Source organism: Quercus suber, unplaced genomic scaffold (genome assembly GCF_002906115.3).
Source record: "Quercus suber isolate HL8 unplaced genomic scaffold, Cork oak 2.0 scaffold_70, whole genome shotgun sequence".
Classification (NCBI taxonomy): domain Eukaryota; kingdom Viridiplantae; phylum Streptophyta; class Magnoliopsida; order Fagales; family Fagaceae; genus Quercus; species Quercus suber.
In genome coordinates this window covers 781,338-842,285 of record NW_027069535.1, presented here as the reverse complement: position 1 = coordinate 842,285, position 60,948 = coordinate 781,338, and the positions used below count along the sequence as shown (strand labels likewise).

The 60,948-nt window shown below is 32.5% G+C and overlaps 4 protein-coding genes and 1 pseudogene across 7 annotated transcripts; 1 reads left to right on the top strand and 4 right to left on the bottom strand.

Moving 5' to 3' along the window:
- Positions 1–6,830: 6,830 nt before the first annotated feature.
- On the bottom strand, positions 6,831–18,050 carry LOC111999106 (uncharacterized). Of its 2 annotated transcripts, none has more exons than XM_024031224.2 (8): positions 17,784–18,050; positions 17,613–17,686; positions 17,330–17,501; positions 17,110–17,157; positions 16,117–16,496; positions 11,693–12,113; positions 7,370–7,447; positions 6,831–7,042 (listed from the first exon to the last, which is right to left on the bottom strand). In XM_024031224.2, the coding sequence occupies exons 5-8, from the start codon at positions 16,482–16,484 to the stop codon at positions 6,992–6,994; spliced, it is 918 nt and encodes a 305-aa protein (XP_023886992.1). In that variant the 5' UTR covers positions 16,485–16,496; positions 17,110–17,157; positions 17,330–17,501; positions 17,613–17,686; positions 17,784–18,050; the 3' UTR covers positions 6,831–6,991. The 2 variants fall into 2 exon arrangements, with proteins under 2 accessions (XP_023886992.1, XP_065629247.1); XM_065773175.1 differs by having other exon boundaries at positions 17,604–17,684.
- Positions 18,051–23,522: 5,472 nt separating this feature from the next.
- On the top strand, positions 23,523–23,837 carry LOC136067405 (uncharacterized). The gene has a single exon (XM_065773195.1). It carries the CDS (start codon positions 23,523–23,525, stop codon positions 23,835–23,837), a length of 315 nt encoding a protein of 104 aa, XP_065629267.1.
- Positions 23,838–27,387: 3,550 nt separating this feature from the next.
- Positions 27,388–29,200, bottom strand: LOC111999111 (glycosyl hydrolase 5 family protein-like; annotated as a pseudogene).
- Positions 29,201–29,658: 458 nt separating this feature from the next.
- LOC111999113 (glycosyl hydrolase 5 family protein) lies at positions 29,659–32,731 on the bottom strand. 2 transcript variants are annotated; one of them, XM_024031231.2, is made up of 4 exons: positions 32,266–32,731; positions 31,547–31,794; positions 30,755–31,275; positions 29,659–30,197 (listed from the first exon to the last, which is right to left on the bottom strand). In XM_024031231.2, the coding sequence occupies exons 1-4, from the start codon at positions 32,683–32,685 to the stop codon at positions 29,737–29,739; spliced, it is 1,650 nt and encodes a 549-aa protein (XP_023886999.1). In that variant the 5' UTR covers positions 32,686–32,731; the 3' UTR covers positions 29,659–29,736. The 2 variants fall into 2 exon arrangements, with proteins under 2 accessions (XP_023886999.1, XP_065629246.1); XM_065773174.1 differs by having other exon boundaries at positions 29,659–30,152.
- A 2,766-nt stretch (positions 32,732–35,497) lies between these two features.
- LOC136061498 (uncharacterized) lies at positions 35,498–38,901 on the bottom strand. 2 transcript variants are annotated; one of them, XM_065773173.1, is made up of 5 exons: positions 38,691–38,901; positions 37,828–37,948; positions 37,169–37,364; positions 36,230–36,249; positions 35,498–35,727 (listed from the first exon to the last, which is right to left on the bottom strand). In XM_065773173.1, exons 2-5 carry the CDS (start codon positions 37,890–37,892, stop codon positions 35,697–35,699), a joined length of 312 nt encoding a protein of 103 aa, XP_065629245.1. In that variant the 5' UTR covers positions 37,893–37,948; positions 38,691–38,901; the 3' UTR covers positions 35,498–35,696. The 2 variants fall into 2 exon arrangements, with proteins under 2 accessions (XP_065629245.1, XP_065629243.1); XM_065773171.1 differs by having other exon boundaries at positions 37,828–37,945; positions 38,691–38,899.
- Between the last annotated feature and the right edge of the window lie 22,047 nt (positions 38,902–60,948).

The following is a 60,948-nucleotide window of genomic DNA, read 5'->3' as shown; positions in this document are numbered from 1 at the left end:
TTCTTAGCGTGTAATTTTCTTAAATTAAAAAAAAAAAAAAAAATGATGAGTGGGGTGGTTAATTTTGCCTTCCTGATTTGAATAATGAAAGCATGGAATTTTGAATATTGTGTTTGGGAGCGTGGTATTGGGTTCCCATCACTTTCGTTTTGGACCAGATAGTGATGGAATTTATGTTTGAGAATAATTTCAAACCAAAATCAACACTTGTCACTCTTGGGTCCTCTTTGTTGGTTTGATCAAATTTCTTAGTTCGTAAGTTAATTGTCTTTACGCTTATGTACAAATTTGCCCTTCCTTAACCTATCACCAATCATTCAAGAGAATCACGTGTTCTGCCTTGTGAATTCGAAACGATTTTTGACTTTATCGAGAGAGTAGGACAAGGGATAATTAAAACTGCAACAAAAACTGAAACACATAATGGCACAAGTAATTTCGCTAGGTGTGTCACTGTCACCCTATGTACTAAGCGATAAATCTGAATAAAGATTTTAAAAAAAAATTTATTTTTATTCATAGTTGTTTATGTATGCAATGTGAGAGGCAATTAGGCACATAATCAAAGTGGTGCAGTGATGGACCAAGATTGCTCATAATCAAACTAATGTTAATGAGAAGTATGCAAAAAAAAAAAAAAAAAAAATCGTTTTCATAATATTTAAGTAAATAGCTTTGAAGGAAAGTACTCTCTGTACCGAAATAGTTCAACCGTAAAAATGCATCAACCATGTGGTTGGTGGGGTGCAGGAGAATAATGCATTGGTGCGCACTTCCTACGGTTGGAGTGTGATTCTTTTGGGGGAGTGGTATATAACATAATATTATAGTTGTTGCATTATTCTTTTAAAAATAATGCTATAGAGAATTTTATTTATAATAATTTTCATAAGAGAATAAATTATTTGATATTGGAGTAGTTCACTTTTATATATGATTTGAAAGAATTTTATGACGTACCAAATTGTGTATTTTATGATGTACCAAATTTGTGTCACGGTATTACTATGTATGTGTTGGAATCCACAATGGATCCATAACATGAGTGGTAGTGGTGTGGAAGCACACCTTTAAGAACTATAAAAATAATTCCACACTGACACCTATGAGATTAATAAGGCTAGAATATCTGTTGATTCGTATTGAAAATTCCTATGCCAAAGTTCTGGAATGGGTGAAAATAATGTGTTGGCTAATCCGATGTCCCCCCTCTAATTTTGTTTACCAGTACTGTTCTTCTCACCTTCCTTTTTGCTTTTGTTTTGTACAATTGTAATGGTAAAAGATGCAAACTCGCTTTCTGCTACAATTGAAATGACTTAAAAATTTAACTCAATTTTTTTTCCTTGCTTTGACAGAGGACTGATTACTGATCATGAAAGCTGGGTTAATTTGGTTGAGTTTGATAATTGATTGCGTTTATTGCTTACCTAATTCTTGGTTATTGTGGGCTCCAGTTCGTGGATTGGTTAATAACTTAATACAGCTATTATTAACCAAGCGTTATTTCACTGACATCAAACAAGTAATCAACCCCCCCAACTTTGAAATGGGAACACATTTTTTAATTACTTCATATTTGAAATAACTTGGCACAAGAGGTTGACAATTTTAGTATTTTTTTTTTTTAAATTTTTATAGGGGATATATAGCTACCCTCTCATAGCAAATCATGTGAGATTTAGAGAAGGTTTGTTAGGGTCAAATGGTTTGGTTCAGTTGGAATTCCGTTTTAAGATTTAAAACTCATCTTATAAGATGAGTTTTTACAAGGTGGTCTTCAAGAGATCATGCTAGGATTAAGAACCCAATCCTTTGGTTTGGGTGAAACTATTGATATTTCTTTTTCCCATAAATTTGTATTTTATTTAACCAAATGGGAAGTACATGCCTGAAAACCCCAAATTTGTACTTTAACACAAACAGTACACCAGTAGAAAATATTTGCACAATAAAAGGCAAAATAAAACTTTATCTCCTATCAAAAACATGAAAAGAACTCAACATACGCTCTAACACAAAAGATCATTTGAAAGATAAACTATAAATGCAGTAAGAAAGTTGTATTTGTTATTTGTGGCCTCTTTTACAAATAATGACACCTCTTTATATAGCAAAAGTGAGATGCAAGACTATAAAAACTAAAGAGTCATGTAATGCATTAAATGTCTTAGATGAATACTTACAAGCTAAGAAAGGGATCACAACTATTATACACTTACGTTTAGCTGTCATGAAAGAATAAAATAAAAGTTGTTATATTAGGGTCCGTTTGATTCGCGTAAAATATTTTTCGGAAAAGGAAAATGCTCTTAGGTTGTTTGGCTGTCTTGGAATTCGTTTTATGGAAAATCAATTCTGGTGTTTCGTTCGTTCAAACATTTTACGGAAAATGCTTTCTATTTTCCGGAAAATCAATTCTCATGTTTGATTCGGTCAAATATTTTACGAAAAATGTAAGACTTTTTTTATGGAAACTCAATTCCCATGTTTTTTTTTTGTGGATCATTTTACGGAAAATATGAAATGCCTTACAAATTCCTACACCTGCATTACCTAGACAAATTTGTAACAGTACAAAACTAATCATCCACTTCAACATCAAAAATAATCATTCAAATTCAAATACCTGCATTGCCTAGACATATCTGTAACAGTACAAAAATAATCATTCACTTTAACATCAAAAATAATCATTGAAATATACCCATAATATTTATATAAAAACAGCCACATCAATCGTTTCAGGTGGCATTACACCTCCATGGTGTACAAAAATGATACATACTCGTGATATTTGAACAGTACGAATATATAATTTGGGCTATTGTATCATCCCAATAATACAAAAGACTACATATTTAATACAAATAGCAGGTCAATACTAGTACTACAACAACAGTTAATTCCTAAAGCTACCGCCACAATCAACATGAAACAGACAAGTCAAAGTTGTGCGAACAAAAACCATCCAACCATAGCTTTCTCAACCTAGCATTCTTGGCTAGAAATTCTCGTGTTGCCTTCTCATTTTCACAAAGGTGATCAAACACAGTTGCAAGCATGTCTTCGCTATACCCATCCGCCATCATAGCCATGACCTCATTGTAAAGAGTTGTGTAATCCACCGAGCCTCGGTTGATTTCTTTCAGAGCCACAGCTATTTCTTTCAGCTAATTAGACAAATCAGTCAGCACACTATCATCAGTAAAAGTTCTGCACATAACCCAACTAGCCAAATTCTAAAAAAACTCACAGCAAAAACCAGAATGGGTCAAGCTTCAAAATTTCATATAGAGTTTAAATGAAGCATAGCAAAATTTCAAGCTCCAAAATTTCATACACAGTTTCATACCCAACTAGCCAAATTCTCACCAATAGCACAGCAAAAACATTGATCACCCTAAACCCAATCATCAATAATACACAGTTTAATTAAAAAATGGATAATTAAAAAAAATTAAATAAAAGCAGTAAATATTTATATAAATAAATATATATGTATATATAATGCGATCAGATCGGGATGTGGATTGGAGGCACGGTGAACCGGAGAAGGAAAACTCATCGTGGGTGTGCGTTTGTGCTGGATCGGTGTGGTGGCTGAGCTCGGCGTGACCCGGAGTGAGCTGGATCGGTGTGGTGGCTGGATCGGAGGCACGATGCGAAGGCTGAGCTCTCTGGGTTTCTCGGTGTGGTGGCTGGATCGGAGGCACGGTTGAGTGGTTAGAATAGTGTTTCCGTGGCGAGGTGAGCTCTGGGTTTCTCGGTGTGGTGGCTGGATCGGAGGCACCGTTGAGTGGTGGAACGGTGTTTCTCGGCGAGGTGAGTTCTGGGTTTCTCAGTGTGGTCTATTCTTTCTCAGCGTGGTCTCGGTGAGGTGAGCTCTGGATCTCTTCGAAGTTTCTCTAGCTCTCTCTTTTGTGCGTGACTCGAAAATGGTTTGAAGTGAAAATGAGAGTGTAAAACCATTTTCGGGTCAAAGGAGTAAATAATGGTCAACTAAAACCTATTTTTTGAAAAATTTTATTTTCCTTGGCTTCAAAACAATGGGGTCAAGTGGTAAATGATTTCCTGAAATCATTTACCACCAAAACAAACGGACCCTTAGCCTATTAGGTGTTGTAGATAAATAGTTATTTATACTTATAAGTAGATTCTTCTTTTTAGACTGGACTTTTATATAGTTCAAAATTACCCTTGAACCTTACATAAGAAAAACTTGAAGACAACCTGATAAAAATATGTGAAAGTTGCTACGTCCACAATAATTTTATAACATTTTAACAACAAATCATAGGTGGTTAGTTGTTATTAGTTTAAATTTGAACTTAATACTAAGATTACTTTTTTGCTCCAACAATAACAACTAGTAACAACCTATCACTTAAGATTTGTTGTAAAAATGTTGTGAACATATCATTTCTCAAAATATATCTTAAACTCCACTTAAAATGCCTACAAAATATGACACTCCTACTAATACATGTTTTCAAAACAAACTTATTCAAAATTAAAAAAAAAAAAAAAATATGACACTAGACAAAAAAAAAAAAAGCCTCATCTTTTTACGCATGTGACCAGCCTAATGGCTAGTACAAGTTTAAAGTTATATCTTTACTGTTTGCAAATATGTGGGAAACTTCTCCCATACTTATCTTGTCCATTCTAGACAAAGTTCTTAATCCTTATACGAGTCATCATTCTACATTCTAGACAAAATTCTTAGTCCTCCTACAAGTCATCATTCTACATGTCACGTCGTTAAGAACAATTCTATATATTGCACCAATTATGGTATCCGGTGGTTGTTCAACCTTGCTTAAGAATTGAAAACTTCAACCCTGTCTTTGATCACTTTCCCAATTAAGCTTGACATGCAAACTGACAATTTTTCTTCTAATCATATAATTGTTGGGAGTGACATTCCACAATCTTCTACCGAAAATATAATTTTTTTTAAATGGATAAACAATTGCAAATCTCTATTTTTTGTGTTTTTCACAAAAATAAAAAACACTTAAAAAAAAATATATATATATATATATATATATATATAAAGTGTGTTTGGATACCGCTTATTTTGCTGAAACTGAAAACTTATTACTGAGAAAGTACTGTAGATAAAGGTAAAAGTTAGTTGAAATAGTACAGTAGGGCCCATAAATAGTAACAAAAGTGCAGTAGAATTTATGAATAGTAACAAAAATAAACTAAATAGTAAAATAATTTTAATTTTCCATACTAATTTAAAGGCACACAAAATGTCTCCATTTATAAACTTATGTTTAATGGGAATCCCAAACAAAAACAAAAAATCCTTTAGGCATCCACAAAACATGTGTGAAAACACCTTTCTAACAATAATTAACATGAACGCAATAATAGATCACTCTTCCTCAGGTTTTTCCTACCGTCAAAAAAGCCTCTAACCTACTATTAATAAGTGCTAAGTATTCGAGCAAAGTGATACAAAACCTGAACTAATTTTTAACCTCGAAGCCTTATGCAGACAACACATTTTCATCTATACTTCTTCAAAAAATGAAAGTTGATTAAGTTGAGGTAGTGAAATCATTCAAACAACAAACTTTTAAAGCTTAAGCCTGTTATTTTATGATTAGAAACATGCAATTTAAAATTTAAATAGTGTTCCAACTTCCAACAAGAAATTGATCTGGATTCTAGACTCTGCTATACATGGAGGATTACGAACATTGGGTACAAGAGTGTTGAACGTGGCATTAACTTCTTTGGAGCAACTTTCCTTAATCTAAGGAGGACTTGATTATCTAACCACGTCATTCTAGATTTACAAATAAACTTTTCACAACAATAGGTGGTTTCATAATACAAATATTAAATTAGAATTTACACCCTTATCATTTAAGGTCATTTTGATTTTGATACTTTTAAGTTTTTTTTTTTTAATTTTTTTTTATTTTTTTTACAAGATATAAATTATACTATAACATAATCTAAGTGTATATGTGTATGAATCTCCGTCCTGAAGACTTGAATTCCAGCCTTTGCCCCCTATCTAGTCATTAAAAAAAAAAAAACATTTAAGATGAAATGTGATTATTGTTGCTAATAAATGGCCTTAGTTGTAGATACTTTTGAAACTGATGCTTTAACACAGTTTAATTTCCACCAAATATTTCATGACCACCATGGTGACATTTTTTAATTGCAAATAAAAGTGATTTTAGTTACTGGTTCATATGAAAGTTACGTTGCTCTTACTCCCAACATTCATCCTAGGCATGTTTAGAACGAAAGAGAGCCATCAGGGGCCTAAAGCCTTTCCACTATTAGATACAACATAGAGGTCTTTAAATCATCCTCAGAAGCAGGTGCGCAATGTATTAATCTTCCAATGAAAAAGTTGGTCGTTGAGTATAGCAGAAAGAACAAGCACTGGGATACATCTTAAACAGAAATGGCTATAAACTTCTCTTAAATTTGACAAGTCCATAGAAATGTTGAGCTATGATCGCCAAGTTCAACCAAAAGCTCTAGCTTTTGTTTGGAGAAGGCCCTATCTGCATTTCTCAACATAAGTATGCGAAATATGTCTTCCCCTTTAGATGTAAACATTATGACCAAGACGAGCAGACTATGGATGATGAAAAGTCAGGTTTGGTTTTTACATTCAGACATTAAACTTACTAACCGGGCTTAGGTTTTTTGAATGATGAAATGTTGCCTTCAAGATCTAGGGCATATAAGCCTAAGCTGAGCAGTGTTCCACCTTTATCTTGGAGCGACTTAACAAATTAAGAAATAGATTCAAAAAAAGAAAAAAGGAAAAAGAAAAAGGCTACAGATAAAAGAAACAAATAACTGAATATTTATCTTTTCATTCTTTCGATAAGGGAAATGTGATGATGATCAACACAGTTCTAACATTTCTCACATCTTCCTCGTCATCATTGAGCACTATATTTTCTTGCAATCCTAAAATTTTCACTATCCAAAGGGTTGTCTTCTACTCAGAGTCAGATTCCATGTTGCCCATCGCCTTTAACCCTCTTGGTCTCTGCAATAGATACAAATAACTTAAGCACTCGCTTCTCAAAAAAAAAAAGAAAAAAAAAGAAAAGGGAACTTCGTGCACTAGATTTAACATTTTCACTAAATAAACCTGTATAGAGACCAGAGATATAGACCACGATACATTAAACAGAGCTACCCCAGCCCACATTTGTGGTTTTTGCTTCAAAAGTTTATATTTGTTGCAATAAAGATAAGAAATATACTCTACCATTAGAAGTTTATATTAATTTTGGCTGCATAAGGCAGGCAGTCCGCACTATAAAGACAAAGGGAAGAAAAAAAATTTTAAGTTAGAAAGAGCGAAGTGTACCTTCTTGGATATCTTCTTCTCCCTGACCTCGTATCGTTCCAGGGTCAGATCGCACAACCATGCTCCTGGGCTCACCAGCTGTGGAATAAATTACAGCAAAGAAAACAAAGTCAGAAGCAGATCAATTTCTTATACCCAATCGTTAAAAAAACAAAGGGGGCAAATGACTTCTTCCCCACACTTTGGACTACCAGTTTGAATGGAAATTTTTCACACAAGGCACCCTCATAATTAAATTAATAATTTTTTTTGTAATTTTTTAATCAGAAATTGTATTAATAGCATTCTAAGAAACATCCTAAATATGATTGCTTGAATATAATTTCTCTATTCACCCTGTATATTGCTTTTATATAAAATTTGGCTGGCAAAGTAAAATGCTTCCTAAGAAGTAAAAACTAAATTGAACTAAGAGTTGGGCATGGGAAAAATACCACACATCCTCTCGGAGATGTTTTGCCTGCCTCACCTCACCCTGAGTGTGTGTGTATATATATATATACACATAATTGAATCTTTTTTATACACATCCTGTTTATAATTTAATTTTTAATATATATTCTATTACCATCCCAAAACATTTTTCTCTCTATCTCAACACTCTTAAATGCAACTCATCCTCTTTTCTCACAACTCTATCTTATTAGTATTGAAACCACCTCATGTCGGATGACAAAATACCTCCACCCCATCCTAACTCCACCCACCCGAAGAGAGGACGGGAACAAATCACATGATCCAATCTCACCCTACCTTCTTGCCATGCTTAAGTGCATGTACATAGTGGCCATCATGTGCCTTTTGCGCTTTGTCCACTGGCCAGTATGGTCCAAAGCTGGAAAACAGTACGCAACTTCCACAATAATCAAAAAGCTGTTAGAATGCCGAAAATACCCTTAACCAAAGGAGATTTTAGTATTTTACTGTCAAAAGGGGCTCAAATAACTGTTCACTCAATGACCTTTATGTCGACAGACATTTTATTTTGGGCCACAAGTGGGCCAGTCCTTGACCCAATAACCATAGTTTCTACCCCCCCCCCCCGCCCCAAAAAAAAACTGAATAGTGCTGTCCCCCCCACCCCTCCACTGAATAGTGCTGAGCCGTGCACCTTGTATAGCATGAACCGTCAATTTCAATAGGCTCCACCATCTTCTCCTATCCGGATTTCAAACCGGTTATTAAATTACAATAACTGACACGTGTAGGTGCCTCTCACAATTATAGGGTGCCTTTTGTATTCCTAAACACTCTATTATCGTTACAAGATTTATAATTTTAGACACCATCCATTACATATTTCACAATCATTTTTGTCTAGGAAAATGATATTATTGACTATTTCACGATATGACATCGCACCAAAATAGTAACATACTATTTGGAGTTTAGTCGGCCTAGTATAAACTTTGTGGTGGCCCTAGTGGGGAATTTTGGCAATGGGCCCACTAAGCCTCATGTTAGATCCGACAAGGTAAAGCAATAGCCGTTCGTCTCAAGCAATCACAATTCATTCAGAATCCATGATTTGCTTAGTCTGCCTCTCCACATAACTTACACACAAAATAACAAATCTTTATTCAGATCAAAGGCTATGTTTACTCCGATTGGCCCATAGATTGAGGTGGAATGAACCAAAATGTCCATGACAAGACAAGAGTGCCAATAAGTAGCACTATAAAATAAGCTTAACCCATGTTTTTTTATTTTATTTTTTTTTTAAGAACTTAACCCGTGTTTTAAAACCTTTAATTAACCCATCCATTTCCTGACGAGGAAATAATATTTTTACCATTTCTTTTAATAAGATTCGTATCATCCTATCCCAAAATAATAATAATAATAATAATAATAATTTCTTTTCATGGTAAAGATTAAAGAATTATTTTTCTTACTAAATCAAAAATACAAGTAATGCCATTTGACATAAACAACTTTAAATTAGTAAATACAGTATAAAACAATTTCTTTTCTCGTGAAATTAATCATCTCAATCAAATTATCCGTTTTAATCTCACGTGTGTGCTGATACATATCTTTATCAATTCTAATCTTTCTTAAATTGATTCTCAAAAAAAATTCTTTCTTAAATTTTGTTTTTTAAAAAGAAAAAGAAAAAGAAAAAGAAAAAGTAGATGTGAATACTATTAAAATATTCCTCATATAGTAAAGCTCAAATTAGCATGATTCCGAAGCACCCGGTTCGGTCCTACTCATTCACTCAAAGCGGTAACAAACATTGGGTCACTGTTCGGTACACATCCACGCCTTGACTGACGCGTGTTCACCTTTTCCCCCAGCTTTCTCATCAGAGAACAACAAAAGCGAAGCAGATCCAAACTTTAAAAAAAAAAAAAAACCTACAATACTAGTAGTTTAGTACTAACAAATAAAACAATTCTATCTGTACGGTCCAGCTACCCCTAGAAATTTTCACGGACACGGATTTAAAATTACAAATACTCTATTCACCCAAAGGAAAAAAAAAAAAAATCAAGAGTGCCAATAAGTAGCACTATAAAATAAGCTTAACCCATGTTTTTTTTTTTTTTTTTTTCAAAAAACTTAACCCGTGTTTTAAAACCTTTTTTTAACCCATCCATTTCCTGACGAGGAAATAATATTTTTACCATTTCTTTTAATAAGATTCGTATCATCCTATCCCAAAATAATAATAATAATAATAATTTCTTTTCATGGTAAAGATTAAAGAATTATTTTTCTTACTAAATCAAAAATACAAGTAATGCCATTTGACATAAACAACTTTAAATTTGTAAATACAGTATAAAACAATTTCTTTTCTCGTGAAATTAATCATCTCAATCAAATTATCCGTTTTAATCTCACGTGTGTGCTGATACATATCTTTATCAATTCTAATCTTTCTTAAATTGATTCTCAAAAAAATTCTTTCTTAAATTTTTTTTTTAAAAAGAAAAAGAAAAAGAAAAAGAAAAAGTAGATGTGAATACTATTAAAATATTCCTCATATAGTAAAGCTCAAATTAGCATGATTCCGAAGCACCCGGTTCGGTTCTACTCATTCACTCAAAGCGGTAACAAACATTAGGTCACTGTTAGGTACACATCCACGCCTTGACTGACGCGTGTTCACCTTTTCCCCAGCTTTCTCATCAGAGAACAACAAAAGCGAAGCAGATCCAAAATTTAAAAAAAAAAAAAAAAAAACCTACAATACTAGTAGTTTAGTACTAACAAATAAAACAATTCTATCTGTACGGTCCAGCTACCCCTAGAAATTTTCACGGACACGGATTTAAAATTACAAATACTCTATTCACCCAAAGGAAAAAAAAAAAAAAGAAGTGACATTCACAAGATTTCTAAGCATCAACAAATTTAAATTTTAAATGGCAGGTCTTGCTTGTGATTATTAGTGAATAAAAACGTATCTTCAATACTAAGTTTATATTAGAACCAATAACAACTTATTTATAATTTATTATAAAACTACTTACCATCTATGATTTGTTACAAAAATAGTACTTAAAAAAAAAATACATTTGGTACATGTATTTAAATAATAGTTTTTAATTTTTTTTTAAATGTGTGTCTAAAAATATATATAATGTTATTTAAAAATTAAAAGCATGTATTTAAATTTACATTCCAAACATTTTCTAGTTCCACCCATAGAAACTAAAACTGTCACGGATATCCTATTTTTACTCCACTATTACTTAACTTGCGTAGACTTGGACCGTTTCGTTTTCTGATATTTTTTACCAAAAAAATTTGTTTTACTGTTTTTCTAAATTGAAAATACCAGGACATGGAAAATGCCGGATGAGCTAAAAAAAAATTATTAAACTCGGTAAAATAGGTCTATCCTTGATGAATAAAACATCAAAACTAACTCCTCAAAAACCGTGTCCTATTCCCAAAACCAACATAATAAAAAAGGTGGCTTGCAACTTTCAGCCTCATGTTTGGTAGAGTTTTTTTTTCCTTCCTATCTATCACCTTATTTTTTAAAGCTAGTCAAAGCATAATTTTTATTTTAAAAAAAACCCTTATATTTTAAGTTTACAATAATCAAATTATTATTTATTATTATTATTTTTTTGATGAGAACAATAATCAAATTATTTGTTAAACACTTTTTCTCAGCTTAATTTTATTTTTTTTCCTAAGTGGCTAATTGGACTGTTTCAATAAACCACTACCCCTGACAAATTGAACTTTCAAATTTTTTTTTTTTTTGAAATACATAAAATAAAATTCAAATTGAACTTTCAAATTTTTTTTTTTTGAAATACATAAAATAAAATTTTAGAAGAGAAAAAGAAAAAGACTTACATTGAGGGTGCGCTGGATGAACTTGGCACGCTTTTTGGGTCTCTGGGGGAGCTTAGAGCCTTTAATAGCCATGAAATCCTCTTCTTTCTCTTTGTTGGTCAAAGCAATGACGAACTTTGGAGGCCACACAACACTTCCTGCACCTGCTACACCAGCGTCACCGCTACCCCCAGAGGACGAGCCACCACCTTTCTTGCTATCGTGCGCTGTCTCGGACGAAGCAGCCGCTGACTTATTATGATTATTGATATTATTCTCATTCTGGTGATGGTGATGGGGGTGGTGGTGGCTATTGTGATTGGTGTGTGTCACTTTCTTATCGTGCGCACCCCCTCTGTCCGGTGAGGCAACAATTCCCCTCACAACTCCTCCGTTGCTTTGGCCTCCCCTCATAGCACTTGAAGTAATCTCAGCAGAGTTCCTAATACAACCCAAAAATAATAAAAATATATGAATACCATATGGTAGAAATATATCATACAATAAATTTACCAAAAAAAAATTAAAATTTTTTTTGGTAAAAAAATAAAACTTTTTTTTGGAGTTGTTATAAGGAAATTACAAAATTAACCTTTGTGGGTGATCTAGATCGGTGGGTGGGTGAGTGGGTGTGTGAGAAGGGAGGGCTAGAATCTCGTCGTGTTTTGCGTACAAAATGGGGTGGGTCTTTTTTGTTGCGTTTTTGCTTTTAAGAATGAGAGAGAGAGAGAGAGAGAGAGAGAGAGAGAGAGATGTTAATTTCGTTTTCTTTAATGAAAAGTTAAGATATTTGAGAGGGGAGTGTGTGCGTGTGAGATTTAAACAGCTGGTTTGATGGGAAGGTTTTGAGGCGTTGGATTAAGAGAATGGCCTTTGGGTGTGTGTTAGTAACTAATAATAATATTGCTACGTGTTGAAAAGTGGAGTGGCATGTGGGGGTGGGGTGGACCAGATTCCTAATCCGACATGTCATCGGACGGCTATGAATTGGGGTATGCCTTGTAGAAAAGTGTAATCTGCTCCACGTTGATGCGACATATTGTTAGCAACACGTAGGATATATTAATAGAGTATCAACCGTTACATAAAATAATATTATTGTTTGGTAAGTAATTTATATATATATTTATATATATAAATATCCAACATATAAAACAGAACAAATGTGCTAAATATGAGTGATGACAGATTGTGAAGCAACATACTAGTATCAATAATGCTAAAATGAAGTTAAAATAATCATTATATAACCCCTCCAAAAAAAATAATCATTATATAAAACAAACACCAAACTATTGCTCACAAAAACAGCCAAGCACAAGACCCTTAAACTCATCATCATCCTTTGAGTATATAATAAGAAAAAAACACANCTCCACGTTGATGCGACATATTGTTAGTAATAGAGAAAATTACGTTAACGTGACAGTGAATGTGATAAATTGTTAGTAATTGATCTAAATAGGAATTAGTAAAAATTTCTAAACTTGTGAAAATTATTATCAGATGTAGATAAAAATCAGTAAAAATTTTGACCCATAAAAAGAAAATGAATTTTTTTTTTTTTTTGAGGAGGCACTAGTGTTGGAGTGTTTGGGCAGGAAGGTATCGTATGGATCAGATGCAGTGGGGGAATGATCAGGTGTGGTGAAGAAGACTGATAGGGTTGTTACACATGTCACGGGCTAGATGGAAATTTCAATGGCTTTTCGCTTTTACATATATATTTTTTTTTTTCACGCTTTTACATATTCATAGATAATGTTTTCGCAAGTTGAACATTACTTTACTCCTTGTACCTCCCCCATTCTGTGTTGACTAGTTGATCCTTACAAGTTGTTTGGGAGGAGAATCATTAATGGAATATATGAATGAGAATTATATATTCTTTCCGTGTAGATAATATATGGTTGAGGATCCAAGTCATATGCATATTGGGTTAGGAAGGAGGTGGTAAATAATACAAGCTCAATTGTCATTTAAAAACAAGAAAGAAAATGATAGACACCTCAAATCATCATAAGCTCAAGCAAAACCAGTTGAACACGTGAAGAAAAAAAAATCAATTTTGTGAAGGATTAAGAGACTAACAATGACTAGGACATGTGAACGAAGTTTTCATCAATACCCAAAAGAGAAAAGAAAAAAGAAAACAAATATAGGTGAAATTGTCGGGTGACAATTAAAGCTCAACCTTATCCAGATTTGAAAAGCTGGGGCTGATAGAAGCTGAAGGAAAGATAAATTAATAAATCTTTGTTTAATTTTGGACCACTCAAATCATGACCATATTCAGTATTACCATTTCTTCTATAGCACATACTGCCATTTCAGGTCAGCAACAATCTTCTCAAAAAAAATATCATACTCTAATAAAAATATCTCTAAATTTTCAGCAAAAACATACAACAGTACAACTTAACTTCTCTTCCAAGTTCTTCATGCATCAGATTGTCACTTTTTTCAGTTTATCTAGACCTCAAGCAAAATTTACCACACATGAAAAACCTAACTTAAACTGTTAAACATACCCAATTCCTAAAGGAAGAGGCCCCCTCATGCACTTACAATGAGCAAGTCTTTGAACGATACATCTTCACCCTCCTGACCATCCAAGTGGACAAAATAAGCAGTACGGTTATTCAGCCCAAATGTAACATTGAAGGTGAAATTTCAATGTAGCATTTAAGTCTATATAACTCATCATTTTGACTACACTGACACATTTGAAGCTAATATTTCACATATAAAATCTATATAAGGTCACTCACCACAAACCAATTAGGCACAAGAAATTATTAGGTCCATATGTGAGTCCCACGAATGAGCTAAAGACAAAAGTATATTCTACTTGAAAAAAATAAAAAATAAAGCTTTAAAAAAAAGTTGTAGATGAACAAAATAAAGTAAAAGTTAAACAAAATATGTTTTTTAAAGCTTCAACCAATAGTGTGCATTTTTAATAATAATTTTTTATTATTAGACATGATAATAATCAAATTTTTTGTGTAGACAGAAATTTTATTCTAAATTTTTTATTTAACTATTTAAACTATACCCATTAGAACTATCTGAAACCCACAAAACCAAAAGACTAGCGACAAACAAACAACCGTTAGAACTATCTGAAACCCACTAAACCAAAAGACTAGCGACAAGCAAACAATAGCAATTTAACCCAACTTACAATGTGTACGAAAAGTTAGAAAACAAATTAATGGAATTAAAAAAAAAGAATGGAAGATAAAAGTTAGTATTGAATCCTTTCCATTCATTTATTTGATGGTTAAGTATTTGACAATAGTATTGAATCCTTTGGTGATATGAGGGCCGAAAAGAAAATTTCAAACTTCTTTTATGAGAGGAATCTACTTTGTGGCTTTATGCACCCGCATATCTGAGGGTCCACATCCAACCACTCATTTCCTTTAAAATGTGCATTTTACAAAGTCCCAAATAGAGGAAAAGTGGGAGCCCACCATTCCACTTCATTCATGTCCGCCCATTTTTGCCAATCCAAACAGGCCCATCAAAGGGTGAAAAAAATATCTTTCTATATGAATTTTCAGAAATTGCAGCATAGTCACAAAGCACTGGTCAGATAACATGACTTTCATTTCATAGTAATATCACGTGACCTAATGGTATGAGTGTCACGTGCCATCAGAATACATCTTAAATCTTTTCATAGTTTTTTTTTTTCCTCCAACATAAATGCACATTACAATAAAGTTTTCTAAAAGAAGACGCATTATGAGTTGATAAGAATTGAGTACTGTACGGCTTTTACCTTTGTACCTTTAAATTCATAGGGACTTATTTGCTAATGCAGCAAAACTTTATCCACTTATTGACTAATGCAGTTCCTTATGTATAGCTTCCAAAACTACATCGTTAAATTAACTTAGAAAAGCTCAAATATAATACCTAAAAAAAGAACTATACCTTAATTTTTCCGTTCAGGAGCTTTCTAACGATGAAGGCAGTGTTTTTAGACAAAAAGACAACAACAAAAACAAAAAACAGCCACAAATTTAGAATAGACAACAACGGTATAAATCCTAGAAAGATTTGATTATAAATTGCAAATTAAAAGTGAAAATCACGCACTAACCAAAAAAAGGTTTAGAAAAACATTTAAAAACACAGGGTAAAAAAAAAAAAGTTAAGAACTCGTGGCATACTATTTATTACTAGTATCATTAAAAAAGCAATCATATGACCAAGCAATCCACGACTATAAAAAGCGCGAAGCTGGCCCACGCGCCACTTATCTAGAAGTCAGAGACAGCCCAATCAACCACTTCGCCAACCACCTCAACCCACACAAAAACCCAACCACACAACCAAATTTCCACAACTCAGCGTAGCGTGTCCCACACGCGCCGCTACATAACATAAAAATAAGAGAGAAAGAGAGAGATTTTAAATCGAAGTGCGTGTACCTGAGAATTCGCTGAGGTGGCGGTGGAGGAGAAGAAGAGGGTCTGTGACGCAGATTCAAATACCCATTATTACTGGGGTGACTATTCGACGAGTCTTTATCGGCTCGGACGACCCGGCGGTCCACGCGAACTGTGGTCCTGTGAACCGGTCCAGTCGAGTCGTGGTCCTTGTCCTTGACCTGGATTTTCATACACCTAAGCCGCTTTCGATTCCCCCACTGGAACCCGAAATCAGACGACGTCGTTGCCTGTTGCCTACTGCTATCAATACTTGGTCTCAAAAACGACGACGTCGCTTCACCTCCTCCTCTAATGTTGTTGTTGTTGTTGTTGGTGGTGTTGTTCCTCGTCACAGAGTCTTTATCCATTTTTATACACAGCTGTCCCATCCATAGTTAAATTAGTAACTAAGGTTAACTTTCTATACAACCCAAAGGTTAACTTGTACTAGTTTAGTAGTAATTAAAAGTGCAAAGATTAATAAGAAGCACCAAAAAGGCATAGCACAACAAAGCAAAGTTTGGATTTTGGATATTTGGCAATTGGGGCTACCCACAAAAAATGGAAAAAAAAAAAAAGGAGAGAGAGAGAGGGAGATTGTAGATCGTCGGACGGTCCAGATTTACGAAACAAAAATCATGGTGGAGATTTTGCGTTTTGAGTATGATGGAACATCATTTGAAGATTATGAGGATCTCAAAGATATGAAATTTTTTTTCAGAAAAAAAAAATTTTCGTTTTCTTTTGCTCAGATTTCTCGGAAAACAAACAGAGGGTTGTTGTGTCAGAACTCAGAATTTGCATTTCACAATTCAAAAAGCCGTGAAGTGAAATTTTAAACGGAGAGCTTTTCATTTTCTTGGAAGAAAATTGAAGGGAAGACAGACCAAAATCAACAACAACAACAACAACAAAAAGTTGGAATTTTCATCGGAGAAACTGACTCAAATGCGCACCGATTACCGGAGAAAGTCATGGAATTGAACGCATTACCTGAAAATCTCACCGAATCACTATCTGAGAAACCCAGTTTCCGATACCCTGCACAAAACAAAGAACCAGCTAAAAAAATTAGTGTTTGGTTACAGAGGTTCAATTTTCAAATCCGATTTGCCAGTGAAAGCCGCTAAGGAATTCAATTCCTAAGCTCAATTCAAAATCCAATACTTGAGATTTTTCTTGATCTTCGAATTTAGATACTAATTTCTCTCACCTGTATTACTCAGATTTCAACAAAATGTTGACATTTCAGAGCGTAAATCTTCTACTTCCATGTAAGAATCTAATCTCTCCAATCGATAACTGCTCTTGATTTTTTTTTTCATATGACAAAACAAAAGTTTCAGATTCCTTAAAAAACAGCTCAAATCTCTCCGAAATGTAACCTGCGAAACACAAATCGAACACAAACAAATGTTGTTATTATCTCGGATGAGAAAATCGGACAAAAGCAAAAAAGAAATCAAACTCTGTTTCGAATTGGAAACCTCTTTAACTCTAAAATTCTTGTTTTCAATGAAAATTAACACAATCTTCTTCGAAATCAGCTAAGGAAACCACGTTCTGAACTCTGTGAAACACAAATTTACACCAAAAATGAGTTATTATTTCGAAGATTATTTAGAAAGCAAAAGTTATAAAATCGAACTCTCTGCTCAATTACAAACCTCTCTCTCTCTCTCTCTCTCTCTCTCTCTATCTCTCCCTCTCTCTCTCTCTCTTCCTCTCTCTCCCTCTTCACGAGGTTCAGAATCCAGATCCTCAGCTTTTATAGTGTAGCTGTCGTAAATTTTCGTGTTTGGTTTCTAAGAAAGTAATTGAAAGAAAAAAGAGAGAGAAAATCACAGAGAGAACGAAAAAAAGCTACACAGACAGAGCTTCTTGTTGTTCTTGTTCTGATAAAATCGAAAGGCTCTCTCTCGTTCTGTCTTTCAAAACTCAATTTTTATACCCGTTTCTCTCACTCTCCGTCACGTTTCAAATGTCCAATCCTGACCGTCCATCAACAATCACAGGGCCCTCGTTGCTTCTCTCATATAATCCGTCAATTCCGTCCGTCTCTCGTTTGAATCCCGTTACGGCGTTATTTGAATTAACGGAACCTTTTAACGCCGTCTGGTTCGCATGTATTAACAAATTCATTTTATTTATTTATTTTACTAGTTCTTTCTTGCGAACGGGTGTGATGAATGACTGGGATGAGGTGCGTGAGTGAAGATCTTCACTATGGTGTACTAACTATGGTTAACTATTCTTTGTTTCTAACCCATGTCCATGTCACAAAAGTATTGAGAGACTATTTTATAGATCCGTATTTAAAGTAAAACTAAAAAATTTAGATCTAAAGTTATATGGATGGGTTTGTGAATGGCTCGGGTTGGAGGAACGTTGAGGTTTAAATTTTTAACCAAATCTCCTTTGACGAGTTGAAAAAATTCTAAGCCATCACCAATTGACCAATCTTTACAATTGCCGGGTTAGTAGAAAACATAAGTGGTTTTTGCTCAATGGGTTGGGCGGAGTTGTGTATGGATCGAGTTGGAGAAAGGTTGAGGTTTAAATTTTTAACCAAATCTCCTTTGACAAGTTGAAAAAATTCTAAACCATCACTAATTGATCAATCTCTACAATATCCTGGTTAGTAGAAAATATGAGTGGTTTATGACTTTATGCTCAATAGGTTGGGTGGAGTTGTGAGAGTTAATAAGATATGCTTGCTTACATTGGAACTTCTTTAATTAGGTTATGAAATAGGAATTTTTAGTGGATCTTTTTAATGGGTATTCTTTCAAATAGTTATTTGTTTTCTATCAAATAAAAATATAAGAAAAAAACAAATACCCACAAAAAAAATTGACACCTTAAGCTTTTTAATATGGTAAAATATTTTTCATGTATGTTAAGCTTGACGGGTTTTAAAAATTCAACTCGCATATCAAGCTAACCCACCATTTTAATAAGCAAAAAACCTACCTTCCACTAACCTGCACAAGTTGGGTGTGTTAGCGGGTCAAGCATATTTTTTGCACAACCTTACTTATGGTGTATATAGATAAGGACCGGGGAGAAAATTGTACTGCAATTTCCTACTATTTTTTATCTTTCTAGAATAATTGTACAAACCATTTCACAATTAAAAAAGTTATTAGTTCATTTCCCTTTTTACTATACAATTTTTATCATATACATATAACAATGCATTTCGAAGTGCTTGTGAAGGGCAAGGATTAATGGAGGTTAGAACAGTCATTCCAAGACATGGGGTTAAGTGATATCACAATGGTGCTTCATATTTGTGATTCAAATCTCAATTCCCCCTCTCCCACTATATGTTAGGATTAGTGTCCTAAAATCCTATTGTATGCCATGTATGACATTATGTTCTATGTAATAAACTTATTTTATTATTATCTAAAATAATGGCAACATAAATGTTTGGATATTATCATATAGTCCTTGAGATGTATAGTATGTGATTTAGTCACAGAAGATATAAATCACAAGTTATTTGTAAACTCAAAATCTTAGTTCGTAGTTGGTGATGAAATTGGGCATTTCATTTACGAAGACTATAATGTATCAATTAAGATGATTTTGTCTTGATCATGGAAGTGGAGACTTCTAGTTGATATTTTAATATGTTTTAAGTGTATAAAACATATTGAACTGGACCATTGTGAGATTTATTATTCTATCAACAACTGTCAAACGAATAATAAATCTCACGATTTCTCATTTACATTAACTTTCAATCCTGAGGGAATAGTGAAACCAATCGTGAAATGTATGTTGATTTAATATATTAGGAGTGAGATCTAGACAAACGGTCAAAATCTCAGTATGTTGGACAACCACACGTAATGTTGAAGGAACACATATTCTCAAAATGAAATCATAATCTCTTTATAGAGATATAAAATATCTCATTGAGATAAGGTTAATGAGTTTAGTTATTCAGAGTGTTAGACCTAACTATTTTAGTAAAGAGTTACTAAAGTTTATATTTTATGAAATATAATTTCATAAAATATATATGAATAACTTAAACGATTAAACTGGGTACTCAATGAACAAGATGTAGTAATCTTTAAAGTAACAGTTACATAATATGACTTTGTATTACTACGAATATTTTTATGAATGGGTTAAATGTTTAATAAAGTCTTGGGATATAATTTATTAATAAGATCTAGTGTGCAATTATATTTATATAATGATATCAAATATAATTAATAATAATTTTGAGCTTGTCAAGAGTTGACTTATAAGTCCAAAGGCCATTAGAGCTAGAGATTTATTTATCCCTTTTGGTCCCACTCCAAACCACACACTAAAGCCTATTTGAACTAGCCCAAAAGGCTAACCCAATTATGTAATTAGTTATTATTTAATAGAAGTTATTAAATAAATGTAACTGCCAAGTGCAAAAATATATGTGCGATTAAAAAGGAGGAACAATAAGAGTCCTTCAATAATAGAGACACTTTGGTTATTCTCTTAAAAAGATCACATATAGAACTAATTGAGAGACCACACATCTTGGGCACATTGTGAATTGGAGTGAAGATTAAAAGACATCTCAAGTCCAATCTTCATTTGTTTTGAATTTCACTGCATTAATTTACGCTCTCTCATTCTTTATTTTCAAAACTTAGATGTTACATGCTATCTCACATGAATAAAGTAGATCCATTCATATTTTGTTGCGTGTTTTTGTATGAGATACAAAATTGTATTTTCCATGTGTTTTTCCAACATTATCTACGTATAAAAAAAAATTTACAAAATATCATAATTACCTAATGTAGGGTTCAATTTCTTTACGTAAACCCAAAGACAATTAATTTGTAGAGTATGGGTTGAAGAACTAGAGTTGACAAGAGATTCACAACAAAGGATTATTACTCTTTTTACTATTCATTGATCAGTTTCTATACATTCCATGGTTTGTAACAAACCCTCTCCCTCTATTATATAGTCACTCTCACCCTTATCTCTACCGTCCACGTGCTCCCCATCCATGGATTTGCTCAAGTACCTGTCACATCAGGCAGCTTCTTTTCATCTCTGTGTGAGTGGCGGTAGGTTATGGAGCACTGTTCAGAGGTCTTCTCCACATAAATGCGGCCAGAAAAGCTGTTGCAGTGCATTGAATACGGTGGCAGCAGCCTTTCCCTCAGATATTTCCTCATCCTTATCGTTCCTGGATATGTTTTGAGCTTATCTTGATCAGGTGGATAAATAAAATTTAAACTCAGCTAATATATATATATATATATATATATAATAAAGTAGATGTGTGGTTTTAGTTTTATAAGTTTTGCATTTAATTTTTTTCCCATTATAATCAACTAGCATGTAACTCATGCAAATGCATAAGTGCGTTTAAAATTAAACACAAATTTTATTATAAAAATATAAATAATTAGTCAATTTTTTTTTTTGAAAAGCACATAACAAATGAATACATATGGATACATTTAAAAGTAAACACAATTTTTATCATAAAAATATAAATAGTTAGTCAAATTATTTTTTTTAAATAGTAAACGTAATTAGTCACATTTAAAATTCTTACCTAAATTTAATACTACTTTTGATAAATTTCTTTCTCTAATTTTTAACAAGATAGAACGTGTGATGATCTATGTTGTGTGGTGATTTTTATTGAATATATGTGATTTTTTTTTTTTTTTTTTGTGTGAAAAATCACACTTTACCACTTTAAACTATACATCATGTTACCCTTTGTACCATAAATTTTTCGAATGCACGTTTTGCACCCTAAATTATGACCTCTGTTACACTTTACACCCTGCTGTTAAGTTTGCTGTTAAGGAGTATAGTTTATGATGCAAAGTGTAATAAGGAATATAGTTTGGGGTGGTAAAGTATAATTTATCTTTTGTTTTTATAGTATTGAGAAGAAGGGCAATTAGGTCTTTTCACGTGGTGTCATATTTTTCCATCTAAGTTAACAGCAAACTTAACATTGGGGTGCAAAGTGTAACAAGGGCCATAGTTGAGGGGGAAAAAAATGCATTTGAAAAGTTTAGGTTGCAAAGTGTAACATGAGATATAATTTAAAGTAGTAAAGTGTAATTAAAAAAAAAAAAAAAAACTTATAGTTATTAATATTAAATTCTTAGTATTTTGTACTCATTAACTCACTTGACACAAAGCGGTGGTGCAAGCAATTCCTACATTTGCAATGAGTTGTTTCAAATTACCGGTGGGTCTTTGTCATGAAATTGAGGCTTTAATCCACAAATTCTTTTGGGGGCAAAAGGGTGAGCAGCGAAAAATTCATTGGAAAAAATGGGAGGTTCTTTGTCAGCTTAAATCAAAAGGTGGGTTGGGTTTCAAGGACTTGGAAAAATTCAATGATACAATGTTGGCAAAACAAGTATGGAGACTATTGAAGGACCAATCCTCTCTTTTTTATCAGGCCTTTAAAGCGAAATACTTTCCTATGGGGTCCCTTTTTGAAGCCTCAGCAGCCAATGGTTCTTATGCTTAGCATATTATTCTTAAGTCAAGGAAGGTGATTTTGATGGGTATGAGGTGGAGAATAGGAGATGGAAAGAGTATAGATATATATAGGGACAATTGGTTGCTAGGGAAGGAGTTTACCAGGGTTGTTTCTCCATATGTACCAGCATTAGAAGGTGCTCAGGTTGCTGCACTTATAAACCCATACACCTGTACTTGGAACATTAATCTGTTACACTAGCATTTTTTGAGCTTTGAGGCAAACCGAATCAAAGCAATACCATTGTGCTGGACAGACCAGAGAGACCACTTCATTTGGCCAGACAGCCATAATGGGGAGTATATGGTGAAGGCAAGGTACCAGAAGTTGTGTCAGGAAGCCAATTCTAGCGTTGCATCAAGCTTGGACTCTTCGCACCAATCAGCTTTCTAGAAATGTATTTGGAAGCTCCATGTTCCAAAACAAATCAAATTATTTCTCTGGAAAGTTTGCTTCAGTGCTCTATCCACTAAGGTTAACCTAAAGAAAAGGAAAATTATTGACGAAGCGAAATGCAGTGCCTGCCTCTTAGACCAGGAAACAACGCTTCAAGCTATTTGGAGTTGCGAGACACTTTACAACATTTGGGCCCCTTGTTTCAGCTGGGTTCGAACAAAGTACCCTTACATTTAGGACATGTAAGAACTAATTAACTTGGTGGGACAGTGAGTAAAGAGTTTGGAGCTATTTGGGGTGGTGGCTTGGTTCATTTGGAACCAAAGAAACAAGTTGAGATTGAATAAGAGAGGCTTGCCGAGTGAAAAATATTCTTGAAGTAGCTAGAGTGTACCTTTCGGACTTTCAAGAAAATTTCCAGAAGACAAAAGTGCAACAACCTAAGGGAAGTACGAAATGGCGACCTCTAAGGGATGGAATGTACAAAACAAATTATGATGGTGCAGTCTTTGCCGAGTTGGAGGAAGTAGGGATAGGGGTTATAATTAGAGATGTTAAAGGGCTCGTGATTGCTGCCTTAGCTAAGAAAATTCCTTATCCAGGCTCTGTGGAGGTACTGGAAGCACTAGTTGCAAGAAGAGCAGCAAGATTTGCAGTGGAATTGGGCTTAAGTGGTTATGAATTTGAAGATGATTCTGAGGTGGTTTGGAGGGCTTTAAGGTCAGTGGATGGGGCTAATTCATCCATTGGGGAGATTATCAAAGACACGATGTATATTGTAGGTTCGCTTTGAACTTTTTCTTTCTCTCATACTAGGCAGCAGAGTAATTGTGCAGCTCATGCTTTAACTAAGAGAGCAATTGTTTCTTTTCCTTTATTAGTCTGGATGGAACATATTCCAATAGGCATTAGTCATGTTGTTATTTCTGATTTTCCAACAACGTAATAATAATACTCAGTATTGACTCTCCAAAAAAAAAAAAGTAGATAATTATGATGTTGTTCCCATGTACATTTAGATACATGGTGCAAAACTGGTCTCTAATTTCAAATTCTAATTGAACTTTCTCTACATTTTGCCTATTAATATATATTAGCTTGTAATCCCATGCATATGCATGGACACACTTAAAGATATACAATAAAATACATAATATAATTCATATATATATAATTTAAATACTATTAGTAGTCATTTTTATATTTTTTTAACTCTTTAAAATTTTTTGTAAGGATATTATTAGATATAAATGTAAATTTTCCATATATATTTTTTTTAATTTTTTTTTTTACGATTCATTTATTTTAGACTTTTTGGTATTTATATTTAATAATTCACTTGGATAAATATTTATGATATGGTCCCACATTTAATTCTAAAATTAAGAAATAAAAATCTTTAAAAATAAATAATTTAGGACATATGACGCAAAATTCTCTCAGTTTCACCTGTTATTATATATATAAATTTAGATACATTGTGTAAAATTGGACTCCAATTTTAAATTCTAATTAAATTTTTTCTAAATTTTCCCTATTAATATATATATATATATATATATATTGAACCATTATAGACAAGCATCCCTTAATAGTCTCCCGCTACTCAAATGCTCAATAATCAAACCCATCACTCAAATGCTTATATTATTTTGAACAATGTGTCCACAACGTGTTGAAAAAATGTCTTGAGTTGTGACTTTGCTTCTAGAAAAGTGGTTAAAGAATTACATTGAAAACATAGGAAATTGCACGGAAGCTATCAAGTCTATTCCCTTGACTTGACTGCAAGCTCAATAGATCGAGATTCATTAAAACTCGATTTTATCCTTATCTCCAATCAATTGATTAAGCCTCAGGTAAAATAAATTTAAAGTTTGCAACCTATGATGACCAAAAGCCTTGGGATTCATGCTCTAGGGTGCTAAAACATATTTAAACACATATTAAGTCATCATAAATATAAGGAGAGCAAACTATGAAAACAAGATCTTGTAAATTTATCCTCATCTCCAACCAATTGATCAAGCCTAAGGTAAACTAAATTTAAAGTTTGCAACCTATGATGAACAAAAGCCTAGGGATTCATGCACTAAGGTGCTAAAACGTATTTAAACACTTATTAAAGAAGATCTTGTTGCGACTATGAAAAGAAGATCTTGTTGCGACTGTTGTGCACCAAGAGCTTATACCAAACATTATATCCAACATTGTATTGAAGATCAAGAGGTGTTTCAAGTGAAGTTGATGCACATATAACCTACTTCGATCAAGTTGTTGTAGTGTTAGACATAGATTGAATATTTGTGGGTTAAGGAGATTCACAAGATAGAAAATTCCAATTGTAGCGTTGAAATTGACCTATAAACCACTCAATAGGATTTTTCCCATTAGAGTTTTTGTTTAATTATAAAACCGAATGTGTTAAATTTATTTTCGTTACATCTAATAATTGTGATATGGTTGTGACCATTACATGGCATATCTAATATATAATTGGCTTAATTAATCAACACAATTAGTTGATTAAAATCAACCAAGGTTAAAATATTCTAACTAAATATTAAGGAATCTCACTTTAACATGTTAGCCACTTTTACCATTGTATCTTTCATTATAATTGTATATTTGTATTCACTTATTACACATGCATTCAATGATTTTTCAACTATCTTTATTGCGTAAATAGCACCCCATAACTCAAATGAGTCAAATCAATAACAGTAAACAAAAATTGAATAAATAACAAGTATACACAAAGAACTACACTAGTGAGTATGCGTTTAATATGTTGATAAAGCTAGATCCAACACTATCCATTCTCACTTTTGAGAAGTATCATATGAACCACAGCTCATCTTGTGTTTTTAATGAGCTTGAACCATTGGCTACTTGGGTCACATGTTTTTATCATCACTCACACATTTGCACCAATTTGTCACAACATTGTTTGTGTCAAAATCTACATCCAAGCAAACAGTATTGCCATCACCAACCGTGGATGAGAGATGCAGCATGGAGTTTGAGATGGCTTCCCACTTTGAGTCAGAGTTGATGCATATATTACTAATAGCCTGTTTGGATGTTTAAAAAAGGAGGGGGAGTAGAGTAGAGGGAGGGAGAGTAATCTAATTACCTTGTTTGGAAGTTTTTTAAGGAAGGAGGGGGACGGGTTTGGAGGGGTTTCAACTTCCTCTAGCCCCCCATTTTTAATTCCCCCAAATTGGAGAGATTTGGAGGGAGAGTAGAGTACATAAACTATTGACCAAGTAAATTACCTAATTTGCCCTTATTATATTAACAAAATTACACAAGAGGAAAGGCTAATTACTCCCTTCCCCCTTACTAATTTTAAAAACATCTAAACAAGGTGGAGGGGAATCATTTTCCTCTACTCTCCTCCCCACTACTCCCCTCCCCTCTACTCCCATCTACTCTCCTCCTTCTCTAAACTTCCAAACAAGCCATAAGTTTTCCTAGCATTCCTGGTCCATTTGCGTGTATGCAAACATCTGTTCCATTAAGGGATATAGTTTTCTCGAGTGTTCCATGAGGCTTCAGGGTGGGTGCATGGTCCTAATGTTAATGGTTCAAACGCCGATCTTCTTAGGACGCATAAACCTGTTGAAGGATGGAAAATTAATTGTTTTTTTTTTTTGGTAAAGGAGGATATATGGAAAATTAATTGTTGTGTTAGTTTCTGGTAGACCTGGGCCTGCATATCGCAAAAGCACAATCTTATGTGTTACTCTGATTTACAATACCCTCTTATAATGGGTGAACCTAGCCCATTATGTCAATTTGTTCTGTTAGAGGTTTAGCAATAGAAATACTAAAAATTAGTACAAATTATACATTCCATTTCTAAAATTTGGTGTAAATTTGATTTCTATATCTTAAATTAAAAAATTTAGGATTTGGTTCTTTAAATTTCAAAACATGAACAATTTGATCCCTCCATCTATTTTTGATTTACTTGACAAAGAAGTGCTTTAAGACACCCTATATTTTGAGGAGCCAAATTAAACAAACGACATAATTAAGAGACCTAAATCAAGCCAACACCAAATTGAGGAACCAAAATTAAACCGACGAAAGGATGAAATTGTTCTATTTTGAAAATTTCACATATAAAGTGAACTTTTGAATTTTAAAGGACTAAAAAGTAAACTTAATCTAAATTTTAGAAATCCTATGTATATATTTGACCCTAAAAAGTATATGAAAGAATTAATTCATGGTATTACCACAAAAAACATTCATAGTTTAAATTCTCCATCTCTTAAATATTGAATTAAATTTTATGAATGGAGACCCTTATTTTCATATTTGTAAAAAAGAATCTAACCAGTCAAAAAAAAAAAGAAAAAAAAGAAAAAGGAAAAATCGTTAGAGGGAGATTGGATTGTGGAGATCCTCTGCAAAAATCCTGGATTTCGAACACCGCTCCAATCAAAATTAAGTAGCCCATCGAACTCCTCCATATCAGTTGTTCCATCCCAGTGAGTGCCCAAATGGCCCAATCAAAGTCAAGTTCAGCTGCATAACTCAAGAAGCAATTCATGAATTTGCTGTCATTTGTATTGTTCTCCCCTTGTCCAACAAAAATCCTGTCTTGCTCGTCATGTCATCTCGCACGATTCCACAAGCTTTGTTCACATCATTGCCTTCCTATATAGCTAAATCTGTAAATCCGTACCTATGTGCTTCAAATACTAGTTTTTTTAGTGAATGAGAGATTCACTGATTTATTTCCAAGGAAAGACAAGTCTAAGTCGAAATTCAAGCCAGAGACAATGACAAGAACATTCGGATTTGCTGAGTGCACTGTTTCTGCTCCTTGCTGCATGTATCTACATTTCATTTACAAAAGTAAAATTAGTTTTGTTCGTTTTGCTCAACATATTGGGTTTTGAAAATAGAATTAATTTTCTATCAACTCAATTATGTAAAAATTTATGGAATTTATTGTGTAACAAATGGTGTTTCTTTAAAAGTTAAGGAAAAATTGCACTAACATCTCATGAGATTTATTGAAATTAAACAAACCTCACGTATTGTTTTGAATTGTACAACAATTTGAGACACACTACAAAAAAAAGGGTCTATAGCCTTTTTAGAGAGACAGTATCTACTTAAACCAATCATCTACATTCTCTCTGGAGCCTCGAAGCTCATTCCTTAAGCTTATGCCTACCACATTGGCCAGACCTCTACATTGAAATACTCATCACCGAAAAAGCCATTGCCATCATCATTGTTGCAAAGCCAACCGGGCTTGCTTATGTGATTGTCTAGTATGGCCATCAAATTGTTGGCTGCAAGGTTAGACACCACTGCCTGAGAATATATGTCAAATTTTTAGTTGCAGTATAGTCAAGTTCTTAGGATTGTGCTTGCCCAATCCAGAAAAAAATGCCAACATAAAAGAAAATGGAAGTACAAAATCTTATTTTATTAATTTCTCTTAAGGTACAGAATCTATAAAAGAAAAAAGCAAAAACAGGAAAATAACGATCGAAATTAGGGAGAAGGGGAAATAAAAAAGAATATTATTGTTACTTTTCATAAGTGAAACAAATTAAAAAAATACTAGTATTTATTTATTTTTGTAATAATGTATTCTTCTTCATGAAAATTTATGTATAAGCAATAATCTTTTGGGATAATTACATAAAAATATGAATTTCAAGATAAACTACTTGATGTCTATCTAACTATTAAAAATTCTTTCATTCATGCAAGTAATATTGATTTTGAAATATATATATATCCGGTGCATGATGCATGAGATGCTTTTAAAGGACACCATAAGCATTTTACCTGAAAAGCTTTTTGAAGTGGAAGATTAATGATAGAGGGGTTGTTAGACTGGAACCAGCAAGAGCTTGAGATAGACTTAGATGCTGAAAGGACTGTCTTGCAGTAACAGCACCTAGTGAGTCATCTGAAAACAAGAAAGTTGGCCAACTTAACCTAACACAATTGAATCCCATTGATACAATCCTCTTGGAGATTGCATCCACTGGTTGCTTGCTAAGGCCTTCAGCCACAACGGTATCAAGATGTGATGGCCAATTCACGCAAGCCAACTTCACTCGTTTCCCATTTTTCGTTCACAATCCACCGTGAATCGGTATGTAGTGGTAAACCCATAACAAGCTTGCTTTGGGAAATGACACATTGAAAGATTATTACAGTAGATAGAAGATTTACTAAAGAAAAGAGAAAGAGTTTCCCCGTATTTGCTTGTGTTATGGGAGTGTGAGAACCAGGAGCGTAAATTTTTAGCCCTTGTTTGTGTTAGGGACCTGTGATGGTGAAGAGAACCACACGACTGTGTGGACGCATGAAGATAGGGTTTAATTGCATTTGATAGTAGCGTGATTAGGTTTTCTTCTATATTCAATGCTTAGTTGCATCGTTTCTTTTTTAATTACACATGCATTCGTATTCATTACATGTGGCTCAATCGATATAAAAAAAATTGAATGCACAGCACTTTTGGGAACAAATTATTTGGAAGTATAGGGTGCACCAGAATCATGAAGAGCTAAGAGTAATATAATTCCAAAAAATCAACGACATAGTTTAGGTAAAAAAAAACCAACAATATCTGCAATGAATCCTAGATTAAATTGAATTATAGTGTCTAGAGGTCAAATTAATTAATCAGCTAATTGAACCACGGTTCATATTTTAATGAGCTTGAACCATTGGCTACTTGGGTCACATGTTTTATCATCACTCACACATTTGCACCAATTTGTCACAACATTGTATGTGTGAAAATCTACATCCAAGCAAACAGTTTTGTCATCACCAACAGTGGATGAGAGATGTAGCTTAGAATCTGAAATGGCTTCCCACTTTGTGTCAGGGTCGATGCATATATTTCTAAGCTTTCCTGGCTTTCCTGGTCCATCTGCTTGTATGCAAAAATCTGCTCCATAAAGGGATATAGTTTTCTTGGGTGTGTAGCTCCACAAGGCTTTAGGGTGGGTGCAGGGTCCTAATGTCAATGGTGCAAACACTGATCTTCTTTTGAGGTCAAACACTGATCTTCTTATGACACATAAACCAGTTGAAGGATGGAAAATTAATTGCCCTGTATTAGTCAATTGCCCTGTATTAGTTCCTCGTAAACCTGGCCCTGCATGTCACATAAGCACAATCTTATAATGTGTTACTCTGATTTACTATACCCTCTTAAAAGAACAATTGACATAATGGGTAGGTTTACACATTAAGAGAAATACTAAAAATTAGTATATATTATACATTCCATCCCTAAAATTTGGTGCAGATTTGATTTTTTTCTCTTAAATTCAAAAAGATAGGATTTGGTCCTTCAAATTTCAAAACATGAACAAGTTGGTGTCTCCATCTATTTTTGATTTACTTGACAAACTAAGTACAAAGCCACCCTATTTTTGAGGGACCAAATCAAACATAATTAAGTGACCAAAATCAAGCCAACACCATATTAAGGAAACAAACTTAAACCAATGCTGTCGATGGAAGGATGAAGTTGATCCATTTTAAAATTTTCACATACCAAGAATCAATTCTTGGTATTTTCAACAAAAACATCCACGTTTTAAATCCTCTATCTCTTTACTATTGAATTATACCCAAAAACAAAAAGCTATGAATTTTTGAATTTGTTTTTTTATTAAAAAAAACAAGGAAAACAAAATCTAATCATACCTTTAAAGGGAGATTGAATTGTGGATATCCTCTGCAAAAGTCTTGGATTTCGAACATCACTCCAATCAAAATTAAGTAGCCCGTAGGTCTCCTCCGTATTAGTTTTTCCTTGTCTAATGTAGTAACTCCCAGTGAGTGCCCAAATGGCCCAATCAAAGTCATGCTCAGCTGCATAACTCAAGAAGCAATTCAGGAAGCTTTCGTCAGTGGCATCGTTCACACTTTCGTCTATCCCAAATTCACTCACAAATAATGGAAACCCCTTGTCCAACAAAAATCCTGACTTGCTCGTCATGTCATCTTGGATAATTCGACAAGCTTCGTTCGCACTATGGTCGGCCCATGTAGCTGTATCTGAAAATTTGTACCTGTGTGCCTCAAATACTAGTTTGTTAGTGAATGAGAGATTCACTGATCTATTTCCGAGGAAAGACAAGTCCTTGTCGTAACTCAAGCCAGAGAGAATGACAAGAACGTCTGGATTTGCTGCGTGCACTGTCTCTGCTCCTTGCTGCATGTATCTACATTCCATTTGCAAAAGCAAAATTAGTTTTAACATGACAAATGGTATTTCTTAAAGGGTTTTATTAACCTATACACTTAGGTATATGTTAACCGGACCCTTTTTAAAATGTTTCTGAAAAATTGCATTTGAGATTTATTAAGATTACACAGACATTTATTGGAGAGAGAGAGAGAGAGAGAGCTCCCTTGTTGTTTTGAATTGTACAACAATTTAAGACACATAATTGAGAATTCAGATCATTTATTAGAGAGAGAGAGAGTATCTACCTAAACCAATCATCTACATTTTGTCTGGAGCCTCGGAGCTCATTCCTTAAGCTCATGCCTACCACATTGGGAAATCCTCTAAACATGGCAGCTACTCGACTTAGTCCCTTAAGCCAGACGTCTACATTGAAATACTCATCACCGAAAAAGCCATTGCCATCATTAAGGCTGCAACACCAACCGGGCTTGCTTATGTGATTGTCCAGTATGGCCATCAAATGGTTGGCCCCAAGCTTATACACCACTGCCTGAGAATGCATGTCAAATTTTTAGTTGCAGAATAGTCATGTTCTTAGGATTGTGCTTTGCCCATTCCAGAAAAAATGCCAACAAAAAAGAAAAAAGAAAGTACAAAACTTTATTTAATTAATTTCTTTTAAGGTACAGAATCTATAAAAGAAAAAAAGAAAAAGCAGGAACATAACGAAGTTAGGGAGAAGGGGAAATAAAAAAGAATATTAGTCTTACTTTTCATGAGTGAAACAAATTTAAAAAATTACTAGTATTAAAAAAAAAATTGCAATAATTTATTCTTCTTCATGAAAATTTATGTATAAGCAATTATATTTGGAGATAATTACATAAAAATATGAATTTGTGTAAGTTGGACTTGGTGTCTATCTAACTATTAAAAATACTTTCATTTATATGCAAGTAACGTTGATTTTGAAACATGTGTATATGATGCTTTTAAAGGGCATCATAAGCAAGCATCTTACCTGAAAAGCTTTTCGAAGTGGAAGATCAATGATAAATGGGTTGTTATCCTGGATGCCAGCAAGAGCTTGAGATAGATTTAGATTTTGAAAGGACTGTCTTACAGTAAGAGCACCTAGCGAGTCGTTTGTGAACAAGAAAGTTGGCCAAGTAAACCTGACACAGTTGAATCCCATTGACACAATCCTCTTGGAGATTGCGTCCAAGGGTTGCTTGCTAAGGCCTTCAGCCAAAACGGCATCGATATGTGATGGCCAATTCACACATGCTAACTTCACTCGTCTCCCTTCTCCGTCCACAATCCACCGCGAATCAGTATATAGTGGTGAATCCATAACAAGCTTGCTTTCAGAAACTACACATTGGAAGGTTATTAGAGCAAAGAGAAGGTTTGCTAAAGAAAAGAGAGAGAGTTTCGCCATATTTGCTTGTGTTATGGGAGTGTCGAGTGTGAAAAGTGAGAGGTCCAGGAGTGTAAATTTATAGTACTTTGTGTTGGTGACCCGTGATAGAATAGAAGTGAACAGAATAGAAGTGAACCACTTGGGGGACCCGTGATAGAAATAGAACAGAAGTGAACCACAAAATTATTTGGACTCATTTAGATAGGTTTCATTAACTACGTACGTACAACATTTATCTTATATTCAATGGTTTAACCTGATTAGAATAACAATCCAAAGTTTTTCGAGCACCAAAATTCTTGCAACAAATCTATCATCATCAAGTTTTTCAAAACTCTGTTGAAAAATTATTAAAAAAAAAAAAAAAGTCATACCAAATATTTTAAAATATTCTTTAATTAAAATTTTAAATCAATAGATTTTAATTCTAAAAGGGATGCTAATTATGGAAACATGTCCTTAAGCAAAGAGTATGTTGGTAAGCAACATTTTTAACATCAACATTAAGTGCAGTTTAACCTAATTAGTAAAAGCATAATTTAGTGTGAACATTTCCTATATAGTTTTCTCCATAATTTAGAGTTCATAAACAAATGTTTATGAAGGAAAATAAATTATTACCAATAAATTGAGATCCTATTATCATTTATTTTTATACTTTTTAAAGATAACACATTCCCCTTTCAATGATAACAATATATTTTTCCCCCCTAAAATGATTTTAGTTTTATATATTTTTAACCGTAACAAAAAATTAATTAAATATGTTTCTTTCTAGTTTTTTAATAAAATTTGATATATTAAAAAGATATATATTTTGCTGCATATATCGTGTTTGGATAGTTAAGTGATATAGTTTAAGTTTTGCTAGCATTCCTAGTCCATCTCTATTCCATTTTGTACTATAGTTGAGTTTTGCTAGCATTCCTAGTCCATCTCAATTCCATTAATTGATATAGTTTAGTTTTGCTAGCATTCCTAGGAATTCCGTCTCAATTCCATTAATTAGTGTTATAGTTGAGTTTTGCTAGCTAGCATTCATAGTCCATCTGTATTCCATTAAGTGATATAGTTAAGTTTTGGTAGCATTCCTAGTCCATCTCTATTCCATTAAGTGATATAGTTTTGTCGGGTGTGTAGCTCCAGCTGGCTTCAAAGTCGGTGCAAAGGCTTTAATTTCAACAATAAATGCAGGTATATATGGTTGAGGATTCATTTATAATACTAATCCAAAGATAATCTAGATTCAAAATTGTATAAAATATTTATATTTGATTATACATTGTTTTTATTCTATTAGCTATAATTTTTTTTTTACCATTATAATCGAATTCTACCAAACATAGACAATCATCCCTTGATAAAGTTCCCTACTACTCAAATAAAAACATATCCACGTTACTTAAATACCGACATTATCAACCTTGAGTCCAAATTTTATGTTTCATCAATTATGCTCTACTCTATGCTTCACCAATAAAACTTGGATAGTTGACCTCTCTTATTAGGAGAAAAGGAATCTTTGTGGCAGTGGACAATAAAACTTTGGGAGAAAGATAGGAATACAACGAGGCAATAGAGAGAAGAGTCCAAATAAAAAACTAAAGCTGCAGCAAGAGACAAAACTCAAAAGAGTTCTTGTTAACGTCAATCACATAGAGTTCTTGTTAAAGTCAGGGTTATCTTACTTAATAAAAGAGTCTAGTTGTTCAAATTTTATTAGTAGGGCATGGAGTTGAACACAATTAATGAGACAGTAAATTTGGACTAATTTACCTTACCTCACCCTTTCTCACTATCTATCCATCTTAGATAAATAATAATTATAATAATAAACTTCCATTATTGTATACATTCAAATCAATTGTGATGGATGCATCTTTACTGTTGAAATTACATGATTTTCAATCAGCCATAGTCCTTTTGCTAAAAGTGACAATTTTATTATTTAAAATTCAAATCCTTCATTAGACTGAACTCGCGTCTCTTTTTATTTTTTTAATTTAAATTTATAGATGATTGTACAAAACGAAAAACAATTTTATCCTCAGTATTACAATTACTTGAATTTTTGAATCTTTATCCATTTAACAATACCTCGATGTATCCACATATGCCTTTATGGAGTCTATCAAACAAGGTTGGTGTTTAACACGTTCCTAATTTAATACCTAACTTTGAATTTGAACATCCACGTAAAGGAGTTAAAAGTGGCTTATAGAATTAAAACAAGCGGTAACTCATCACTAAATTGCCACTATAACATGTACATGTATGCACTATGCGGTAAAGTCTTTCTATTTGCTTACAAAGTCGTAAACCTTCATGCTTATTACAAATAGGGTTATATTTTTCTTTTAATTCACGAGTATTCTGACATCTCACAAATATTGACTGAAATGCAAAATCCAAAGTGCAAACTCAATTTAAAGAAAAAAAAAAAAAAAGAAGGGGTTGCTGAGTGTAAGCCATTGTGCTGACTGCTGAGCAGCTTTCATACAAAAAATTTCCTACACATCAGATTGCCAGCTATAGTCAACCACTCTTAACGCAACTCTCTCCAGCCAAATAGTATTCATGAAAACTTAGAAGAAAAAAGAAGAGGCAAGATTAAGGTACACTTGGGTTAACCACATAATGTCATAAAAACTGATACAAAAATATCAAATCTATCTCCAAGCTCCATGTAGAAGCATCACAGCAACAGCATAGCTTTCCTCCGTTCCCGTTTAGCAATAAATCGATCAGAATATGTGCACCAAGTCATAGGCAAATCTTCTTATACAAAAAATTTCCTACACATCAGATTGCCAGCTATAGTCAACCACTCTTAACGCAACTCTCTCCAGCCAAATAGTATTCATGAAAACTTAGAAGAAAAAAGAAGAGGCAAGATTAAGGTACACTTGGGTTAACCACATAATGTCATAAAAACTGATACAAAAATATCAAATCTATCTCCAAGCTCCATGTAGAAGCATCACAGCAACAGCATAGCTTTCCTCCGTTCCCGTTTAGCAATAAATCGATCAGAATATGTGCACCAAGTCATAGGCAAATCTTCTTATGTCAAGGAATGCAGAAAATATTAAACAAAAAAATGATACAATAACAAGAATAAAAAACTTGAGCTAATACTTAGGAATCTTTAGTAATTTCCAGAGCATGTTTCAGTGAGGTATCAATGCAATTAACTGACATATGGCTCAAAAAAGAAAAGTTCAGAACAATTATGCCAAATGTTTAATAGCACGAATCAGTTGCTACCAAAAATTATGACTTTTTCATATTTTTCAAAATTGGATTCATGATGAATTGATGAAATTGGTAGAGAAAGTTTAGTCATAGCCCTCTCTCTCAACAACCCCAACATTAATTGGGCTGTTACAATCAGGTTGTCTCGCACAAATTTTTTTTTTCTCAGAGAAGATTAGATAGTACATAATCTAATTCTATAGTCTCAGCACTACTGTCACTTTCATTACTAGAAGTGTAAAAACAGTGGCAATAGTCCAAAATTTATTCCATTACTAGTAAGTGTCTCAACATTTAGAAAGGATACGTCCAGAAAAGCACAAATGACTGCAAAAGAAAAGAACAAGATGTCAAGAAGATAATAGAAAGTTGGAATTACATTGTAATGTTGATATGTATACATGAATAAGCCAAACAAACAACATAAATTAAATGGCCAATGAGTAAGCTTCCTTTTTATTTTTGGTGACATCTTGAAAAAGTCATTCTCTCTTCAATTTAGCATTAATTAGACATTTTTATCAGTAATCAAAGACTCAAAATTTCTGAGCTCCAAGCACAAATAACAAAAGCTACCCAATGAGATAATAATCATTTTTCTTCAGTCAGATATAAGTTCTTGAAAATTCATTGCAAGAGAATTGATTAGCTAATTGCCAACAAGGTCAAGCTATGAAAAACAGAAAATCTCTTACTAATGAACTTAATAACAAAGCATAATCGAAGGCAGAAGTTTTACCCTATCAACAGATTCATCTTAAACCAACCTAAGTAACTTCCTGAGGCTAACATCATTCCCATGAAGTCGCGAAAAAGAGAAATAAACAATAGGCAAACAATCAAATAGAAGAAAGCATGCACAACTATTTGCTTGGAGGAAGCTAGGAGAATTGAACACAAATTTCAAATACTTCCAGAGTGTTCTCGTTAACCAGGTTTGGATCTGATTAACAGACAGAAACATGAGAAAAGCCCACAGTATCAATTATAGTTTTAGAGGCAATAAATTTAAAAGTAAGATTTATCTCTGTTAAGCCTCCCCTTAATTGAGAAAATAAGTTAAAAATACAAGTACATCAACAATACACAGTGGAAAGTTGGAATTTATTAAAGTAAAATAATCAGAAGCAAGCAAAAATGAGATGGAAGGGGTAAGCCCTAGGCAAACAGGTAAGAAAAATTACAAATAAATAAAGAGAAAAAAAAAAAAAAGAGATGAACAAGAACTAATAATAAAGAGCCATACCATAAGCCCGCCCAAAAAACCATCAAGTAAAACCCGGTTCCAGCTATCAAAGTATGAATGAACTGTAAACCCTGCCTTTGCTAGTAGCCCAACTGAAGTGATTGCCATTATTAGGAAATAAAAAATAAACCCAGTCAAGCTTGTGAACCCCATAATTCCAGCAATGACCCCGCCAATAATTGATAGAAAAGTCCGGCTGCAAAAAAAAAAAAAATGTTAAATACTTAGATTCTACCTACAAGAAAAAAATTTTAGAAATGATTTTTTACTTCGTATATTATTGCATTTTAGAATGTCCTTAGGCACCACATCCTGAAAAGTTCAAATCCACTATATGATACACCCAATAAGCCTTTTATTAAAACTCATTAGGTACAGCAGACAATTGTCTACTCCATCATTTATTAAGTCACGCCTTAAGTCCTTAACATTATTAAAGCCTCATATTTTTTTTAAATGAAATTAATGAATTCAAACACAAAATAAGGCCTTCGTCCCCCCTGTAACAATATTGTGTATTGGCCGATTCCTTGAACTACAAACTAAAACATAAAATTTAATCAACCACCATTCAAAAGTATTCGACACCCCTGCGTAATGTATAGTCTATAATTCAGTCAATTAGACTAGTTCCACTTCATCAAAGGTTAAAAACAAACCTGTAATAGATAGTCTTCATATTACTTTGAAGATGCTCAGCATTGAAGGTTGGTATGCTATCCATGGCCTTGCTTGATTTTTTCTCTGCTTCAATTGAATCTTTATGTCCCGCCACACCTACTTTGAGAAAGATATTAATGAATTATTTGTGATCGAAAATGAACCTTCAACAAACTTTTGGGACATTTTAAAATATATAGCACAGAAGTAACAAATAAATGTTCCATGGAGCACACTTAATTGTTTCTAAATCACATAGTTGAATCATTTATATCAAGAAGGACAATGCTTTCAATATCTCGAGTACAATATTTCAATACAAAAATGAACCTATTCATTCATAGCAGAATGAACATATGTGATTCTTAATAATGTAGTTGACAAAGCTGTATTGACTATTAATCAGTGTAACACATAGTTTTGTAAAGATAATTAAATTCAAAAATGTGGTTTATTGGTCAATGTAACTACATGGTTTAATTTATTTGAATATCCAAATAACCTAAAATACAGTAATTAAGGATCTGTACCTAAGTTTTGTCGATCCAAAACTTTGGGGTTTCGGTTATGGATTCACAACAGACTAATCAGGATTGAACACATGAATTTATATTCAAAATCAAATTCTGTGCTAAACCATATTGGTTCTAATTTACTAAGTTGTTAATATTTTAATGCATGAACAGCATATAACCAGCTAAAATAAATTACACCCTATCGATCCCCAAAAAAACAAAATCATATACAAAATTTATACACATAAATCTGACAAAATCGAGGGACAAAAAAAAAAATCAGAAGAATCAGAGAAAAAGAGGTCGGCATCGATGAGAAATTGAACAAGAATGGAGAGGAGTAATACCGATAATCTGGTGGCAAAACGGCGACGTAAAAGGGAGCTTTGAACAAACGGAGAGAACAGCAACACGTGGTTTCTGGTGAAAGAAAGATTTGCTCACTTTGCTTTGCTAGTTGCTACCTCTGCCTCGGGCTATAGGCTATAGGCTATGTCCAAATTGTTCATTGTTTTAGCTAGGTGTCACTACAGGATTGGCTGACTTATGAACCCAGCGGAATGACTCGATCAATCTTATTTAATCAGAGCCCAGAAGGCGTAGAAGCATAGGAATCTCCGCTGAATGGACTTTTAAGTCATTCGGCCGTTTCCGCTCACTTTAAAAGGCCTAATTTATGGGCTTGACGACATTTTCAAGAGTAAAGCCCATAATAGTGAAAACGGATAGTGCTTAGAGTTTTCCTTATTATGCGGTAGGAAAAAAAAAAAAAAAAAAAAAATCCTATTCAGCAGCAAGGAAAATTGAAACTTCTCTAATTTAGCAAGCCTTTTCTACCCAAAAAAAAAAAAACCTACGATGAACGGAGATGATGATCTTAAAGTAGAATAACAAGATCCACAAGGAGGGTAGGTTAGGAAAGGAGAGAATATAAGCAATATGTGTATTAGTGTATGATACTGGTGAGACACTTGGGTTCTTGTTGTTTTAGGGATGAGATGGTTTTGAGAGTAGAATGGTAAATTGTGGATCTAGTGAGTGTCTTCTTAGTTCTTACGTGTGTGTGTTTCTTCCCATTTTATAAGAATTAGCTTGTTTTTGTTGAAAGTTTCCATGATTTTATCATCGAGTGGTCAATATCTTTTTTTTTGCATTAGGGAAAAGAAAAATGCACAATCTTCAAGGGCTAGTTGCATCCTTAGTTTTGGAGAGGGAAAAGTTTCGGATGCATTGAATGAAAATACGATGTTAACACATGACCAATTTTAGACATATATTCGCATTGTGTTGTGTCCAATGAACTAGAGTATTGGACGCAAGCCAAACCTTTTTTAAAAATAAGATTTGGTTGAGCAATTTCTTTTTATTCAAAGGCAATAGAGATTGGGCATCCCACTAAATTAGTTGGCTTTTCTATAAAGTTGGTGAATCAAGGCAACCTAGGGTAGTTTTGCATTTTCTATAAAGTTGTTATGCATTTGCTAAAAAAGTGAGTAAATTCAGCACCAATGGACCTTGGGCATTAATGCATGCACTTGTGGTCCGTATCCACTATCCATGCAGACCATCCCAACTTTAGTTAGGCTTGGAATTTTCTTGGGCTTAGGCCTAGTCCAATGGAAACATATTGGTTTTATGGGTTCCCTATTCAGCAAAGCAACTGCCCAATTAGTGGGCCTATTTCTTCTTGGGCCATATCGGATTGCCAAGCCTATTGCATTTTCGTCTATTTGCTGGCTTTAGGGTTAAATTCTGGCCTAGGGTTAAACCTCGTAGGGGCGGCGTTAAGTAACATTTAGGGGGTTCAAATGAACCCCCTGACTTGAAAATAAAAATGTTATATATATATATATATATATATAATTTATTAGTTTATTTACTTTAAAAAATATTTTTGAACACCCTGACTTAAATTTTGCACACCCTAATCATAGATAAGTCCAACTTAAAACTAAACAATAACATAGGTCAATCCAATCCAAAACTAAAATAACATAGATCAGTCCATCTTAAAACCAAACAACAACACAGGTAATATAGATCTCTCTCTCATGAATCTCATCTCATTTCAGTTAATTATCTGACTATCTTGGTTTCTTCAACTCTAAGAATAAAGAGTGAATATTTGTGAGTTGCGAGTGTCTATTTTATTATAAATTTATATTATATGTGTGAATGTGTTTAATACTGATTAAGAAATTTTTTTTTAATAATTTTTTTTTGTATGAATTGTGATGTGTGCGAATGTGTGCATGTATAGTATAAACATGATATAACTTTATATAATTTAATTTTTTGGAAATATAAAGGGTTTGTAATGATTCAAAATATGAAATCTCGTAAAAAGAAATCGTAAAACTTTATACATTTGCATATTTTTTTGTTAGTAACTCGATATAGTCAAGTTTTATTTTAATTAAATTTTGTATTAACTTATATTTCTTAATGGACCATCTGGAAAAAATTCCTAGAGTCGCCACTGAAACCTCAACCTCGGCTCGTTAGATAGCAACAATCAAGAACATATATTAGCTTATCCAAAAAAAGAAAAGAAAAGGATATTCAAAAGGAAAAAGAGAACAAGACGGAACACTGCTGTGAAAATTAACCAAAATGATTGTTGTGCTCATCTATACTACTATTTAAGGAGCTTCTCTTATTTGGATTCCTTATTTTCATAGGTCTAAAATACCCTTATACCATTTACTTACAAGTTTTTAACTAATAGTGATAAATATGTAAAATAAACTTTTTTGACTTTAATAACCCACAAACTCACGTACGCTTTGACAGTTTACAACCCAATAAATTTGGGTTCTAAACAATTCAACATAACACTTCTTTGCTAAAATAGACAAGAATTTTTGTATGAACCGATTAGAATACTCTAATATATATAATTTATGTTGTACCAATGTGAAAATTATACAATTTTTCTAGGAATTCAAAAGATAACTTAGCGAAAATATTTATTTATTTTTAATAAAAGTTATTTATAACATTTTGTGTATCATTTAAAAATATATAAAATTTGAAAATTATTCCTTTAGTTTTAAACAAACTTTCTCAAAATCAATTTTTTCTACTCTACAATTCAAAGCACTAAAAGAATGTATCCTAAAAATTAATAAAACTCAACAAAACTACAATTCAACTTAAATAAAAAAGAAAGGGAAAGATAAAACTCACATCAAAGTTAAATTCTTTCTCCCAACTATGTAAAACATATCAAATACGGTGTGATCAAGCCAAATATCTAATGCAAAATGAAATTCAAAATTTTTAATAAGGTTTTGAAGTCACGCAATAGAAATAGGTGGCTGATTCTAAGTAAAAGTGTTGGTTGTAGCTTTATATATGATGATTGTAGCTCTTTTTCCTTTATATATATATATATATAAAATAAAATTAAAAAAAATACTAGGAGTATAATTCCAAGGGGGGGAAAAGTAGATGAAATTTTTTGAAAAACATAATAATAATAAGTTAAAACTACCAAAAATGAATATGTATAGACAATGTTTTTTGCGGTGCCCAAACCCAAAGGTGCTTCTTTCAGGGATGAAGAATTTGGGCTCCCAATTTATTTGTTAGTAAGTTTTGAAAAATTTTGAACTTAAGTGACATTGGCCTAAACAACAAGGTTTGTTAAAGAAATTTACCCTCTATTTTTTTTTAACGCTAAGGTAAATTTTTTTTTTTTTTTTTGGAGAAATAATTACAACATGTTACTAATCCTGCAACTCGAACCTTTTCCCCCATAGACCTCCAAGTACTTTATACATGGAAATATGTTAATTCAACTACAAGGTCTTTGACCGCTAAGGTGAAAATTTGATTCACAATAAAATTTGAAACCCTACAAATTACAAGGGCAGAGTTGGTCCACATAACGTTGGCTGATATTAATTGAAAGCATCAGCAGCCACAACTTTTTTTTTTTTTTTTTTTTTAAAGTAAAACGCGCCACAGGTCCTTGCCATCGTCTGTGGCACTGGTAATAATAATGTCCATAGAGTGGACCTTAAAATAATTGAAGGTCATTGTGTAGAGGAAATTCGTCGTGGCTGGCTGTTGCCAAATTCCACGCCAACCAGTTGCACGTTGGCTTTAAATTTTTTTTTGAAACAGTAATATTTATTATAACATATGAATATATAAGGTTTTTTTAAATAAGTTTATCTATACTACTATTTAAGGAGTTGCACCTGTTTGGATTGGATTTTCTTTTTGTTCCAAAATACCCCTACAACCTATGTTTAATCTATACTAATATTTAAGGGGTTGCACCTGTTTGGATTGGATTTTCTTTTTGTTCCAAAATACCCCTACAACCTATGTTTAAGTAGGGGTAAACCTTGGTAAAAATATTTTTTTAACTTCCACGTAAAACAATATCTACAAAATAGGAACACACTCCCAGTGCACTCATGTTGGTTTTCAAACTCAAATTGCTTCTTCTTCAGTTCTCCAATTCTCTTAATTCTATCTTTTCAAACTCCTTTCACCCTTCCTTTGCTTCAAATTTCACTACAAACAACAACAACAATAGATAGATTTGAGCTAACCTCTTTCTTAGATCAAATTTCAATCCTCACTCTCCCTCTGATCTCTATTTGGCCGTGTTTTGCTTATTGTTATTTCGAAACTTTCTATATATTTTCTAATCTATTTTCTAATCTGTTGTGTAGGCAGAGGAGATCAGCGTGAGAAGTAGAGAGAGTAAACTGATTTTGGGTGCAAAGTATTTTCTCACAAGACACGTTCCAGGTTAGTTTTTGACTCTAAAACTGGCGTTTATCACCTTGGCTTAAATTGTTATGGTTTGGAAGTTTGATTTTTAACACATAATCTGATATTTGCATCAACGTTGTTCTTTTTTTTTTTTTTTTTTTTTGAGGGTTGTGAGTCCTTTAAAAAAAAAAAATTGTGTTTAAGTATTTTTATTCCTAAAATTTTGCCTATTATTTAGATTAACACATAATCTGATATTTGCATCAAAGTTTTTTTTTTTTTTTTTTTTTTGGGTGGTAGTCCTTTAACGTTGGTTTCCTTTTTTTTTTTCAACTTCAAGCAAAAAAAAATCCATCAACTTGGTTTCCTATTTTTTGCAACTTCAAGCAAATAAATAAATAAATAAATCCCTATGTTTTAGGTATTTTAATAATATGCCATTTACGTTTAATTTTTTTTTAAATTTTTTAAGTATTTTATTCCTAAAATTTTGCCTATTATTTAGATTAACACATAATCTGATATTTGCATCAATTTTTTTTTTTTTTTTTTTTTGAGGGTGGTGAGTCCTTAACGTTGGTTTCCTATTTTTTTGCAACTTCAAGAAAAAAAAAAAAAAAAACACCCATCAAGTTGGTTTCCTATTTTTTTGCAACTTCAAGAAAAAAAAATTCCATCAACGTGTTTCCTTTTTTTTTTTTGCAACTCAAGCAAAAAAAAAAAAAAATTGTTTTAAGTATTTTTATTCCTAAAATTTTGCCTATTACTTAGATTATCAAATTATGTGTTAATTTTCTTCTCATGTGTTGTTTTATCTCCAACAAAAACTTTTATTTTATCATGAATTAGATTGTAAAGGACTACACTTTGTTGTCATTTCCTTTCCATATCAATTATCTTATCTATCTTTTTTTTTATTGGTCAGTTTGATGAATAGGAATGATATATATTGATTTGTTTTTTTTTTTTTTTTTTTTTTTTTGGTTATCGTTTGACTCATTATTTTAGTGTATGTGTTCTAAGTGGTGCCCTCTCCTCCTCTTATTATTTTTGTTTGTTGTTTTTCTTACATTTAAGCTTACTCTCTATTTTTTTGTATTTTTTTTTAGGGTGACATATCAACAAGTTGGTTAGATTGCATAGCAGACAATTGGATGAATTCGGGTGAGCGAAGTGTAGTCAATCTATCAAGTAGTTGTTAAAAAACATTTTTTGTAATATGAATATTGTACCTTATGAAATTTAATATTGTCCTTTTTGTGCCTTCCATTGCACATTTGATGACTTTGTAAGCAATTGTCATACGCAAATTTGCCAAACAAGAATGATACGGAAACTTATCTTTAAAGAAAAATTTGAAATTGTGGGAAAATTGCTTCTAAATAATAGATACTGTTAGTAAAAACCTACACCCTTAAATATATCTTATATTTGATAGTTAAAATGTTACTTCATTTTAATTTTAAATTTTAAAATTGGTAAATTTAATTTGATCCAAAATAACTTACCAAAAGACAAAAAGACTCCAAACAAACATGTCTTTTGAATTTGCATCAAGTGTTACGTGTACTCAATTAAGATATTTGCATCAAGTTTTATTTTTTTTATTTTTTTTTTGAGGTGGTGAGTCCTTTAAGTTGGTTTCTACTTTTTTTGCAACTTCAAGCAAAAAAAATCCATCAAGTTGTTTCTTTTTTTTGCAACTCAAGCAAAAAAAAACACCATCAAGTTGGTTTCCTATTTTTGCAACTTCAAGCAAAAAAAAAAAAAAAAAAAATCCCTATGTTTTTAAGTATTTTAATAATATGCCAGTTTTAGTTTGAATATTAAAAAAAAAAATTGTTTTAAGTATTTTTATTCCTAAAATTTTGCCTATTATTTAATACTAAAGCAAGAATGATACTGGAGATCTTATCTTTAAAGATAAAATTTTAAAATTGTGCTGAAAATTGTTTCTAAATAAATTATAGACTAACTTTTAGGGGTAAAAACTTACACCCTTAAATATATCTTATATTTGATAGTTTAAAATGTTACTTCTTTAAATTTTAAATTTTTAAAAATTGGTAAAATTTAATTGATCCAAAATAACTTACCAAAAGACAAAAGACTCCAAACAAACCATGCCTTTTGAATTTGCATCAACTGTTACGTGTTCTCATTAATAAATTTGCATCAATGTTTTTTTTTTTTGAGGGTGGTGAGTCCTTCAACGTTGGTTTCCTTTTCTTTTACAATTAAAAAAAAAAATTCACGATGTCTTAGGTATTTTAATAATATGCCAGCACTGTTTTACATTTAATTTTTTTAAAATGTTTTAAGTATTTTTATTCCTAAAATTTTGCCTATTATTTAGATATACTTAGAAGTAATTTTTTCCATGATTTTATACTTATATAGTTAAAGAGAAGAGGAAAAAATAAAAACCACGTTTTATAGATTTTCGACCAATTAATAACATGAAGCCTTTTCTATACAAAAAAATAAAAAATAAAAAATTAATTATCCTTCAATAGTTGTGGGAGGGAAATTTCAACCAATTCAGCTATTATTTTTTTTTTAAAAAACATTATATTATGGCTAAAATATTGTGTTTACATATTTTTAGTTTTAGACCATTGCAACCCAAAAATAAGGGTGCAATATTGTTTTGCAAAACTTTTATATAACAAATTTGACTACAAAATTTTAACATAGCACATGCTTCAACTAAATATTGCGCTAAATAATTATTGTGCTAAATATGTATATATGTGTAGCTAACACGATTTTTTTTGGTCTATTTTAATGCAGAAATGAGTTCGGAAAATGCACCTATGACTTATACCAATGACGTAGAACGTTGTCGAGAACTACGGAGATAGTATGATCGACGTAGTAGACAAATAGAAGACAATGAAAGTAGACAAATTCAATTGGCAAGACGTCGTGCCAATTATGCAAGACGAAGACAACAAACTTTGGGTGGTGATATTACTTTAGTAGGAAGTCCAGCAAATTTAAATGAAGATGTTGTGCTTTCTAATTCAACATCATCATGTGTATCACTAATACCACCTAATCGCGAGGCTACACCAAATTGTCGTCTTACGCATATCTGTAACTAGGCGCGAAATATGCCAGTTGAGCGAAATGTTATGCAAGAAACTAATGGTGAGATCATAATTTTGTGCCTTTTAAAAAATATTCATTGGTTGGACTATGATTATTTTGGGGAAAAAAAATAAATTAAGGCATGTTTGTTTTATGTCAATATCAAGAACAATGCTAAATTAATGTTTATAATAACTTTAGGTTTACCTCCAATATACAAGTCATATAAATTCTGATGTTAATGATGGTAAGTTTTATGTCAAATATTTATAAACTTTGCACCATTATAATTTTTTTTTTTAAAATTTAGCGTTTTCTATAATTACATTGCAGGTGTAGAAAGAACTGAAGAAGTTGAAAATATAAATGATCAAAATCACAGGGATGGCTATAGAGAACAAGGTTTGTTACTCAATGTCACCATTTTAATTTTGTACGGTTTTAGACCCCTTAACACACAACCAGATTAAGTAGCCTAGTTAATTAGCCAAGTTGTTACTTAGTCTAATTAAGCAATTCTAGGTTAAAACAATCAAACAATCATATCAAGAATATAAAGCAACGGAATAATAAATAACACAAGATATGATCATCCAGGAAAACCAAACTGATAAAAAAACCTGGGGAGGATTTTACCCACCGATCCTCAAGGCAAAATTGAATTCATTATGAAAGAATCGAAGTTCATACAAAAGGACTTACAAGCTCCCTGCTCGACTTCCTAATGCTACCTACCAGTAGAACTTACTGACACAACCCCGTGCAAGCTCCGAATCCACAGACTCCTTCTTTCTTGAATTCTTCAATCAGTTACAAGCACCCACGCTTGATATTCTTTAAGCTTTAATGGTAGTAATCGAGTTGATCATCAAGATGTTGAAGTATTCTCCATCTTGAAAACCCTAAGCTTTGTGTAAAGGAAAACTCCTCTAGATCTCACAAGAGATTTACACAAAACAGCAATCTATGAGCAACAATACAATTGGAGCAACTCTAAAAACGCGGCTAGGGTTTTGCCTTATATACCTAGGGCAAAAACATAAAACCCTAAACGTTTAATGAGTTAGGGCTGAGTTGGAAAAACTGCAGAAAATGCAATCTGGTCGACTTTCGATCGATTGAGTCTATTCTTCGATCGATCGAGCCAGACCGAAATGCCCCAATGCATCTACAGTCTCTCGATTCCAACTTTACAATAATTAATCAACTTTGAGCAAGCTTAAACAAGACTAAACATATTGTTTTGATCATGGTTTGCCAATATTACAAATTAGAGTTCTAAATACATAAATTCCTAAACCTTTAGAACCTAACAAATTTCAATTTACATGTTTATCATTATCAATTTTATTATTTGTTAACAAGTTGCATATTCGAAACATTATTAATATTTTGCTTATTTCACAACATAATATTTGATACAATTTTAATATTTTCTTTCACAACTATCATTACACTTTTTATCACTAATTTTTTCCTCAAAATAAAAATTAGATGTTGACAACACATTTGATGGTACTGTACATATATAANTGCATCAACGTTATATTTTATTATTATTTTTTTTTTGAGGGTGGTGAGTCCTTTAATGTTGGTTTCCTATTTTTTTGCAACTTCAAGCAAAAAAAAATCCATCAATGTTGGTTTCCTATTTTTTTGCAACTTCAAGCAAAAAAAAAAAAACACCCATCAATGTTGGTTTCCTATTTTTTTGCAACTTCAAAGCAAAAAAAAGAAAAAAGAAAAAATAAAGGAAACCAACGTTGATGGGTGTTTTTTTTTTTTTTTTTGCTTGAAGTTGCAAAAAAATAGGAAACCAACGTTGATGGATTTTTTTGTGATTAGAGAATGTAGTAATCCCAAATTATAATAAATGCTCTAAATTAACCCTTACCAAAAAATAGAAAAGCCTCTAAGTACGCGCGTGAGCGCGTGCTCAGAGGCTAGTATTTATCTTATATTTGTGAAGGCCAAGTTTCATTCTCATCAATCTCATGTTTCTTTTTCTCTGTAAATTTTTTTTGACAATTTGTTCAATTTGTGCTTTTCAATGGTTATTTTTTAAAATTAAGCCAAACTTTAGCAACTAATTGATGACTTCGATGGATTTGATGTTAAGGACACATTTTACGGGTTTGAAATTGGAGAAATTATACAGTCCTCATGGTGGACCACGTCATTTGTCCACTATTCCACTAAAAGACTCCAACCTGTTTAAAATTGCTGAGTTAGTAATTAGTTTTTGTTTAAAAAAAAATTAACTCAGCAATATTAAACAGGTGGGAGTCTTTTAGTGAAATTGTGGACCACGTCATTTGTCTACCATGAGGATCTTATAATTTCTCCTGGAATTGAGATTGGCAAATGCAATCAAGACCCAAACCATTCGTTGAGCAAATAGGCATCTTTCTAAATTTTTGGTAGAAACAATTCCATAAGGACTTTAGATTTACACTATGTACAATGCCTCTTTGATTATGATAATATTGATCACTCAAAATAATTCAAATTCTTAATTCAATGATTGTGTAATTGCCATCCTTCGGAAATCAATTAAAAATATTAGAATCCATTTTTTTTATTTATTTCCTAATGCATCTTTTTTTTGGCAGGAAGATTTGGGTTCCCCATCTTTTGGACATTGTCACAATTTTATTTTCTGAAATTCAAAAGAATGATTTCCAACAAAATTTGTTTGGTATTGCTCATAGTTTAAGGCATGAACTTTCGAAAATGTGAAGTTTTTTAATATATGTGCTTACTTCTAATTTCGTATTAACTTGGTTTTCCAAAAAAAAAAAAAAAAAAAAATTGATTCAATGGTATATTGTACAAATGGAAAAATTGTTGAGCTTTGTACACCCAACCCAAAGGATTTTCCCCTTTAAATCTTGGAAATTCAAGCTTTACAGTCCTAGTGGTTAAAACTGAATCTTGGTGTGCTTGCACTCTTGGAGACACAACCCTCGTTGGAGAATTTGGTCTAGCTTGCCATCTACTCCCAGCTTCAAAGAAGGTTTGGACTGTCTCTGATAAAGTTTGCAACATGGTTGTCATGGCATCCATCTTTTGGTGCAAGACTTGGAATTCATTGTCATGTTGCTCTGTAGTCTTGGATAGTGCATTAAACCTTTCTGTGAGGGCAGCTATGGATCGAGTTTCTGTCATGGCTACATAAATGGGCTCTGATGCCAATTGATAAGATTCTAGTTCAGTGGAAGAAAGGGAAGAAAGGGAAGAAGAATTGATATTTGGAACAAGGAACAAGGTAGAGAGAAAGAATAAGGAAGAAACAATGGAATTCTTATCTGCATAAGCTTTACAATCCTTACATTCTCCTTATAAGCACTACCCACGTAACCAACTAACTACCTACTTGACACCCTGGCCTAACCAACTAACAACCCAGAATAGCAGTATAATAGCAGTACACTTCATTCTGCAGTATGATCTAGTCATGGCACCTTCAGACGCACCCCCATGCAGGCACACACGCACCCCTCTGTAGCAATATATGCATCATCTGTGCACACACACATGCACACTCCCCTGCACACCCTTACACACACAGCTGTCACACCTATACACGCACACCCTTAAAGCAATATACACACCACTTGTGCGCACCCTTACACCTACTTACAAATATCTACAAATATCAAACCTACAACTGTCACAATGCCTTTTTACAAATATCTACAAATATCCACCCATGCATACCCTTACAAATATCTGCAAATATCCACACTGACACACTACAGTACCTATCACGCAGATCTTGTGCGTTGCGCGTGATCATATTTTTAGGGTGGTCTTATTAAATTTTTTTTCAATGTAGACTAATTTAATGAATAATAATGTAATTAATAATCATATTTTCATTTATTATAGAGACAATTAGAAATATAATATATATAATTTCTGTTGTACCAAAATCAAAACAATACAATCAAAAACAACGAGAAACGTATTTAAAAAAATTAATAAAACTCAAAAAAACTACAATTCAAAATTAAAAAAGAAAGGGAAAAATAAAATATCGTAGCTCTTTTTCCTATATATATATATATATATAATATATATAACTAAGAGTACAATTCCTAAGGGGAAAAAAAAGTAGAGACTTTTTTTTTTGAAAAAAGAAGAAATATTGTGTTAATGTTGTCATAATCTAATGTAACATCTAATCTAACATATGAAAAACAAATAGATAAATAAAATATTTAAAATGCAAAATTGAATTTATTTTCTTAAAAATCTCAAAGAATACACTTATAAGATAATTAAGATGAAGAACAATATAAAATATTTGTAAAACCCTAAAACAATTACTTAAGTATCTAAGAACATCATATAACAAAGACATAAAAATTTTCTACTAATTTGTTAAACAAAATATTTACAAATAGTGAAAGGAAAATGCACAAGGACCATTGTATTCAATTGCACAAACTGTTTTTCATTAGCTTGTCCAGACTATCCTATTGTTTTTCAAATAAACTAAAATCGGACAACACAAAATATAACATATTATAATATGATTTTTACCCAAATCAGATCAACAACAAACAACATTCATTGTATTTAGTGTTATAAATAAAATGATAAAAATAAATACTTGCACCAAGGAACACATATGAATTAGTCAATAATAGGACAATGAGGGTTGTGAATACCTTTTTATAAATATATATATTTTTTTAAATTATGTTTTATTTTTCATTGATTTTTTTTTTCAATTATAAACAACCAAAAGTAAAGTTATAAAAAATACAAATATTCATTAATCTAAGATAGAGATGTAAGAAAATTTTAAAAATTCAACAAAAAATAACCCAAAAAAAAGTTGAGAGAGAGAGAAAGAGAAATAACATTTTTTGTATGGGAAAAATATGCATAGAGTGGAAGATGATGACAAATTTATAGTAAGAGGATTGGAATAAAAAGAGTCAAAATAAATGAAGATAAATGGGTAAAATAATATTGAAAGTTAAACCATCACACACCCTTGGTGCGATGGTTACTCCACAAGTATAAGTGCTTGTGGGGTGTAGGGGGTAAGGACCGGGTTCAAGTCTTCAAGAGGGAGCTTCACGCACATATACATTTAGATTAGGCTAGAGTAGAATTTCTATCTTATATTAAAAAAATGATTGAAAGTTAAAACCACCCAAGAGGAACAGACATAGACCACTTTTGTATTGATTTTCCATTGATTTATTATTTAATTATAACATCCAAATTAAAATAGATGAATATGTAAAGTTAAAATTATCTAAAATGAATTTGTAAAGCCAATATATTTTTATATTTAATATTGTAAAAAATTCAAGGTAAAAAATAAATATAAAAAAGACTAATGACATGACAGATGAGATAACTCAACTGGAATGTTGCAACAATAAATGTTAAACTTGATTTTTGATATATATAAATACTGTGCGTACAAATTATAGATATTATGTGTACAACAAAAAATTTTAAGCATGAAGTGAGCAATGTGGTGCCTATCTCTATTAACCCTGTCAAACTCGACCCGCACTTCAATGATTCCTAACCACATACCTAATATCTTCTACTGCTTGCCTTAATCAAGGGAGTCAATACCGTACCGGAGACTGTACCGGTTTGCCCAGCAGTACGGTATATTTCGGATACCGGTCAATACCGGTGTACCGTTTCGGGTTTACCGCTATTTTTTATATTTTTAAATAAATATATATATATATATATGTAATGTATGTATGTATGTGTGTATATATATTATAATAAATATAAAAGTTTACCATAAAATATTTCCTCAATTCAAAACTAATTATTCATAATTTTAGACTTTAGTATCAATTAAAAGAAAAAAAAACACACAATATAAAAAATAGAAAGCTTAAAAGTTACCATTGCATACTAAGAAAACAAATAATACTAATAAGTTAATGCAAATAAGTTATCATTCTACCCTAACAAAAATTCAAAAATTACAAAACTTGAAAAAAAAAAAAAAAAACTTTTTTCTGCACCGGCCGGTACCCGGTACGGCCAGTATTGCCCGAAATTAGCCGGTATGGCAGGTACATGGCCGGTATTTAAACCGGTACGAAACGTTAAATTTTTAATCGGTATGCAACTGGTACGGCCGTACGGTACGGTATCGACTTTAAGCTCACATTTGTCACCATAATTTTGCTCGAAATTATGGGCAGAGAGGGAAATCGCTAACCCAGAAAATTTTCTGAAGTGCTGGGCTTGAACTTGGGCTCTTTCATTGTCACTCGAGACAACTACTTTGGGATTGAGTGCCGAATCACTCTGCCAACCCCAATAGGTTATTAACTATCTTTCAACTCTTATAACTTGTTGATTCTCAAAAAAAAAACTCTTATAACTTGTTAATGATGTATATTTTTAGACTAATTAATCATTTATTCACGTCCATAATTTTGTTGTTACAACTCATACTCAAATAATTTCTCTTCCCTTTCCGTTATAATAATTATTCTAATGAGCTTGGCTCAAATCATTTTGTGACTGGTCTAACTGAAAGTAATTCAATAAAAAATCAAAATAATGAGGATTATGAAGTTAATTGAATACTATATGAATAAGTAGTCAATCACGTAAGTTATTCCACAAAATCTTGCAATCAAAGGGAGGCAAAGTATTTGAAGAGCCATCTGATGTGGTAAGCAATGAAAATTCCTCCAAAAACAAGTGTTGTTGCCTTGTTGGTAACTTTTTGTCTCACTCCTTTCTTTGATGCTCTCATTGCCTTTTATAATGTTACTTAAAGTATACTTTTGCAGGATATCATTGGTTGTTACTATCTTAGTTTTTTTTTTTGGTTGTCCCTGCGAGATATCATTGGTTGTTACTCCCAAAAAATTCCACTCTTCCAAATAAATAAGTAATTTGTAGAACATATCCTTAGAATTACGGGATTATTTTTGTTCTATTTTACTTTTTTTTTTATGCATTTAGGACTAATGTTTTTATGTGTTGAGAACTATTAGATGGTATGAACAAATGATTGATAACCAATGTATGGGTAAATTTGAATCAAAATTAAATAAAAATGTAATAATTAAAATTCTAAAAGTGGATGCCTACGCATTGTTAAGAATAAGTATGCAATCACCGCACACTCTTGGTGTGATGGTCACTCCACAAGTATAAGTGCTTGTGGGGTGTGGGGAAAAGGCCGAGGTTCAAGTCTCTAGGAGGGAGTTTCACATACATATACACTTAGATTATGCTAGAATATAATTTCTATCTCGTATCAAAAAAAAAAAAAAAAAAGTATGCAAACTTAACCAATTCATAATATAAAAATATGTTTCAATTCAATTTTTTACATTTTTTAATGACTAATTGATTTAGGGCACATTTAGCACATTGAATGGAGACTACACTGTAAATATTAATATTTATTAATATGAAAAAAATAGTGGGTTCTAGTTAACTTAACTGGTAAAGTCTCTGATAGTTAAATGAGATATCTGGGATTCAATTCCCATCTACATTAAAAATCGATTGGTGTCTTGGTTTAATGTTAAAGATAAAAAATCACAAAAGCGGACGTTATAGATTAAAACTCTATCAAAAAAACATATGAACAAAATATGTTGTAACGAAATAACTATTCATATTTTTTAGTTTGGTTGCTATATATGTAAAGCTTGAGAAAGATGATACATAAAGAAAATTGGTGATTATGGGATTTCTATGTAAACTAAAAATTGGTGTGATATTTGACTTGATATACATTCATGTAAACTGAATTAATTATGGGATTTCTATGATTAGGTCAATTAGGCTTAATTGGTGATTACCTCCCTTCCTTAACAAAGCAAATTGCATTTGATTTTTATAATTTAATCTTGTTTTCTTTGAAGATATATTTGGACCTTGTGCAATTGGTTAAGTTAGCTAGATTTACATAAATCAACTAGACTTTTATAACTATGATAATTTTCTATAGTTAGTTTGATTTTAGTAATTGACATTATTGATTTTATTTGGTTTGATTTGATTCAATTTGCCATTTAGTTTTGAATTTCAATTCTAAACGTGTTTACTTTGTGTTATAATATGGTTATTGAAATGAAATATTTCCTTATGTGAGTCATTTATTGTATTCAATGCAAATGTTGTATGATCAGTGTTAGAAACTGAAAAGAATATGGATAGACACCCAAAGTGAGCATGTCCCTCTATTTTCCTCAGAATGATTCACTACAAAACATGCGAGTCTTAGGCCGCGTTTTCAAAAACGCGGCTATAGACGGGGTAAAGCTGCGTTTTTTAAAAACGCGGCTTAAGTTATTCATATGAAGCCGCGTTTTATACATGCAACTATAGCCCATGTCTAGAGCCGCGTTTTAGTGTGTATGGCCGCGTTTTTGGGTGGAGCTATTGCCACATTTAAAAAACGCGGCTATAGGACCTTCCTTTTTTCTTTTTCTTTTTTAATCTTATCCCTGGTTATGTTTAAAAAACCCCAGCTCCAGGTTGCCTAAAGCCACGTTTTAAAAACACGACTTTAATTTTAGTTTGAAGCCGCATGTTTAAAACGTGGCTTTAGTTTGGGATGGGGCCACGTTTTATAAACGTAGCTTCAGATTTTGCCTATAGCCGCAGGTTAAAAATGCGACTTTAGGCTTTGTATAAATAGTATGTAGACCATGCCCTTTGCTGCTCAGATCCATTCTCTCGTTTTGTCATAAATTGTAATCTACTTTCAAATTTCTTAATTTTTTTAATCATAATCATTCTCTATGTTTAAATTCGCGTATTAAATTATTTATTTTATTCGCAGAAAATTTTTATTTATTTATTTTGCCTTTAGTTCACACAATGTATAGGAGGAAGACTGTTAAATACTCTTAAGTTTTACTGCTTTCAGTTACATTACGATGAATTTGTTTGATTTTTTTAAAAATAAAATTTTTATGGTTTTTGTTTTTTGAAAGTGTTTTCTCTTAGTAGTGTTTGAAGGAGTCAATAGTAAAGCTTACTCTTGTATTTGAATTTTGCTTGACAACACGATAGAAAGGTAATTAATTTTTTTGGCTGCGTTCAATTTGTACGAGAGTATTTGACTTTCTTATAAAGCAAAAGTAGTAGTAGTTTTTTTATGTTTGGTTTACTTTTCTTGTTTTGTGAATTTTTGTTTTCTAAATTCTTATTCTTGATTCCGATTATTTTTGTTGTTGCGAATTTTCAAATACTAATTTTGTAGCATTGCATTGTAATTCTGTATCATTGGTTGATGATGGTAAGAATATATATATATATATATATATTATATAACTTTAATAGTTTTTAAAAAGTTAGTTTGAAACCCCCAGATTGGTTGATGCCAAAATTATGGTTTATGACTATCTCAGCCATTCTCATGCAAATTGCTGTTTTGCCCATTGAGAAGTTCATGGCCCACGCTTCCAAGGAACGAGTACAACCTTTTGGGTGGGGATTTATGGTTTGTTTGGATGTTTAAAAAAAGAGGGGGAGTAGAGTAGAGGGAGAGAGAGTAATGCAATTACCTTGTTTGGAAGTTTTTAAAGAATGAGAGAGAGAGGTTTGGAGGAGTTTGGAGGGATTTGGACTCCTCTAACCCCCAATTTTAATTCCCCAAATTGGAGAGATTTGGAGGGGGAGTGGAGTATATAAACTATTGACCAAGTAAATTACCTAATTTACCCTTATTATATTAACAAAATTACATAAGGGGAAGGGCTAATTACTCCCTTCCCCCTTACTAATTTTAAAAACATCCAAATAAGGTGTAGGTGAATCATTCTCCTCTACTCTCCTCCCCACTACTCCCCTTCCCTCTACTCCCCTCTACTCTCCTCCCTCTCTAAACTTCCAAACAAGCCATTAGATTCCATTGTAGCCTCCTCATCATTTTGTCCACTCAGGTTTTTGTTGTTGTTGTTGTTGTTGTTTTGTTTTTTTAATCTTTCTTGAATTCTTTATATATTTTGGGTTTGTGGGATTTTTAATATGTTTTACTATTTCAGTTTCCTTGTTTGTATTATCATTAATGAAAGATTGAAGAGGGGGGGCTTAATTAAGTAATGAAGGGTCTTTTTCTTATTTGCTTTTTCTTGGGGGTGGGATTTGGATGATGATTTCAGGAACCGAAGGGTCAATAATTGTAACTGGTCAGAATTTCTGAAGATACCTATCTAAAATAATAATAATTATTATGAAAATAATTTTTTTTACCATTACTTGTCAGTTCTAAAAAGTGTAATTTTTTAGATATTTTGTGTGTGTGTTTGGTTAATTTATTTAATTTTTTGGTGTGCAGATTTTGGGATATGGATGGGCTGGAATGCTTAGGAGATACCTTGTTGATCCTGTTGAGATGTCGTGGCCTGCAAATCTTGCTCAAGTTTCTCTATTTAGGTCTGTTTTTCTCTGCCTACCATTTTTTTTGGTCCCTTGATTTATTGATAGTGTAGTAAGAAAGGCTGAGACAAAGCAAACGGCAACTTAGTTTTGAGAGGACCATATATTTTTTGATAGATTAGATTGATCACAGCAGAAACCTCGACTTAGCTGACATGAATTTAGTTGCTTGACTTAATAGAGGTGATACTTTAATTTGTGGTAAGTGAAAGCAACATAAAGAGCATAAGAGAATAACAAATAAGGCAAAACAAGTGCTTTGGTGGCAGAGCATCAGCTTGTTCTGTCATGGACTTTTAACTTGTAACACATCAAAACTCGTTTCTATCCAAATAAAACCCATTTTAATATGGGTTTTCACCAAATCAAAACTGGTCTGAGCCCATTGTGGGGAAAAAAACAATTTGTAGATTGTAGACTGATCACACAACAATGGAAGCAATTCATACACAATCTATATAAGAGGCCAAGCAGGTTCCATGGCCAGTTCCTCCTCTTCCGAGTCATACATTTCCAGACCTTATTGTCATGATTTGTAGATGGACCCATTCAAAATAAATTAGTTGCCACAATCTTATTGTCATGATTTATATATATAAATACATATATATATATATATATATATATATTTTTTTTTTTCAGGTTTTTGTAGTGGTTGTTTGTGTCTTTACATTCCAGCCCACCTTCCATGGGGCCGCATTCAAACTGTGAAGGAAATGTTAGTCTGAAACTTTGTTGGTTCATAGTGATTGCTGATTGGAACTTTCATTTCACTTCCATAATTTCATTCACACTCTTGAGAATGCTTTATAATATTATATTGTTTCCTTAATGAACTGCATGAATTTAATTGGCGGATGCTTCATAATGGTAGTGATTTTGTGAGTATATAATATAGTTAGGAAGAATGTTATGAGTAGATGCCTTATATATTTTGTGGGGTTTTCATGGTAGCTACATAAGGACTATTTGGAATACGCAGGGTGTGTAACCAACCAAGATTAAACTTAGGTGTAGAGGTCCTTCTTAAGCCATTTGGCCTGGAAAAAAAAAAAGAAAAAAAAAAACGCAGCTAAAAATATGTCCTATAGCTACATTTAAAAAATGCAGCTATAGTTGTCACCTATAGCCACGTTTTAAACGCGCCATAGGTCTAATCCTATAGCAGCATTTGAAACGCGGCCATAGTCTATCACCTTAGGCCACGTTTTGAACGCAACCATAGTCCTGGTCTTAGGCCATGTTTAAAAAGTGCGGCATAGACCCCCTCAGGCCTATAGTCATGGGGTTTAGGCCACATTTGAAACGCAGCCTAAAAAAACCCGGCTATAGGCCAAATTGTTCTATGGCCACGTTTTTTGGACCTAAGGCCGCGTTTTACAAATGTGGCCACAGAACCTTTTTTTGTAGTGATTGTAACATCTAGGAGTTATGGAGTAATGGTTTGAACCGTTACTCTACTCCACTAAATCCACTATCCCACTCAATATTAATGGAATGGTGTGTATATAAACACAAGAGTGATACCATTAAATAGTGGAACGAATTTTGTAATTCTTATAGTGTTTACAGAGTGTGTGAGGCTCTTAGGTTGTGGGTTATGTTTGCATCACTCTAGTAGTGTGCAACACCATATGAGAAACGTTTTTGATTTGTGGATTATACAAATTGGAATTTAGAACGTGTTTGAATAGCTGGTCTGTGTGATGGCTGGCTCTAGTGAGCGTAGAACAATCTTAAAAATGTGAGAATTGAAATTTTAAAGAAACAGCAATTTAAAAAAAACATCAATTTTTTTAAAAATAAAGGAAGAGATAAAAGAGATTGAAATTTAGGATTTGATGAAAAAAAGTATAGTTTAGTTTTATGTGGGAGTTAAAGATATATTTTTACTGAATTATCCTCAAGTTTTGTTTGTGTTTGAATTCCTATATAAAAATAAAAAGGGAAAACTTTTGAAAATACGTTAGTGAGAGTTTGTGTTTGAATTGCTATTAAAAAAAGCACAAAGTTTAATTATAAAATTGGTTGTAACTTAAGGCTACAACTATACTCAATAAAATAAACACTAGCCTCTTTGAGGCTCTTCTATTTTTTTGGAAAGTTAATAATTTGCATCTATTAAAATTTAGAATTACTACATTTTCTAATCACAAAAAAATCTAGGAGTGTGATAAGTATTATAAGTTTGTAGGTGAAATAATTTTTCATCACATTCCTAAGTTTTTTTGTGATTGGAAAATATAGCAATCCAAAATTATAATGGACGCAAATTATTAATTTTTTTCCAAAAAAATAGAAGAGCCTCTGAGCACGCGCTCACACAGTCACACGCGTGCTCAAAGACTAATTTTATTTATATAAATACGAGAAGATATTTAGTATCAAATGTTTATATTAAAAGTATCAAAATCCAATAAGTGTGAGACATGTCAACAAAAAATAACTAACTCACTAACAATTGAAAGACGTGTTAGTGTGTAGTTATTTTTGCACACATGTCTCTCATTTATTGGATTTTAATACGAATGACATGTTATCATTTGATACAAAATATTTTTTCTATAGATACATGTCCAAAATAGCATAATAAGACTGTTTTTTGTTTTATTGGTATAACAAGTAAAGTTTTATTTTTGTTAACGTGATGTGATCTTAAGAACTATGGTCAAAATACATTAAGGTTATAAACTTTTGTATAGTATAGGTTACTGCATTTCAAGTTTTGGTCTTTCAAGTTGTGCATTGTGCTTCATTTATGTGCTAAATCCATTCTCCAGAGAGCTATAATGCCCAAAAGGAACGCTAACACAAATTTGAGATGATGCTGCATCCATTTGATCCCTCTTAATCCCAGCATTACAGATGTTTGCAAAGGAGCGCATGTGTTTCACCCCATATTGGGATAGTAATCCACAATGTGTTTCAAAAGTCCGCACCTACACAGATATGATTGATCAGAACACACTATTATAGATCAGCCGGAGATTATTGACTATTATTAATTTAAGTTAAAATCCTCTAAGTTAGTAACTAGATTTTTTTCCCTTTGAAGTAATTGAAAATTTTAAAATTACGATTTACCCTCTTGTAGTTTGGTCCTATTACAATTTATAATTAGTTCATAGATTTTCAGTTTTTACATTCGGCCTCTTAAGATTTGGACTAAAATGAAAGCATTAGGCTCATCATCAAACCTCTAAAATTTCATTTCAAACCAAAATTTAGAGGTTAAAATGTAACAACTGAAAGAATTTGTGGGACTAAATTGTTATTGGGTCAAACCACAAAGGAGTAATTTATTTGTCCAAAAAATGCAAAATATATTAATTTGATTGGACCTGTAATAATTTCATTTTAATTCAGAACTAATTGTGACCATGCCAAGCCACAAATTTACCCCTTCAAAAAATGTTTTATTTTTTTTTTAAAGTAATCTAGGTGTAGCCAAAGACCTGCATGGTAGTCAGTCACATGTCTGACTGTTTTAATAGGAATTCAAGCTTAGAGTTGGTAACGTTACCATTGCCTTAAGGCAGTCCCAGTCCTCAACAAGTGGTTACCCAGTAGGTGGAACAGTGTAAAGCATCTCATCACTTTTCACGATTCCAAATAGAAGCTCCCCAATAAGTTTCACATTGCTATCTACATGCATTCTATGTGACATTGCTTCAACAAACTGCTTCCGACCTTCAACTCTCCTTGGAGAGCCTTTGGGAGCCTTTTCGTACTGTATGAAAAAATTTTGAAAGAAAAGTTTGAGCATGGGTATTTCACATCAATAATAAATAATAAAAAAAAAGCCTATATCTAGTGGCCTAAGTTGACTTACAAAACACGCATTGTGAAAATTAACCTAATCACAAACTACGTTAAAAGGGCTGTTCCTGTTTGTGCTCATCGTATTCCTCGCTCAGTGTGTCTCTTTGAGAGTGTCTCTATATGAACCAAATGAGAGAAAGTCGTCCACAACCACTGATTCTCCAATGGAGGAAGAACCATCTTCCGTATGACATTGTACTGAACATCCTGGAAAGACTACCCGTGAAATCAGTGATAAGATTCAGGTTTGTTTGCAAATTCTGGGACTCTTTAATCACCACCCCATATTTTATCTCCACCCACCTTAATTTTAACAACAAAGATTCCCATGATAATGCTCATGGTTATGTCATACACATGGGTTCTTCTCGGTCTTTTGACAGACAAGTCTGTACAGTTGCTTTAGACCGCACGTTTGATAGGATTTCTGAGGTTCAAATTCCCATAGATATTTCTCTTAATTCTGTCCGAATGGTCGGTTCCTGCAATGGCTTATTGTGTTTCGCTAAACATGGTTCTCGTAAAGCTATATATTTTTGCAAT

What these genes read in the sequence shown, in the direction of transcription:
- LOC111999106 (XM_024031224.2), bottom strand. Translation starts at nt 16,484, where the DNA reads ATGGATAAAGACTCTGTGACGAGGAACAACACCACCAACAACAACAAC. An exon ending in TCATCCAGCGCACCCTCAAT is followed by an intron (nt 7,448 to 11,692) that starts GTAAGTCTTTTT and finishes TTTATTCCACAG; the next exon opens with CTGGTGAGCCCAGGAGCATG. An exon ending in AGAAGAAGATATCCAAGAAG is followed by an intron (nt 7,043 to 7,369) that starts GTACACTTCGCT and finishes TATCTATTGCAG; the next exon opens with AGACCAAGAGGGTTAAAGGC.
- LOC136067405 (XM_065773195.1), top strand. Translation starts at nt 23,523, where the DNA reads ATGTACAAAACAAATTATGATGGTGCAGTCTTTGCCGAGTTGGAGGAA.
- LOC111999113 (XM_024031231.2), bottom strand. Translation starts at nt 32,685, where the DNA reads ATGGCGAAACTCTCTCTCTTTTCTTTAGCAAACCTTCTCTTTGCTCTA. An exon ending in AATGTAGATGATTGGTTTAG is followed by an intron (nt 31,276 to 31,546) that starts GTAGATACTCTC and finishes AATGGAATGTAG; the next exon opens with ATACATGCAGCAAGGAGCAG. An exon ending in AATTCAATCTCCCTTTAAAG is followed by an intron (nt 30,198 to 30,754) that starts GTATGATTAGAT and finishes TGTGACATGCAG; the next exon opens with GGCCAGGTTTACGAGGAACT.
- LOC136061498 (XM_065773173.1), bottom strand. Translation starts at nt 37,892, where the DNA reads ATGGATAGCATACCAACCTTCAATGCTGAGCATCTTCAAAGTAATATG. An exon ending in GTTTTTTGGGCGGGCTTATG is followed by an intron (nt 36,250 to 37,168) that starts GTATGGCTCTTT and finishes TTTCTTTTGCAG; the next exon opens with TCATTTGTGCTTTTCTGGAC. An exon ending in TCATTTGTGCTTTTCTGGAC is followed by an intron (nt 35,728 to 36,229) that starts GTATCCTTTCTA and finishes TGACATAAGAAG; the next exon opens with ATTTGCCTATGACTTGGTGC.